Source organism: Arachis stenosperma, chromosome 7 (assembly GCF_014773155.1).
Source record: "Arachis stenosperma cultivar V10309 chromosome 7, arast.V10309.gnm1.PFL2, whole genome shotgun sequence".
In the NCBI taxonomy this organism is placed as follows: domain Eukaryota; kingdom Viridiplantae; phylum Streptophyta; class Magnoliopsida; order Fabales; family Fabaceae; genus Arachis; species Arachis stenosperma.
Window position 1 is genome coordinate 3,298,958 of NC_080383.1, and position 72,089 is coordinate 3,371,046.

The window sequence follows — 72,089 nt, forward strand, 5'->3', positions numbered from 1 at the left end:
AAAAGTGAGTAGTTGAAGACTGAGAAAAGAAATTTGTTAATTTAAAAAAAATATATTTTAATTATAATAAAAAATATTGGATAATACATTTTAATTTGTCAAATTACTAAAGTTACGGTGGGTAACCGGAGATTGATGGGTTGGATGGAGTTGGTTGGTCCAAATGTGTGAAGGAGGAGGATTCCGAAGGGATCTGCAACTCGGGAGGCTCCGTCCGACTTGTTTATGCGAGGAGATGGGGGTGGTACCTGCAAAGACACTCCGATGCCTAAGTCAGCAAGGGTGCAAGCAGGTTTAGAGAGTATTGGACTTAGAGATGCCTGAGGGATGTCAGTGTATTTATAGTGGTGAACCAATAACCACCGTTGGAGTAGTGCCATATTTTTAGGGTGTTAACCATCCCATTATCTTAGGGTGGTTAAGATATGGCTCGTGGAAGTGGTTAGAGAGATTCTAGGGATAGTTACTCATTTAAATGAGTGTTTATCCGCCAGCTAATCTCGTGCCCGACTTCTTTAGAACAGGTCGTGGTGAATACCGACTTCATAGGATGAAGATTGGTACTGGTGAGACCCAACCCTTTGGATTAGGTCCTTTGCTTGATCCTGGGCCTTTATTATTGGGTCAGGGTATGAACAGTGCCCCTACTCGAGCCCAATTTTTTCAAGATTTGGGTTCAAGTATTCTGCTCGGGGTCGTAGCCGACTTGTTGGAGGACCGACGTGATTTTTCGAAACCGACGTGACTTTCCGTGTCCTTTTGGTTCTGACAGTTACGTCTAATCAAGCGTCATGTCCGTTAGGAATGTGCGTAGGTCTTGGTAACGGTGCATTCTCATTAATGACTGCCCCGCTTTTACCATTATGCCCCTTAGCATGTTTATAAATACTTTCCCTCTCTTTCATTTTTTCGTTTCTGCAATTTTTCAAATTTCTTCTTTCTTCGTTCGTGCTGCGTTCTTGCGTTTGGAGACTTCTGCTTCTTCCAACCTTCACTTTTGGATAAAGGTTAGCTTTCCTTCTTTCATGACATGCTTTGTGTTTGCATGCTTTTATTTTGTAGGTAGATAGGTTGGTTTGTAGATTTTGGCTCTGTATCTCCTCCCTTTAGAGACCGTGTTTTTTATTTTCCTTTTCTTTTTCTTTTGTAGGTTTTTGTCACCCTTTATAAGAAAAAAGAAATGGCTTCCGTAGATGTTCTTTCTCAATGGGTTGATGTCACGATCCTAGGGGAGGAACCCTTGGTCGATGCTGAGTTTATTACTCATCTTCGTACTCACCACAGGATTTGTACTTCTGAGGAGGACGAGCCAAAGTATGAGTTGGTGGTCCCAGGTCCAGAAGACCGGGTTTGTTTTGGGAGGGCCAATGAGGCGGCCCCTCATTTTTTCTTTATGTATGAATGTATGATCACCCGTTTGGGTGTTTTTCTTCCTTTTTCGCATTTTGAGATGTCTGTTTTGTACCACTGTCGAGTTGCCCCTACCCAACTTCACCCCAATTCTTGGGGTTTTCTGAAAATTTACCAATTTATTAGTCACGCTTTGGACTTTCCGACCTCTTTGAGGATTTTCTTCTATCTTTTTCACATGACTAAGCCCTTTAGTGGGCTAAATAACAAGCAGCAATGTGTGTCTTTCCGAGCCATACAAGGTCGGAGAATTTTCACCCTTTTTGACAAATCCTTCCACGACTTCAAAAATTATTTTTTCAAAGTGCAAGCTGTAGAGGGTCACCACCCCTTTTTCTTGGATGAGAATTCTTCCCCTCGCTTTTCCCTCTATTGGTTGGAGGCCTCCCCTTGTGAGAAGTACGGTCTAGACGACCTGGATGAGGTGGAGGCGGCCATTGTGGGGTTTTTCCGAGAAGTGTGGGGGAGGGCCCCATACTTGGATACTAGGAAATTCCTCCAGGGATCGCCGACCTTTGTTCGGTCGCAACTAGGTAGTTTATATATATATATATATATATATATATATATATATATATATATATATATATATACATTTCTTATTTTCAACTTGTATTTGCCGACTTGAGGTTTACCGACTTGTAATTTTTGCTAATTGTTTCTTTTGCAGACATGGCAAGGAAGAATGCTCAGGAATCTTACCAGAGAGTTCAGGAGGCTAAAGCAAAGTCCCGGGCCAGGGCTGGTGGTGCCAGGGCAATCATCTCTCCTCCTCCTCCTCCTCCTCCTCCTCCTCAGAACGTGGGGACCCCCTCTCAGCCCATTGTGATTTCTTCTTCAGCCTTATCTCGGCCGCTCCCCTCCGCCCGACTTCTTTCTGAGCCAGAGAAGAAGAAGCGCAAGACTTTAGAGTCTGGCTCTTCTTTTGATGGTGGGGTTAAGGCGGATGCTCTTGCATTCGTCCGAAAGAACATCTATCCTCATATAAGTATGGATGATGTTTCTGTTCGAAACCACCTCACCACTCTGGCTGAGGAGAGTTTTAGGGCGGCGGGTGTTTGTGGTAAGCTTTTGGATATTTTTGAGAAGACTCCTCTCAGCTCTTTGGGGTTAACCTCGAAGGGGGAGGAGCTGGAGGGGAGGCTTCTTTCTTATCAGGAGCATGAGAGGGAGTTGAAGGAGGAGGTCGCCAAGCTGAGGGCGGAGAGAGATAGCCTTCGGGAGAAGGAGAGTAAGTTGCGGGCCCAATGCAACATGGAGGCGAGTTTGAGGAAGACAGCACAGGAGAGTTATCAGAGTTTATTTCAAGATATTGTGTCTGTGAAGAAGGATTTGCTGAACTCTCGAAATGCGTATGCCGAGTTGGAGGATTCTATCGCTGATGGTGCCGAGGAGGCTTGGAGGATTTTCAAGGAGCAGGTCGGAGTTATTGCTCCTGACTTGGATCTTTCTCCTTTAGATCCGGACAAGGTCGTCATTGATGGTGCTATTGTGGATCCTCCTGCCCCCGTAATCGTTTCCGAGTCAGAATTGAAGACTCGGGGGCAGAGGATTATTGAGTCCCCTCCTCGTTCCAAGGACGCTTCGAGTTCTTCTGTTGTTCCTCCGACTCCCTCTTCATCTCCCGTGGTTGCCTCTCTTTCCGATCCTGGTGGCGCTCTTCCTGACTCTGATGGTGGTGATCCGTCTACACCTCTGCAGAAATAACTTTTTTTGTGGCTATATGGGGGCTCGGCCTGTGAGTCTCCCCTTTTTTAAACTCTTTATTTGTTGGTGGTGTTTGGACAATTTCTTTTGGCCTTTTTAAGGCCGTGAACAAAATATTTTATAAGTACCCTTTCTAATAAGGGTTTTAACTTAACAAAATAAATACCCTTTTTTGGATAAGGGTTTAAGTTACCTTATGCGTGTATGCTTTTCTTAATTTTTCGAAGTCCCCTTAATCTGTTTCTGAAAACCTTTCTCTTTGGCTTGTCTATTTTTCTGAGCCCTTTTGTTTAAGGACCTTTTGACAGCCTTTAATCCCTTTTTTGTTATCCCTTATACTCAGCTTTGTTTTATTGAGTTCTTATGACTTAGGTTATTTTTGCGATTCGTTTTCTTTTGTACTCGGTTTTTTTCTTTCGACTTATGAGTTGGGATGTTTCCGAGTTTTTATTTTACGATCAACTTCTATAACCTCATTACACCGACTTGTACCTCGTCGTTTTATCCTGACGACCATCTAGGTCGGTTCATGGGATTTTCACGTTTTGTCGAGCTTAAGTCGGCGTGTTTCGTAGAAAGACTTAGAAAAATAGAAAGGAATTTATAAGAGATATGAAAAAAGATCTTTATTGATTGGGGGAGTTACCTTCTTGCTACTAAGGATTTTTAATAGCTTTTTTCTTTTTTTCCCTTAGCCTCTACTATGATGCCTCGTTAAAAACCCTTCTCCAGAAAAAACCCTTTGATTTTGGGAAAAAATCATGAAGTTGGGAAAAGAGTACACCAGGGAGTAGAGTTCGCTTTTAACTGTAGTACCTTTTCATATTACAAGCATTCCACGACCTTGGGAACTCAGTGCCATTTAGGTTGGTTACTTTATAATAACCTTTTCCTAAAACTTCATTGACTTTGTATGGTCTCTTCCAATTAGCAGCAAGTTTTCCTTCCCTTGATTTGTTGACTCCAATGTCGTTTCTCATTAAGACCAAGTCATTCGGGGCAAATGTCCTTCGAATGACTTTTTTGTTGTACCTTGTAGTCATCCTTTGCTTCAATGCTGCTTCTCTTATCTGGGCATCTTCTCGGAATTCGGGGAGCAAGTCGAGCTCCTCTTTGTGCCCCTGTATGTTTCCGATCTCGTCATGGAGAATTACCCTTGGGCTTTGTTCATTGATTTCTATTGGTATCATTGCTTCTACGCCATAGACTAGTCGAAAGGGCGTTTCTCCCGTGGCGGATTGGGGCGTTGTCCTGTAAGCCCATAGCACTTGGGGGAGTTCTTCAGTCCAAGCTCCTTTTGCTTCTTGTAATCTTTTCTTTAGCCCTACCAGTATGACTTTATTGGCTGCCTCGGCTTGTCCATTGGCTTGCGGGTGCTCTACCGAGGTGAACTGGTGTTTGATTCTCATACTGGCTACTAAGCTTCTGAAGGTAGAGTCGGTGAATTGGGTTCCATTATCTGTAGTAATGGAGTAAGGTATCCCGTATCTTGTGATGATATTTTTGTAGAGGAACCTCCGACTTCTTTGAGTGGTGATAGTGGCCAATGGTTCTGCTTCTATCCACTTTGTGAAGTAATCTATTCCCACGACCAGGTATTTGACTTGTCCTGGCGCTTGGGGAAAAGGACCTAACAAATCCATTCCCCATTTTGCAAAGGGCCATGGAGAAGTGATACTGATGAGCTCCTCTGGGGGAGCCACGCGGAATTTTTCATGCATCTGACATGGTTGGCACTTTTTCACAAATTCTGTGGCATCTTTCTGCAAGGTCGGCCAGTAGAATCCAGCTCGGATTACTTTCCTGGCTAGTGACCTTGCTCCGAGATGATTTCCGCAGATTCCATTGTGGATTTTCTCTAACACCTCGGTGGTTCTTGAGGTCGGTACGCACTTTAACAATGGTGTTGATATCCCCCTTTTGTAGAGAGTATTTCTCACCAAAGTGTAATGTTGTGCTTCCCTCCGGATTTTCTTGGCCTCTTTTTCCTCTTTTGGAAGGATGTCAAATTTTATGTATTCGACCAAGGGGTTCATCCATCCGAGGTTTAAACCGACTACCTCAAGGACTTCTTGTTTGTCTTCTATTTTTACCACTGAGGGTTCCTGGAGGGTTTCTTGGATCAGGCTTCTGTTGTTCCCTCCTGGTTTGGTACTTGCTAACTTGGATAGGGCGTCTGCTCTGCTGTTTAAATCCCGAGTTATGTGTTTAACCTCGGTTTCTGCAAAATGCCCAAGGTGCTCCAGAGTCTTCTCCAAGTACCTCTTCATATTTGGGTCCTTTGCCTGATACTCTCTGCTTATCTGGGAGGTCACCACTTGTGAGTCGCTATATATCATCACCTTTGTGGCACCGACTTCTTCTGCCAGCTTTAATCCAGCAATCAAGGCTTCATATTCTGCCTGGTTATTTGAAGCTGAAAATTTAAATTTTAGGGAAACCTCTATCTGGATTCCTCTTTCATCTACCAATATTATGCCTGCGCCGCTTCCTGTTTTGTTGGAGGACCCGTCTACATAGAGTTTCCATGTAGTTGGTTTTTCCTCCTGATCCCCTGCGTATTCTGCAACGAAGTCGGCGAGGCATTGGGCTTTGATCGCCGTTCGAGTTTCATATCTTAAGTCGAACTCGGAGAGCTCTATTGCCCATTGAGCCATTCTCCCTGCAACATCCGTCTTTTGGAGGATTTGCTTCATGGGTTGGTTTGTACGGACTCTTATTGTGTGAGCCTGAAAGTAAGGTCGTAGCCTTCGTGAGGCTATTACTAAGGAGTAGGCAAACTTCTCTAGTTTGTGGTATCTTAGCTCAGGGCCTTGTAGAACTTTACTGATGAAATAAACTGGATGTTGTCCGACCTCATCTTCTCTTATCAGGGCTGATGAGACAGCCTTGTCTGCTACGGATAAGTACAGGACGAGGTCTTTCCTAGATACTGGTCGGGTCAGAATAGGAGGTTGGCTTAAAAACTTTTTGAACTCCTGGAACACCTCCTCGCATTCAGGAGTCCATTCGAACTGGCATCCCTTTCTTAATAAGGAGAACAGTGGAAGGGATTTTAGTGCCGATCCTGCCAAAAATCTGGAGAGGGTTGCAAGTCGGCCATTCAGCTGCCGGACTTCTCTCAAACAAGTCGGGCTTTTCATTTCTAGGATGGCTCTGCACTTATCGGGATTGGCTTCAATCCCTCTTTGTGTTAGCATAAATCCTAGAAATTTCCCTGCCTCCACCGCGAAGGTGCACTTTGCGGGATTTAGTCTCATCCCGTGCAGCCTTATGGTGTCAAAGACTTGTGAAAGGTCTGACAAGAGGTCGACTTCTTTCTTGGTCTTTACCAGCATGTCGTCGACGTATACTTCCATTAGACTCCCCAAGTGAGGGGAAAACACTTTATTCATCAACCTCTGATATGTGGCTCCTGCATTCTTTAATCCGAATGGCATGACCACGTAGCAGAAATTAGCTCTGGGTGTGATGAATGATGTTTTCTCCTGGTCTGGCTCATACATTGGGATTTGATTATATCCCGAGTATGCGTCCATAAATGATAAGTATTGATACCCCGAGCTGGAGTCCACTAGGGTATCAATACTTGGCAGTGGATAAGGGTCCTTGGGACATGCCTTATTTAAGTCGGTATAGTCGACACACATTCTCCATTTGTCATTCTACTTTTTGACTAGCACTACATTGGCTAGCCATGTTGGGTACTTGACTTCTCTGATGAAGCCAGCTTCCAGGAGCGCCTGCACTTGTTCTTCTACTATTAGGGCTCGTTCTGGGCCGAGCTTGCGTCTTCTTTGTTGTACAGGTCGGGATCCTGGATAAACCGAGAGCTTGTGGGACATGAGCTCGGGGTCTATCCCAGGCATGTCAGAGGCCTTCCAGGCGAAGAGGTCGGAGTTATCTCTTAGGAGCTTAGTCAATTCTTGTTTTAGGGTTTCCCCTAGGTTGGCTCCTATATGAGTATTTTTCCCTTCCTCTTTGCCGACCTGTATCTCCTCGATTTTTCCTCCCGGTTGTGGTTGCAGCTCTTCTCTGGCCCTTGCACCGCCGAGCTCTATTATGTGAACTTCTCTGCCCTTTCCTCTCAGATTTAGCCTTTCATTGTAGCATTTCCTTGCCAACTTTTAATCCCCTCTTACTGTTGCTATCCCTACTGAGGTCGGGAATTTCATGCAAAGGTGGGGAGTGGATACCACGGCTCTGAGTCGATTAAGGGTAGCTCTGCCGATTAAAGCATTATATGCTGACCCCACGTCAATGATTATGAAGTCTATACTCAGAGTCTTTGATTTTTCCCCTTTTCCAAAAGTGGTGTGGAGGGGCAAAAATCCCAGTGGTTTTAATGGCGTGTCCCCTAATCCGTATAGGGTGTCGGGGTAGGCTCTTAATTCTTTCTCATCCAACCCTAGCTTGTCAAAAGCGGGCTTAAAAAGGATGTCCGCCGAGCTTCCTTGGTCTACTAGGGTTCTGTGGAGATGGGCATTCGCCAGGATCATAGTTATTACTACTGGATCATCGTGTCCAGGGATTATTCCTTGCCCATCTTCTTTTGTGAATGAAATGGTAGGGAGGTCGGATGACTCTTCTCCGACCTGGTAGACTCTTTTGAGATGTCTCTTGCGAGAGGATTTGGTGAGTCCCCCTCCCACGAACCCTCCTGAGATCATATGGATATGTCTCTCTGGAGTCTGCGGCGGTGGGTTTCTTCTATCCATATTGTCTCGCTTTCTCTTTCCATGACCGTCCGACCTTTCTATGAGATATCTATCAAGCCGACCTTCTCTAGCCAGCTTTTCTATCACATTTTTAAGGTCGTAACAGTCGTTTGTGGAGTGGCCATATATTTTATGGTACTCACAGTAATCGCTGCGGCTCCCCCCTTTTTTATTTTTAATGGGTCTAGGGGGTGGCAGTCTTTCAGTGTTACAAATCTCTCTGTATACATCCACTATAAAAACTTTCAGGGGAGTATAAGAGTGATATTTTCTTGGTCTCTCGAGACCGAGTTCTTCCTTTTTCTTGGTTTCCCTTTCCCTCTCTTTTGTTGAGGGAGGGGGCCCAGGTCGCCAACTCAGGTCTCTCAACTTAGCGTTTTCCTCCATATTGATGTACTTTTCTGCTCTTTCCTGTACATCACTTAGAGAAACGGGGTGTCTTTTAGATATGGATTGTGAGAAGGGACCTTCTCTGAGTCCATTGACTAACCCCATTATGACTGCCTCTGTGGGCAGATCTTGAATCTCTAAACATGCTTTATTGAACCTTTCCATATAGGCTCGTAAAGTTTCTCCGACCTCCTGTTTTATTCCCAGGAGGCTCGGTGCATGTTTCACTTTGTCTTTCTGGATAGAGAACCTCATCAAAAACTTCCTTGAGAGGTCTTCAAAGCTAGTAACTAACCTCGGGGAGAGGCTGTCGAACCACTTCATCGCTGCTTTCGATAGAGTGGTCGGGAAGGCTTTGCATCGCGTAGCGTCGGAAGCATCAGCTAGGTACATCCGACTTTTGAAGTTGCTCAGGTGATGCTTTGGATCCGTGATTCCGTCATAGAGGTCCATATCAGGGCTTTTGAAGTTCCTCGGAACTTTTGCCCTCATTATGTCCTCGCTGAAAGGATCCTCCCCACCTAAGGGCGGCTCTTCTTGTTCGTCACGGGAGTTGCGACCTTTGAGGGAGGACTCTAACTTTAAGAGTTTTCTTTCTAACTCTTTTTGTCGTTCCATCTCCTCTTTTAGGTTCTTTTCAGTTTCCTTTTGTCGCTCCCGTTCTTGTTCTAACTGTTCCAGGCGACTGTGGACTAATCCCATGAGTTCAGTTACATGGGATGGTCCCTCTTTCTCTGATTCGGGCCCTTCTGAAGAGTTTACCTTCGGGTTTTTTACTCCGGAGGTATCTTCCCTGTGTTGATTATCAATTTCCTGGTGGAGGGTGAAGTCCGCATCGTTATTGCCTGTGTCCAGATTCTCTTGCTCAGAATCTGTCTCCATATGACCTTCTTCGTGGGATCTGTCTGCCATCAGTGGTTGATCTCTCGGGTCCCCGGCAACGGCGCCAATGTTACGGTGGGTAACCGGAGATTGATGGGCTGGATGGAGTTGTTTGGCCCAAATGTGTGAAGGAGGAGGATTCTGAAGGGATCTGCAACTCGGGAGGCTCCGTCCGACTTGTTTATGCGAGGAGATGGGGGTGGTACCTGCAAAGACACTCCGATGCCTAAGTCAGCAAGGGTGCAAGCAGGTTTAGAGAGTATTAGACTTAGAGATACCTGAGGGGTGTCAGTGTGTTTATAGTGGTGAACCAATAACCACCGTTGGAGTAGTGCCATATTTTTAGGGTGTTAACCGTCCCATTATCTTAGGGCGGTTAAGATATGGCTCGTGGAAGTGGTTAGAGAGATTCTAGGGATAGTTACTCATTTAAATGAGTGTTTATCCGCCAGCTAATCTCGTGCCCGACTTCTTTAGAACAGGTCGTGGTGAATACCGACTTCATAGGATGAAGATTGGTGCTGGTGAGACCCAACCCTTTGGATTAGGTCCTTTGCTTGATCATGGGCCTTTATTATTGGGCCAGGGTATGAACAACTAATATAAAATATAAATTATAAATTATATATAGAGTGAAAAAGATAGATAGAAATAGAAAAAGGAAGAAAGATCGACAAATGAGCAGGGACGGAGCTAGATGAAATATTAAAGAGGGGCTAAAAATATTTACAGAATAAAATAAGACTAAAATAAAATTTTAAAGGGGACTAAACTGAAATTTACATATAATTTACATGTAAAAAATTAAAATTAGGGGGCCATTGCCCCCTTTCTATGTATGTAGCTCCGCCCTTGCAGATGAGAGAATTTAAGAAGGGAATTTATTAATTTTAGAAGGAAATATTTTCTCTTGATTTTAATAAAAGAATGTCATATGACACATTTGTTTATTAAATTAGATAATAATATATAAATTAATAAATATATAATAAATTATATATAGAGTGACAAGAGTAGAGAGAAATAAAAAAAGGAGAGAAGTAGATTAGAAAATTTAGGAAATTTATTAATTTTAGAGGAAAATATTTTCTCTCAAGTTTAATAAGAGTGTCATATAACACATTTTGTTATTAAAATAGATAATATACTATAATATAAAGAATGTCATATTGTACTTTTTTATTGTCAAATTTATAATTTGTCATTGATAATGATATATATAAAAAAGATAGAGTGGTTGAAAGAATGAGAGAGATAGATAAAGGGAGAGGGAGAAAGGAAAAATTCTTTAATTATGGAGAGAAAGATTTGATTTTAATTGAAATGTGTTAGTAATATGTGGTATATTTTTGTTGTAAAATTAGTAAGAAAGAGGATAAAACTCTTTAATTTTGGAGGGAAATATTTGATTTGAATTGCAATAAAAAAATGAAAGTGAGGTATCAATACATTATTAAACTAATTATCAATCATCAATATTTTTAATTATTCTAATTGTATTAATTAATATAGTTCTAAAGGTTAACTATCAAAAACGCTCCCAAATTATTAAGACGCTGACAAAAATGCACCTGAATTTTATTATCGACAAAAATACCTTTAAATAATTTAAAAACACAACAACAATACCCAACAGTAAATATATATTTTCAAAAAATATCTTAGATATTGAATTTTGAAGTGAATTTTTACAAACATAATTAAAAAAATGAGATATTATTATTCTTAAAATTTGGTAATTTTTTTCTTAGTATATATTTTTTTGTGATTTTTTAAAAGTATTATTAGTTGTTAAAAAAATTACCCAAAAAAATATATACTCAATAAAAAATCACCAAATTTTAAGGATAATAATATCTTATTTTTTTAATTATTCTTGCAAAAAATTACATCAAAATTCAATCTCTAATATATTGTTTGAAAAATACATATTTAATGTTAAATAATCTTTCAAAAAAACTAACATTAAATATGTATTTCTCAAAAAATACATTAGAGATTAAATTTTGATGTAATTTTTTTCAAAAATAATTATAAAAATGAGATATCATTATGCTTAAAATTTGGTAATTTTTTGTTATGTATATATTATTTTGTGATTTTTTAAAAGTATTATTGGTTGTTAACAAAAAAAATTATAAAAAAATATATACTTACCGAAAAATTACAAATTTTTATGTATAATAATATCTTATTTTTATAATCATACTTGCAAAAAATTACATCAAAATTCAATCTCTAAAATATTTTTTAAAAATATATATTTACTGTTGGGTATTGTCGTTGTGTTTTTAAATTATTTGAAGGCATTATTGTCGATAGTAAAATTCAAGTGCATTTTTGTCAGCGTATAAATAATTTGGGAATATTTTTGGTAGTTAACCCTAGTTCTAATTCTCATTCATGTGCAATAATTTTATTAGTAGATAATTGGTATATACATTAATGATGACTCATTTAATTTGATATTAATTAATAGATAATAATAATAATAATAATAATAATAATAATAATAATAATAATAATAGAAAAGATATATATGGTACATGCATTGTATTTTAAAAAAGTAAAACATATTTTAAAAAGGACTGAATTATCAATAATAAATTGTAATTGATATCAATATTAATAATTAATTTTTATAATTATTTTTATCTACTAAAAATTACATATAGTATTTCTTTTGTGGTATAAAAAAGTTGTGATTCATAACATTTTTGTAAAATTATATTACATGAACACAAGATCAATTATTTAACAAATTAAATTTTAATTAATATATTTTATTTTTTACTCCTATTTTTATTCATTAATTATTTTACTTTTTCTATTTATAGTAAATATTGAATGTAAAAAAAATAATATTGATTGTTATATATTTTATTTATTTAGAGTCATAATTGAATTTGATATAATTGTAGTAAGTATCTACAACTAATAATAATATGATACTATAATTTTAAGTTGTATAATATAATAAAAAAGAACGTAGCAATTTATATCTGCTTCCTATATAGCAATAATATTATATATATTTATATATCTCCTCTTTTGGCTCCTTCCTAAAAAAATTGGTATATAATTAATGTAGATAACATATATCTTGAGTAAGTATTTTCATTGAATTAATTATAAAGGTTAATAAAATATAATGGCATAATTTTTATTTAATTGTAATAAGTATCTCTATTAAAAATATTGGCTAATTATTACTGTGTATAATTAATGTGTGTATATATATAGTAATAGTGAAATTTTACAATTATTTATTATTTAGAGAATTCATAATTCAGACATTGTTCTTTTTCTATTTTTTATTTTTCATACTTAATGGCTGCTAGTTACGATTCTATCAATATTATTACCTATGGTAAATTATGTGATAAAAAAGTTTGGAAATAAAGGCAAGAATTATAAGGTTATGGAAAGTCTCATCCAAATTTGACAAGAGCAAGACGGCTTACATAGAAATGGTTCTAATGGATGTTAAAGTTAATTGATTATTTTTCAGAGTAAATAGCCAAAATCGTCCCTGAAAGTGAAAGATATCCTGATCTCTATTTTGGTCCTCGAAAGATAAAGTTAATCAAAATCGTCTCTGAAAGATACACAATTGGTCACGTTAGTCCTTCCATCAGTTGGATGATGACGTGGAGGACTAATGCCACGTGTCACAAGATGATTGGTTGACGTGTCAAATCAGTGACACGTGGTACTTGACATGTAAAAAAATTATTTATAATCAAAATAGTCCTTGAAAGTTCAGACGTAAGTCATTTTCATCCCTAAAATTTTAAAAATTAACTAAATTAGTCCTTATATAATTTTTTTCTTGATAATATTAAATTTAAAATATTTTTTGATACTACTAATTTTAATTGAAATGTAATTGACAATCAAAAAATTAGTAATCGTATCTTTTTCTTAAAAATTTTTTCAATAAAAATATCTCTCTCCTTTAATTCTTGTCAAAATCTCTCTTATTCTTTTCTATTCTAAAACATTTTTTCTTACATTATTACATTTTGCTGGTATATATATATATATACAAGTATAATTACCCGTGCCATGCACGTGATAAGATTGAAAAGAAAATTTTAAGTTGTTGTGTTAAAATTAATTTTAATTATAATAACTTAATTAATAAAAAAATTTGTATGCGTTGTTTTTCTTTTCTTAATATAGTGTTAATTGTATTAACTATAAAATAGTTATTTAATCTACTTTGTTCAATAAATCAGACATATATACTCAATATATAAATAATCTAGTAATACTTAAATCCACCAACAAAGTTTTATATGTTGGTTTACTATGAAGTAAGAACATATCAAAATCAGCTCAAAATGAAGAACAAATTAATAAAAAATCCTAACGCAGAAAGTTCTGTAATAAACAATAAATAATATAAACATATTGATTAATAATTCAATGCTATCCTTTGATACCTGTAAAATATATACATAAAACAACATTGTATCAATGTTAGTATATAAAATTATATTGTTAACGTAATTATAAAATTGTTTATCAGGAGAATAAGATAATACGAATTTTATGATAATTTTAATATTCTCAAACTATTAATGTACAATAAGAATCCATCCATTATTTCCTAGAATTTATAAATTTTTTTTATTGATAGTAATTAATTTTAATAAATTAATAGATTTAGCAAGTCATTTTGTTATTACCTTTTCATTATAGGCTCTCAAAAAATTCTCTATATACCACATTTATCGTGCAGTTATCTTCCAAGTGTCCATGATCTTGCAACAGCACTCACAGACCATCTTTACTCGTTACCCTTGATAACACAACATACAATTGACCATGGGTGAAAACTGGCCTTGGAAGGTAAACAAAGTTATATACTCAAAATTGAAATATAGGTATTTGTTAACCTAAACAAAGTTATATGCTCAAAACCAAAATTTATGTATGTTAACCTAAATGAAAGTAATACGGTAATGGAAAAAAAAAGATGTATAAATTTTTATTAACTTTGTTTAGGTTAACATACATAAAAAAAAAGATAGAGTGGTTAAAAGAATGAGAGGGATAGATAAAGGGAGAGGGAGAAGGAGAAGGGAAAAATTCTTTAATTATGGAGAGAAAGATTTGATTTTAATTACAATGTGTTAGTAATATGTGGCATATTTTGGTTATAAAATTAGTAGAAAAGAGGATAGAACTCTTTAATTTTGGAGGAAAATATTTGATTTGAATGATAATAAAAAAAAATGACATGTGACACATTTTGATTGTAAAGTTAAGGCTTAATTATTCTGTTAATCCCTATAATTTCATGAAATTTTCAATTAGATCTTTATACTTTTTTTCTTTTTAATTGGATATTTGGGTCTCTACTGCACCATTTTTTTTTTCAATTAGGTCCCTCTTGACAATAATTGGTTTAATTGTATAGGGATATAATTTAAAAAAATGGTGCAGGACCCAATTAAAAGAAAAAATATATATATAAGGACCCATTTAAAAAAAATTGTGCAAGGACTCAATTAAAAAAAGAAAAAATATTGAGATTTAATTAAAAATTTTACAAAACTATAGAGACAAATAAAATAATTAAACCTAAAATTAATAATATATAATAGATATTTTTAGTCGAATATAAACAATAATACTTTTTACTTTACAATTAATGATGAGCTTAATTAATTTTATACATATTTTAACCATAAAAAATTAACATCTAATTGTCATTTTACTTAGAATAAAGTTATTTTTTTTGTATTGTCTAGAATATTTTTTAGTTTGATTGACTAAAGACTATTAATAGAAAAATGAATCATTTTAATTTTTTTAATTAAAAATATAAAATATAATTTTTAATTTTTTAATATTTTTTTAGTTTTATTTATAAAATATATGGTAAAATATTACATTTTACTCTGTTAAATGAAACAAAAAAAACATAAGAGGATCTAACCCTCTATTTACAGCACATTATTATCATTATCATTATTTGTTCATGTTAACCGTATGTGAAAAAAAAAATTAAAACCGATAAATATGTATTGGGTCGAATTGACTTAGATTTGTTAGACTCATAGTAACTCAAACTCTCTTTATATTCATTTCAAATTACTATCGATTGTATTTTTTCCAAATTTTTGTGGTAAATTATTTTTTGGGTTAGTTTATTATTAACCGAATACTATCAGGTTTAATTTGGACGTAGTCATGGGTCATGGCGTAATAATTTCAAAAGAATTTTTGAATTATAATAAAAAATATTGCTTTTTTTTTGTATCTTTGAATTAAATCCTAAATTTTTAGAAAAAAAAATACAACTTTATAAAAAATTGAGTCAAATACTCAAATGTAAAAATACAAACAGTAGACAAATAATGTAAACAAAAGGAATATTATTTATAAGGATTAAAAATATATATAATTTTTTTCTTTCTATATTTTGGTAGATATATTATCCTTATAAAATCTTTATTAAAAAAATTTAATCTACATTCCAAATATATATATATATATATATATATATATATAAATGTTATCCTAAAATACACATAACTAAGTTAAATTTTCTTTAAATATATAACTTGATATATATTTTAAATAAAAAATATATTATTATATCTTAGATATAAATTTTTTGATGATATTACTATTATTTTAATTGTCTGCTTTCATTATTAGCATTCAATATGATTTATTTAATTTATTTGCTAATTTAACATTTCATATCTTTTTAATATTTATTTTTATTACTATTGTTCTTTCTCCCTTAATCAATCATATATCATTATCGTAATTAATGATTCTTGTGTGATATCTCTTAGTTTTAATATTACAAATTTTGCATAAAATTACATTTATTTATATCTCATTTTCATTATTTTTATATATGTATATTATATTTTTTAAAAATATCTTTAAATAAAGAAACTGAATCAAATATTTAAAAGTTAAATATAATATTTGTTTTAAAGCATATAAAATTTTTCTATATATACCTATTATACTATAATAGTTGTTCAATACATTCTTATTATTTGCTTTACTATTTTATTCTACATATTTTTCTTACTTGAATATTGAAGTTCATCATGTCTGATCAAGAGAAGAAATACGAGTGTGATCAGTGTGATAAAAAGTTTTCTACTTCAAAATATTTACGCGGCCATAAGAGCAAGTCTCACAATCCAATTATTTATAATCCAAGTAATTGTAGTATATGCAACAAATACTTCGATATTCCATCGTTGCTACAAGTTCATATGAAAGAAGAACATAATTATTATACATTCTTATGAATGCTAAGGTATTTGAAATAAGTCCATAAGTTATGTTAAAGTTTAGAATGGAAATCAATATTTATTGTATTTTATTTATTGCTTTATTAAGAATTTTTTTTTAAAATTTAATTTGAGAATTGTAATCCTATTAATTAGGGTTTAAAAGTTATAGCTAGTTTATCTTATATGGGTCCTTATTATGTACGCAGGTATCTTTTTTTTATTTGTTAAATTTGCACAATTATATTTGATTAATAAAAAAATTAGAGTTTAAATTCTAATCTTTGTAAGTATTTTTTTATTTTATTAATATATGGTCAATATGAATTTTTACGGGTAATATCTTTGATTTTTTGAAGTGAAATTTTATTTATTGTGATATAGCAATTCTTTTTAATTATTTTTATGTAAAATATTAATTAAAAATTTAAACATTTACCAAGTGCAAGGCTTGTATATTGATTCACACTATTAAATAATTAACCTTGTATGTAATATACATTTATAAAAATGTTAAGTATATATATGTAAAAATTAATCAGTAACTAACTAACTATGATAATATTAGCTTTATTTTATTTTACATAGTTAATATGTATTTTATACAAATGGTTAATTTTGTATAAAATATATATTACCATATTCATGGAAGTCATTAATTATTGTCTCTCCCACAACCCTTTTATTCACTTAGCTTGTTGAATCTTTTGTGATAATAATAATAATAATAATAATAATAATAATAATAATAATAATAGTTAGACATAGGAGCATATTATTTTTTTAATTAACTTTAAAATATTTTTAATTTCAATAGTTGTAATAAGTCATGACATAGTTTTAGAAAACTAATCGCCGGAATATCAAGTACAACATATAAAAATTATTTGATATGATATATACATTATTATTATTATTATTATTATTATTATTGTTATTATTATTATTATTATTATTATTATTATTATGTCACACAATTTTCCTTTTTGAAACACCTAGCAATAGCATATAAAAAATCAGCTTTGTGTTGTATTTTTTGTTTCATTTCAACGGTCACCACAAACTAGTTGACCTAGTATAAAAATTAACACTATGTAATTTCTGTTGAAATTAAAAATTAACTAATTAGATAGACTAAAGAACATAAATAATTATATATCTATCATTTGAAAAGGTTTACCATTATTATAATTAACAGAAGTTGAAATGAGTTAACTAAACGTGGTATGTTTTAATTGTTTTGACTAAGTTATTTTAAACACTTATTTATATTTATATTGACCTATCAAGTATCAAACAATTTTAAAACTGTCATAATATTTTTTAGAGTTTAATTTTAATACATAAATAATATAAAATATTTTATACAGTTGTCATTTAATTAAATCTATTTTTTTAAATAATGATTCACGCAGTTAATATAAGAAATAATTATTCTTTGCTAGCATAATAATACATAATTAAATATATATAAAATAATTTTATACGTACAATACATTAAAATTAAATTTTATTATGTTCTCTCACATATTTGAGTTTGATTCTTCTGAGTGAGATGATAATAAAAATTATTGTAGAAACAAATAGTAGTAGCTACGAGGGAGGAAGTGTTAGGACGATGCATCGCAAAATGATAAGGCATCAAAGATCTTCCATGCTTTTCCTGCCAAAGCTTCAAGAATGATACATGGTGGTAAAATATATAGATCATGGAAACACATCTAAGGAGACAATAAATTAGTATGATATGTATAAAATGAAGCATACCGTATGTTCATGTTCTCATATGTTGTAAAGCATTTTGCCCTTGAAGCCAGGTGGTAGTTCATCAACTTACAGGGATTCACTTTTTTCACGGATCCTTGAGGTTTAGAAGAGCTCTGCAGAAGAAGCTGATCCTTTAATCGCTGGCAAAGCTGCTGGTAAATGGATCAAGAACATACTTGTCTCCGGGTTTTCCTCCTACCAACAATTTGCTCATCAGAATTAATAAATTCAATTTTATAAGTTTCAGTTCACTAACCAAAAGGCCAAGTTCCTTTGCTGGATTTGTTGAATCTTCATTGAAGGTTCTGGATTCTGCAGCCTCCCCAAATTCCTCTTCATCAAGGAGTTCTATCAAAACAATATGCATAGGTAAAGCCTCTTGATAGGCATAATTAAAAATTAAAATGCAAAATAGTGTAGAAATAACACAGATTAAGAAAAACAGAAGAGTGTAGAGGAAATCAAAATAGTGACTGATAGGCATAATTAATCCAAATATTTATTACTGAATAACTGCTTATTTACACAGATTAAGAAAACTCGAAGGTAATAAAAAAAAATAAAAATGGTTAATCTAGCACGACTAATTTCTGATATTTGGGGCCGGAAATTGCAGCTTCCATTGAACTTTCAGGGGTGAGTTCACCGTCATTGTCCATGAACAAAGTCATCAGATTCTTGGAGAATCCACTCACGAGGGCCACTCCTTGCTGGGTGGCAGCCACCGGAGTGGCCCTCGAGTCCCTCAGATTCCAGAACACTATCTGAGGAACAGCAGAGCCATAACCTTTCTCACTATACTTCCTTGTAATTGCTTGGTAATCGGTCTCCCAAGGCGTCGCGGATGCTTGATCGAACTCCATGTCACTGAACACAAACACCCGCTTAATCATCTGATCTTCTTTCAATTTTCCATCCACAGCCACCTCCAAAATTCGATCAAACACTCTTTGGAAGTTCGTGTTCATCCCCCACTTCATCTCCCTAATAAAGTTGGTCTTGGAATAGAGACTATTGCCTTCAATCAAATGAAGCTGAGGATTTGCACTGAATGTGATAACCTTTCCCTTCCATGGTTCCTCATTCAATTCAGACACCAACAACCCCAATGCAACACAAACATCCATGGGAGTCCCATGCATGCTTCCAGAAACATCACACACAGCCAAACAGTTCTTCAGTTTACCCTTCTTAAGCATGTCACTCACCATTCTGCTCCACTGAAGCTCTGCCACCTCATCACCATCTTCCTCTGCATCTTCATCTCCATATCGATATCGATATCGACATCGATATCCCAAAGACTGTATGATCTCATGAGGAAGCAATGCGCCGGCGGCTATTGTAGTCTTCCCTGACTTCACGTCCACAAGGTACTTCATGAACCTCTCTTTATCATGCTTCATGAATTTCTCCTTATAGAGCTTCATAGCTACAGAGGCCACTCTGTTGTATGGGATCGAATCCCAGCGTTTCTCACTCATGTAAACCTCTGGAAGTTCTAGAATCTTCCGAAGAGGGACAAGAACCTCCTTTCGTAACCGATCACGGATCCTGTAAGCATAATGCGCCTCCTCGATTCCTTCATACTCGGTGCGAGGGAACATCCTCCTCGCAATGGATTCACATAGAAGCGTGGATCGGTCAAAGGAAGAGTCAAGAGAGGGACACCACTTCGCAGCAAGACTGATAGCCGTTGATTTGTCGGAATTTAACAACTCCAGATCGTTCTTCAAACAGTTGGCAAAATGATCGGAGATGCTGTCGTGGAGGAGCTGAAAATTTGCATCGTCGTTGTAACGGTTAAGGAGCTTCTTGGCCATGGAAACCTTCTTTTGTTCCCTGAGAGAACGTGCAGTTTCCTTCTCCTTCTTCATCATCTCGTTCGTCGAATTCTCAAAGGGCTTCAATCCTACTAAGAAATCACCAAACGTCTTCTTCTTCATGCTCTCCTCCTTGTTTCTGGCATTCCTCAGTTTCCTTCCGGTTCCCCTTCCCCTCCCCAGGTAGAACGCGTTTGTTTCCCTCATCTTCTTGAACCTGTTCCTCTTTCTGGAGCCTTTGACGCTGAGCCACTGCGCCTTCTGATTCTTTCGCACATCTGAACCTTCTAGAATCCTGTAGAGAACTTCCGGAAGGTCCTTGAAGCAACCGAATTCGGCGAAGGAAGGGACGTTGGCTGCGAGTGTCTTGGGGTGGTTAGAGAAGAGCCACATGGCAGCAGTGTAGAAGCCTTCGCGATCGGACTTGCCGGTTCCGCGGATGCCTCGGAGGTTACAGACGAGTTTGAGTGTGGTGAGGGGGTTGTGGGCCCATGCCACGTCGAGCCTCTCTCGGAGGGAGTCGGAGGGAGTGTCGGGAACGACGTGGAAGAAGAAGTCAAGGCATGGGTTGCCGGTTGACAAGAATGTAGCGGACTGGTTCTCTGTCAAGCCCATTGGGGGTTTGGGGCTGTAAAATCTCGAGACCATTAGGTCAATAAAGGGTTCTGAGGCTGCGGTGGTGGTGGCGGCGGCCGCGGCCGCGGCGACGGCGGTTGGTTGTGGTTTTGAGAGTTCAGGTGGGCCCAGGAGAGTGGCCATGCAGCCCATGCTGATAAGCAAGAAGTGCGAAAATGGATTTGATAGAAGAGAGAAGAAAAAGATGGATATTGGTGTGGGAAATGGGAATGAATTGAAAGGAAGTATATATAGTTGTGCTTCAGCTTGGGGAGCAAGAAATTTTAAGAACAAATGTGACGATACTACCCCTACCAACTTAATTTTGCAGTTATTACGGAGAATCATATTCAACGGTTGCCTTGGGTTACTTGTTTAGTGTGTACTCATTCCTATAATCTTATGTTTTTTTTTTCTAATTTGTTGTTTTAATTAAATTAATTTAATTAGTTCTGCTTTTGCTTGGGGAGCAAGTAATTTAACAGTTATACTGTAAGGTGCAATACTGCAAGTACAACATGCGATTTTCAATCATAGACGTGCATTACTGTTTATTCATTCTTAATTTTTTTTATTTGTATATTTAATTAAAATTTATCTTGCAGTTACCTTTTTTATACTAAACAAAACAAGATAAAAAGAAAAATTTGTATGCCTAAGGATAAAAGTTATTTGTTGTAAAAAATGAATTCAATTTATATCAGTGGTAAAGTTTTTGCTTTAATAAATATATAATAAATGTATTAAAAAATTATATTTTCTATTTTTTTAAATTTTTTTAATTTATAATATTAACATGAGTTTTTAATCCTAATCCTGTAAAATTATCCGGTAACACTCTCACACGGCATAATCCAAAATGCAATGTTGGGCAAAACAACAAAAGTGACATGAATACAAATTTATATTTCTTTGATAAAATGTTATTATTTGTTGTAAAAAATGAATTTAATTTATATCTGTGGTAAAAGTATTCTGTCCAAGAATAATAGACAAATTACATAAAATAATAAAATAGTAAGTTTAATCTAACATTTGGTCCAAAGAACATCTGTTGATGATTGCTAGTTGAATAAAACGACAATATGTTAAACCATTTAATTAAATACTGCATTTTTTTTATAATTTGTTTCTTCAAAGAAAACAAGTATTTAGATTGAAATGTTCAAACGTTTTATGGTTCATTAAGAATCGAACTCTTGACGATCTGAGGTTTTAATACCATGTCATGATACCACTCATCCCAAAAGCTTCAGCTGATGGGAAAATGTAACACTAATAATTATATCTCTAATACTCCATAAATCTCCATTGTACACGTTGTATAAATATTTCATTGGCTCCTCATACTTTCCCTTTTCAATTTTATATGATCCCTTGTACATAGCGATTAATATTATGTTTGTACTATCAATCATAGATCCATAGGTTCAATACTACTTTATATTGTTATTTTGATTAATGATATTACCGGAAATTATTTTTCATATGGAGAGGTGGTTGGTGTTTTGGGAGATTATTGGGAAGTGGGGTGATTTACCGGGGATGGAGGTAGCAGCCACCACGCAGGGGGCGTACTGTCCAAGCAGCCAAGCCGCGTGTCATCGCCGAAGCACCACGCGGGAGGCGTGGTGAGGCCGCGTGTCATCGGGAAAGCACCACGTCGGGGGCGTGGTGATGTGACAGCCATGCAGAATTCTGACACCACGGGGGGTGTGGTGGAGGTGGCAGCGCAGATTCCCAAGACGGTCTTCACCACGGGGGGTGTGTTGACTGTGCTTCCATGCAGGAGACAATCCTCCCACTCCGAGAAGCAGCAAGCAGAGAGTAGGAGCTCTATATAAAGAGCCATTCGGTAATGTTATGCACAATGGTAGTAGTGTGTAATGTTTTGGAGAGTAGGAGAAAGGTAAGATTGCTGAAGTGGAGATTAGTGATCAACAAAGAGGAGAAGGAAGGTTGCAGTGGAAAAAAAGAGGAAGATTGAAAAATAGGAGGAAAAAAATATTTTTGTATTTATTTTAAAAGATGGTTCGTAATTATTGCGTTTCGGAGGAATATATTATAAATTATTTGGATCATTCAATTTATGTAAGTTGGTATATTATATTTTTATTGTGTTTTAATTTTCTGTTATTTTTTGTTATTTAACATAGTATAGTATATTTATTTTTTTGTTATTTTGAGATTAATTTTATGTTATAAAAAAACTATAATATAATAAAATGTATATTATACGATGTAATACAAAGTTTATAATAAAATATATTCGTTTTACAATAAAATATAAAAATGCTATAGTAAAATAAATATATATTATGTTAATAAAGAAAAAATGTATGTTGCAAAAAAGTAGAAAAATATTAGTTTTTCATGCATGAGTAAAAAAAAATCGCTCATTTATATCAATTTAAAAATATAATAATAATAATAATAATAATAATAATATACAAGTAATAACAATATAATATAATATATACATATATATTTACGGTTTGTATACTAATAAATATATGCATAAATTTTTTAAATAGTAAATATTTTGAATTTTTTAACATAAATATGCATATGTTAATAAATAAATAATATTATAATAAATTAAATAAGTAAGGCTTATAAAATATATTTAAAAAGTAAATATTATAATAAATAAGGAATTTAAATTTGTAATAAATAAATAAATAGATAAGCTATGTTGAATATTTTAATAAATAAGATATTAAAATAAATATGTGAATGTTTATTAATATATTTATAAGGATTATTATTGAAATAATGTAACATATATTTTTATTGATGCAGCCTAACCGGAATTTGTTGGTGCGTAAACTGGATCCGCCACAGACGTGGAATCCGATAGTGGAGAATTACTTACGCGCCACGGGATTCTACCATGTCTCTAGAATTGGAGTCATAAGAGGATATCATCCCATGTTAGCTGCTCTGGTTGAAAGGTGGAGGCCTGAAACTCACACCTTTGTATTGCCGATCGGTGAGGTTACAGTGACATTAGAGGATGTCGCTCATATATTCGGACTACCCATTGATGGAGAGGCTGCCAGTGGATGGACAGATAGTAGTGCCGAGTTCGTTCAAAGTCAGGGCATAGCGATATTCGGTCGTGAGCCATCAGTTAGTGGTAATGCGAAGTCTTATATAAAGCTTGGATGGGTTCGACATATTAGAGACGCAGAGCTGTTGGACACTGACGAGTCTATCAGGAGATACGTCAGATGTTATATCTTCTGTTTGTTAGGGTCGACCTTATTCACAGACAAGTCGACTGCATATGCCCATGCGAAATATCTACCGTTACTTCGCGATTTCGAGCGGATCCATACTTATAGTTGGGGGTCAGCTTGTCTCGCACATCTTTATAGAGCACTATGCCGTGCATCACGATATGATACAAAGGAGATGGATGGCCCTCTAAATCTCTTGTTTGTTTGGGCATGGGAGCGAATGCCGTGTCTTGCTCCCGTACCGAGACAAACGCTTCCACCGGCCCAGATACCAGTTGCCATGAGGTAATAAGACTTATTTTAGTTATGTGTTATATTTATGATGCACATATGACATATGATGAGTTATTTAAATTTTTTCAATTAACAATGTTTCAGGTGGAGTCATTCGGAACGGACCACAGCGTGGTCATCGAAGACCGTGGAGACATTCAGGCATGATATAGATTACATGTAGGAGGTAAGTAGTTATAGCTCTTCTAATCCATTTTTTGAACCATTATTGTTAAGATTCTAATATACCAATAATACTGTGGCAGTTTGAGTGGCGGCCGTATGACGGGTTGATCGTCCCCGGCGACTTGCATCCCCATCTTGAGGTGTGTGACATCGTTGCTCTGTTGTTGTCGTTCGAGTGTGTAGAGTGGCACCCTGCGGACAGAGTGATGCGTCAGTCTGGATATGTACAACCTCCTCCGGGGATACCAAGGGATATTCCAGTTGACCATCATTGCATCGTTCTACGCGGAGTACAGCTTCATGACTGGACAGTTTTGCGTGGGCCATGGATAGTGGAGTGGGCCAACAGGCGACACAGCCGACTACGAGACCTGCACCCCCTACCAACCTGGGATTTTTTACCGACGGTTGAGTACCGGGATTGGTACATGCGCTCCTACGGACATCTGTTGAGATTGACAGGGTACGTTCCTCATCATCCACAGCCACCTGCCCCACAGCCACCTCCCCCTCAGCCACCTCAGCATGCAGTGTTTGAGCCGTTTCCTTATTATATACCACAGCCACCGGCCGACAGTCATGGTAGCCATCACACTCAGCAGTCCCAGCACAGCCACCACTCTTAGCAGTCCCAGCACAGCCACCACTCTTAGCAGTCCCAGCACAGCCACCACTCTCAGCATCATGATCCCATACTTACCATTCCTTCCGGTCATGATTGGTTTGACTTCTCCAGCGACGGACCCAGAGATCAGCTACAACAGCATTGGATTGACGCTGGTTTAGGTGGCTGGTCAGATTTTAGTAGTATCCTTTCACCGTCAGTGCTGGCTGGTGCACGAAATTGTGATCAATACTTTTCACAACTCAAATAATCCCTAGTAATGGCTCCAAAGCCTTGGTGCTCAATACCATGGCATAAACACAACTTCGCACAACTAACCAGCAAATGCACTGGGTCGTCCAAGTAATACCTTACGTGAGTAAGGGTCGATCCCACGGAGATTGTTGCTATGAAGCAAGCTATGGTCACCTTGTAAATCTCAGTCAGGCAGACTCAAATGGGTATAGTGGTAAACGAATAAAGCATAAAGATAAAGATAGAGATACTTATGTATATCATTGGTGAGAGCTTCAGATAAGCGTATGAAGATGCCTTCCCTTCCGTCTCTCTGCTTTCCTACTGTCTTCATCCAATCCTTCTTACTCCTTTCCATGGCAAGCTCATGTAGGGTTTCACCGTTGTCAGTGGCTACCTCCCATCCTCTCAGTGAAAATGTTCTTATGCTCTGTCACAGCATATGGCTAATCAGCTGTCGGTTCTCGGTCAGGCCGGAATAAAATCCATCGATTCTTTTGCGTCTGTCACTAACGCCCCGCCTGCTAGGAGTTTGAAGCACGTCACAGTCATTCAATCATTGAATCCTACTCAGAATACCACAGACAAGGTTAGACCTTCCGGATTCTCTTGAATGCCGCCATCAGTTCTCGCCTATACCACGAAGACTCTGATCTCACGGAATGGCTGGCTCGTTTGTCAGACGAGCACTCGGTTGTCAGGCGATCAACCATGCATCGTGTATCAGGAATCCAAGAGATAAACACTAGAGCCTTGTTGCTTGTAGAACAAGAGTGGTTGTCAGTCACTTTGTTCATGAGTGAGAATGATGATGAGTGTCACGGATCATCACATTCATCAAGTTGAATAACAAGTGATATCTTGGACAAAGAACAAGCGGAATTGAATAGAAGAACAATAGTAATTGCATTAATACTCGAGGTACAGCAGAGCTCCACACCTTAATCTATGGTGTGTAGAAACTCCACCGTTGAAAATACATAAGAACAAGGTATAGGCATGGCCGAATGGCCAGCCTCCCAAATGATCTAAGATAGCATGAAACTCAAAGATAGCTACCCAGATGTCTAATACAATAGTAAAAGGTCCTACTTATAGAAAAACTAGTAGCCTAGGGTGTACAAAGATGAGTAAATGACATAAAAATCCACTTCCGGGCCCACTTGGTGTGTGCTTGGGCTGAGCAATGAAGAATTTTCGTGTAGAGACTCTTCTTGGAGTTAAACGCCAGCTTTTATGCCAGTTTGGGCGTTTAACTCCCATTTAGGTGCCAGTTCCGGCGTTTAACGCTGGAATTTCTGAGGGTGACTTTGAACGCCGGTTTGGGCCATCAAATCTTGGGCAAAGTATGGACTATCATATATTGCTGGAAAGCCCAGGATGTCTACTTTCCAACGCCGTTGAGAGCGCGCCAATTGGGCTTCTGTAGCTCCAGAAAATCCATTTCGAGTGCAGGGAGGTCAGAATCCAACAGCATCTGCAGTCCTTTTCAGTCTCTGAATCAGATTTTTGCTCAGGTCCCTCAATTTTAGCCAGAAAATACCTGAAATCACAGAAAAACACACAAACTCATAGTAAAGTTCAGAAAAGTGAATTTTAGCTAAAAACTAATAAAAATATACTAAGAACTCAACTAAAACTACCAAAAACATACTAAAAATAATGCCAAAAAGCGTACAAATTATCCGCTCATCACTGGCTGATCCACGTAGGGCATCCGTAGATATGGGATATGGTTTGCAGGGTCGTACTTCCGACCACATGTCAGAGAGTGCGTCATGTGATAGTGGTTTTACTCAGCGTCAGCGGGGATATGCAGTTGTTGACACGTTCATCCCCGGTCCATCTGCTCCAGCTGAGGCAGGCGGGTCGGCCGCTCCGACAGAGGCAGGCGGGTCGGCCGCTTCGACAGATGCAGGAGGGTCAGTCGCTCCTACAGAGGCAGGCGGTTCGGGAGCTCTGGGGGTGGATGACTCAGTTCGAGGTCACCCATATGACCTACGGACGGAGCGAAATCCACCTGATAGGTATACTCCATCGCGGTTAGGGACGGGCATTATGCGTAAGGGACTGCACTGGTTCGTTGGAAAGAAGTGAGCTTTGGTCGTTAAGTTAATGTAAATCGTGTTTAATGTTTGTTTAATTAACTTATGTAATCAGTTAATGTTTGTTTTGTTAACATATGTAAGTCGTGTTTAATGTTTGTTTTGTTAACTTATGTAATCAGTTAATGACACTGTTAAGTGACGATTTTTATATCAATGGATAGACTTGAATTGAAAAATACAAACACGTCTAATTTCAAAATCATCGACTAACAAAATACAAATAAAAAATACAACCATGACAATATTAAACTACGAAGCAGCACCACTCGGTCCAGCACGCTGAGGACACCTACTCCGACTATGACCCTGAGCACCACAAAGACGGCATATCCGAGGACCACGCATGTCGTGTGAGTCCATTTCATTCAAGTATCGGGTCAGTTTGGGCCTGCCTTTAGACGTTCGCCTCTGCGCGGGATTAGCGACCAATGTAGGTCCCTCATAAGGGGGCCATGTATCGGGATCACCTAATGGTGTGAACTCAAACTTATATACTCTACGAACCTCTGTCATCTTGTACACATCATGCACATACAACTGCCAATCGAGACGCTGGTTAGCACAGCAAGCAATAACATGGCGACATGGTATTCGTTCAACCTGAAAGTGCCCACAATCACACGTCCGTCGCGCAAGATCAACAACTAGCACCTTTCCAGTAGTCATTTCGCGCACCTCAAACACCTCATTTCGTCTATCAAAACGGTGCACAACTATATTTCCAGCCTGTTGCATACTTGCTTCTATCCGCTGTTGCGCAAATGCGGAGTACGTATATCCAGCACGCTTGCGTTCGTGAGTCTCGGCACTCTTCCGCGTAAAAAGTTTATTTAACCTATAATATGTTGCTCGGACCAGCGCCAACACAGGTAGATTACGGGCACCCTTCAAGACTAAGTTAATGCACTCGACAAGGTTCGTTGTCATATGGCCCCATCGATGTCCCTCGTCGAATGCCAATACCCAATGTCTGAGTCCAATGGCATCGCACCACCTGGCATATGCCTCGCCTCGCTCTTCCAACCTCTTGTAGTTGATATTGTACTCCTCCACCGTTCTTGAATACCCTATGTTGACAACAAGCTTTTGTAAGTGAGGAACTTTGAATGACCTTAAGAAGTTACTGCCAATGTATCTTATACAAAACATCCACCATGCTCTTGGAGGTTGCCAGTCGCCACCGGAACGATTTACTGCTGCCCGTATTGACTCATGTCGGTCTGAGATCATACCCACACCATCTTTTCTAACAACATACATTCGCAGATTCCTGAGAAAGAAGTGCCACGCATCAGCTGTCTCCCCTTCCACCAAGGCAAAGGCGATAGGCACAATGTTCTGGTTCCCATCTTGTGCAACAACGACTAGAAGTGTACCTTTGTATTTTCCGTATAGGTGTGTGCCGTCAACCTGAACCAGGGGCTTGTAATGCCTGAATGCCCTAATGCATGGATTGAAACTCCAAAATACACGATGAAGTATTTTTACACCTTGCGCCTCCTCATTCCCATTGTACAGTGGTCGTGTTTCTATTTGGACAACTGAACCAGGCATCTTCTGCACCATGACCGATAGCCACCATGGCAAGGCTTGGTAAGAATCCTCCCAACCGCCGAAAACGTTGGCTATGGACTTCTGCTTTGCCAACCAAGCCTTTCGGTAACTAATGGTATAGTTGAACCTTGACTAGACTTCTGCAATTATAGATTTCACCTTGATGGACGGGTCCGTCTCGACCAATGGCCTTATAGCATCAGCAACTGTATCTGAGTCCAACTTGGAATGATCTTGTGAAATTGTTCCGATCGTGCACGTGTGGCTACCGTTGTATCTTTGTATCTCCCAACAACCTTTTTTCCGTATCAAGCTAGCTCAGATAAGCCAGTCACATCCGCGCCCGTACATCTTGCATTTTGCATAGAACGTCTGTGGCTCAGACTCATACACCTCATAGTCAACTCCTTTAGCAATAGTGAAACTTCTAATTGCTGCGACGACCGACTTTCTAGAACTGTATTCCATTCCAATCCGGAACTCCCCGTCCTCACCATCGGCAACGCCTATGTCAACAAAATTAAAAAATAGTAAAAAAAATTCAACTTAAAATTTTCAGTGGTTCGGTTAGATCGGTTTACCGAGATTGACCAGTTTTCATCGGTTCATTTCCGATTTCACCAGTTTTCCGATCGAACCGGCCGGTTCAGTCCGGTCCGGTCCGGTTAAGACAACACTGTTTATTATTCAATCGAACGTATAAACTAACAAAAACTTATTATTTAGTCACCACGTACCTATGTTTGTATATTCCGGAAACTCGGGGGCATGCATGGCCTCGAGATCCAACTCACGCATAAAAGGTGGAACGTCCATCGGTTGACTGCTCGACGGACCCACCACTACATTCTCTGCTGCTACCTCAACTCCCACATTACCATCCTCATCTTCGTCGCCGGCCTCATAAGTGGCTTCGAAGTCATCTTCGCTGTCACTATTCATTCCTTGGTACACTGCAGCTCTATCATCATGTATATCTATATCATTCTGAACCGCCACTGCCTCTACAGTTTCAAAATCAACATATACCTCAATTTGTGGGTGTCGCATCTGAGTCTGCTGGTGAATTTGAAACATCTTCTGCATACTCGCTTCATCAGTGATCGGCATGACATCAAACTGTATTAGACCACCAAAAACAACAACCGGATTTCTGTACAGAATTCTGCTCACTCTCATTAACGTACCATTCTCCATGCTTTGACAGAGGCCGTTCTGCAGCTCCATTAATGTCATCGTACATGGAACCACAAACGAAAACGGATTCTGGGACACAAACCTCACTCCCTCATGAGTATTACGTATTATCTCACCGTTGCGATACACCACCATATTTGCAGTTCCCTCCATTATTACACCAACAACAGCCTCAAAGAATCCTCACAACACACTCAAATCTCACTCACTATGGAAAACACTCTCGAGCTCTTCCTTATATAGAGCAGTGCACTTAACACGCCCCCCACGTGCTGCCTGTCTCAACCAATCACGCTTTGACACGTGTCAGAACGCCCCTGCGTGCTGACTCATCACGCCCCCCACGTGCTGCACCAGCTAGCCAATCACTCGTCGCCACGTCACCACGCCCCCCACGTGCTGACTCACCACGCCCCTGCCATGTCAGCACGCCCCCTGCGTGCTGACTCAGCACGCCCTTGCGTGCTGCCACGTGCTGCACCTCCTGGCCAACGACAATTTGCCACGTCAGCACGCCCCCTGCGTGCTGACTCAGCACGCCCCCTGCGTGCTGCTTACGTGGCTCAACCACAGCCTGCCACCTAGCCTCCACGCCCCCTACGTGTTGAAGGCACCACGCCCCCTGCGTGTTACCCCTTCATCTGACATATCCATCTATTTGTAATACACACAGTAAGTCCATTTTCACCCAATACACCAAAATATTTCCCATATTTAAATTAATGAGCCATAATATTACTCTGTTAATATTTATTTTTATTGTTATTGTTTATTCTTCCTTAATCAATTATATATCATATCATTATAATTAATGATTCTTGTGTGATATCTCTTAATTTTGATATTACAAAATTTGCATAAGATTATATTTATTTATATCACATCCTCATTGTTTTTTTATGTATGTATATTATATTTTTTTAAAAATATCTTTAAATAAAGAAACAGAATCAAATACTTAAAAACTAAATATAACATTTGTTTTAAAGCATATAAAGTTTTTCTATATATACCTATTATACTATAATAGTTATTCAATATATTTTTATTATTTGTTTTATTATTTTATTTTACTTATTTTTTTATTTAAGAGTAAAGTATTATTTTGTCCCCAACGTTTGGGGTAAATTCTATTTGTGTCCCTAACGTTTAAATCGTCTTATTTGTATCCCTAACGTTTATAAAAGTGATTTAATGTTATTCTGTCGTCAATTTATTACACATCATGAACGCTTTAGTTTGAGTTTTAAAAATCTCTTCATGAAGTTAGAATACAAATGTTTGGGATAGAATCGATGATCCACTCTGAAAAATAGCTCATCAAAAGTTGAAACTAATTCCTACAACATTTACATAATTCACTTTTCTAGGAACATAATTGAATCTAAACACAAATAGTGGGCATAATATTAAAATCGAACACATTCAAGTTAGACCTAATTGAGAATGAATACATCTAAGTGAGAATAATTGAAAAATATAATCTGATTTGTTAGTATAATTGATAGTAGGATAACATTGAATCACTTTTATAAACGTTAGGGATACAAATAGGACGATTTAAACGTTAGGGACATACAAATAGAACTTACTCCAAACGTGAGGGACAAAAATGATACTTTACTCTTTATTTAAATATTGAATAGTGTTCATCATGTCTGATCAAGAAAAGAAATACGAATGTGATTAATGTGATAAAAAGTTTTCAACTTCAAAAAATTTGCGCGGCCATAAAAGCAAGTCTCACAATCCAGTTACTTATAATCCAAGTAATTATATTATATGCAACAAATACTTCGACATTCTATCGTTGCTACAAGTTCATATGAAGGAAGAACACGGTTATTATACATTCTTGTGAATGTTAAGGTATTTGAAATAAGTCCATGAGTTATGTTAGTTAAAGTTTAGAATGAGAATCAATAATTATTGTATTTTATTTATTACTTTATTAAGAATTTTCTTAAAAAATTTAATTTAGAAATTGTTATCCTATTAATTAGGATTTTAGGGTTATAGTTTATTTTATATGGGTCCTTATTACGTATGTACATATCTTTTTTTTATTTGTTAAATTTGTACAATTATATTTTATTAATAAAAAAATTAGAGATTAAATTCTAGTCTTTGTAAGTGTTTTTTTATTTTTATTAATATATGGTCAATATGAATTTTTACGGGTAATATCTTTGATTTTTTGAAGTGAAATTTTATTTATTGTGATATAGCAATTCTTGTTAATTATTTTTATTAAAAATCCAAAATATTAATTAAAACTTTAAACATTTACCAAGTGTAAGGCTTGTGTATTGATGCATACTATTAAATAATTAACCTTGTATGTAATATATATTTATAAAAATGTTAAGTATATATAAAAAAATTAACCAGTAACTATGATATATTGGCATATATATATATATATTTATTTTGTTTTACATAGTTAATATATATTTTATACAAATGGTTAATTTTGTATAAAATATATATTACCATATTCATGGAAGTCGTTAATTATTGTCTCTCCCACAACCCTTTTATTCACTTAGCTTGTTGAATCTTTTCCTGCCAAAGCTTCAAGAATGATACATGGTGGTAAAATATATATATAGATTATGGAAACACAGCTAAGGAGACAATAAATTAGTATGATATGTATAAAATGAAGCATACCGTATGTTCATATTCTCATATGTTGTAAAGAATAGCTTATTATATATTTCCATATTCCTTGTTGATATATATTGTATGACCTTCGCAAAACTTACCAATAACAAGTCATGCAAATAATTAATTATATTTCGATAATTAATGAAAAATAGGGAGCAGGTATATGTATCCCCCATCCAAAAGATTATATAAAGGATATAGCCACACTTTGTATTCTATATCATGCTTTCCATGTGATTATTATATTGATAGAAAATTTAATGAGATAGATACCAATTTGATACTTCAAAGATTTTGGTGTTGATAAAATGATATTTGATTTTTGTTATTGATAAAATAATTTTTGAATGATTTTAAAATTTGAAAAGTGTGTCCTCAAACTCGTCAGAACACACCTCTCATGAAAAAGACGCTGAGATGGCCATCGAATTTTTCTAATATAACATATCTCTTTAGATAATTACTAAATTGTCTTTTATAATTAATTTAAAAATTAAAAATTCCCAATTTTTTGCCCTAAATTTTACTAAGCTGGAAAATATGCATTGACCTCTTTTTTTATTACCGTCCGCCACCTCCCTCCCCTCTTACGGTCACCCGCCACCTTCCTCTCTCTCATTGCCAAGCTCATCCGTCTTACTGTTTTTCTTTCTCGCTTTTAAAGTTGGCGTAATAACTGTTTATGTATAAAATAAAATTCGAATTTTCGATACCTACTTAAACAAACGAATGAGTTAATCACTAAACCAACTTAATTACTTAAATTTTAGTTTAATAGATCATTATTTTTAAAAAATTTACCACAACAATAACAACCATCCCCACGTTAAATTAAATAATGAAAGAGTAAAATCAAATTTTTTAAATGTATTCGTTTAATAAATTTTTAAATATTTAGTTTAAAAATGAATCATTTTAAAATATAATAATACAGATTAAATATTTATATAAAATTATTTTACATAGTAAAAGTTAGATACAATATATATATATATATATATATATATATATATATATATAAGCATTATATTATTTTCATCATGTTTACATAAATAACTAACTAATAGTGTATTACTGTATCAATAAAAATAATTAGTGTTCATTCATTATTTAAAGATCATCTAAAAAATTTGATTGGATAATCATTTATAATTTTTTATTACATCAAAATTAAAATTTTTATGGTCACATTTTGTCCAATAAAAAAAGGAAAAAAAGATAGATAAATACTGACTTTTTAAAATTTTTACAATTACATTTTTGATAAAATTTAAATACAAAAAAGTCTCTGACTTTAACAAACGGAAGACACTTTAATCCTTCCGTCTATTTGTCTCTCATACACTAAACGAAATTGGCTGACGTGGATGAAACGGTGTCCAGGTGTCCGTTACGGTGCCACACTGGAAAAGGAATAAAGTTCGAAGGACAAATAAGTCATTGACTTTATTTTGCAAATAAAGTTCGAAGGACAAATAGATCATTGAGAATTTAGTTCATTATGCTTTTATATGTATCATATATTACTATCTAATTCAATAATCAAATGTGTCACATGACACTCTTATTAAAATTGAGAGAAAATATTTTTTTTTTAAAAATTAATAAACTCCCTTCCTAAATTCTCTCATCTACCTTTTTCCATTTTTCTATTTCTCTCTACTATTTTTACTCTATATATAATTTATATTTTATATTAGTAATTTGACAAATCAAAATACGTCATCCGATATTTTTTTACAATTCACATATTTTAAATATGAAAGTATACACGTTACATCATTTTAAATTTTAGATAGCGAATGTTAAAATTAATTATTAATAAAAAATTAGACTTTTTCATATAAAAAATAATAACTAAAAATCTTATTATTTAAATTTTTATCTACATATATCTTGGTCTTCTTAGCAAGAGACTTTTGTCAACTTACGACTTTTTTGTAAAAGAAGTTTGATTTTATAAATCTTTTGTGCCATGCATAATTTATACTGTCACAAAGTGAACTATAATTTTTAAAAAAAAAATTCCCGTAATGTTATTACGGATAAAATACTAGTTCTAATAAATACACAAATGTACTAATGTTAACTTCATACATGAATGATGCACAAGTGAACTAATGCTAACTTGATGCATAAATGAACTAATGCTAACTAATGCCACTGGTATGATGAAAAATGAATTAATGTAATTTAACAAAATCTAATATAATACACAAATGCACTATTTAATACAGATAATCTAAATTGCAGAATACAACAAATTAACTAGATTTCAAAATACAAGCATAATTTTATAAACTAAATTCTCATAATAGAAGTATAATAGAAGCATAATGAACTAAATTCTCAAGAACCTATTTGTCCTTCGAACTTTATTCCCCTTCCAGCGTGGCACCATAACGGACATCTAGACACCGTTTCACCTACGTCAGCCAGTTTCGTTTGGTGTATGAGCGGCAAATAGACAGAATCATTAAATTGTCCTCTGTCAGAGACCTCTTTTTGTATTTAAATTTTGTCAGAAATATATTTGTCAAAAATTTAAAAAGTCTTGGACCTATCTATCTTTTTCGCCAACATATTCGGTTATTCACTTTGATTATAAAAAAAAAAAAGAAAAGGCCAAATATTTCATAAATATGAATATTTTTTATTTCGTGAATATAAATATTTGGCGCGTGAGAGAGGGGTTTTAGTTCACGCAGCGCAAGCTTCAAGCAGGGATTTTGGCTCTCTCTCTCTTCTCTGCAAATTCACCATGGCCGACGAAGACTACGATGACATCGATATGGGGTTAATCTCTCTATATCTCTCCTTGTTATATGCATAAATCAGAGTTTGTGGAGATTAAAATTTAAAATCTCGTCTGTGTTTCTTCGATGGATTCGTTTTATTCATTATTAGGGTTTTTTTAATTTTTTATTTTGAGGTTCGGATTTGGTCACTGTTACAAAATTACCTATTAGCTACTGCGTTTCCTGCTTTTACAATTTCAATGCTTAGTTAGAGCTCTCTATTCTGCTTCTTCAATTTGTTTATTGCTAACTTGTTATCGAGAGATTTCTCATATACAAAGAATGTTGATGATGCAGATATGAAGATGAACCCCCAGAGCCTGAGATTGAGGTATAGAAATTTTTGGCCTTTTGCTATGTTTTTATCCCCCTTTTTATTTATTTATTTTGTACAAGTATATATGGTTATGGAACATGGGATTGAACGATTCAATGAAATTTATTGGTGGATTCTTTGATTTTGATGGGCAGGAGGGGGCAGAGGAGGATGTTGATAACAACAAAAATGAGGACATAACTGGAGAGCCTCTTGAGGTCGATGACAAGGAAGATGAACAACCGGTGGAGCGGCCTCGAAAGACTTCGAAGTACATGACCAAGTACGAGCGTGCCCGGATTCTGGGTACCCGTGCTCTCCAAATCAGGTTGCATTCTAACTCCCTGATGTTTAGGGTCTGTGTAGCTTTAGAAAGAATTTGTTGTGTTCAATATTTACCACAAGAATGCCATCTCATGGTTGATTGTTTCGTTTATCTTGCAATCAGTAAGCAGATTTGGGGATAAAAAAATGAGATGGTAGTTTTGCAGTTAGAATTGAAAATAGAAGATGAAAAAGAATTAACCTTAGGGTTAAGGTTTTGCTTATTATTTTTTTCTTTGTGATGACATAAAATGCTCCTTCTTAAATGGCAGTATGAATGCTCCTGTTATGGTGGAACTGGAGGGGGAAACTGATCCACTTGAGGTAATGCACTTCCTTCTATGTTTTTTTTTACTTGATATTTGCTTCTTTCTTGTAATGTTACAATATTTGAGTACATTGTGACTTGTGAGTGTTTTCATTGCTAAATTTGTTATGCCAGATGACAAATATTAAATCTCCAAATATGTGTTAGTGTGGTCATATCCCCTAACATTTCATTAAGAATCTTCACGTCATTGACCACCTTAATGCTTTTTTGTCAATTCCGATATCCTTGAAATGCATATTATAGTATTTAGGTTCTTGCCCTGTAGTTTGCTATACAGTTGTACAAATAAGCTGCTAATACACAGATGCATAGATTGTTTATATAGTAGCTCAAATTTCACCATACATTAGTTTATCTTGATCTATCACGTCCCATGTGTTTCTCTTGTTTTTATGTTTGGCATGTAAACAAGTTTTACTGTCATTGCATGCCTTCTCCTAGCCTTTCCCTTGAAATATAAGTTCTCAGCTTTAGATATTACACCATAAACTGTAGTTTTTAATTCAGTTTGATGATGACATGGTTATTTTAATATAGAAATGTAGAACTATGGATTTTATTTTGATCTGCAATGTGTAGAATTTTATAAGTTATTTGGAGCAGGTTTGTTTGCATTGAATATGCCATGCTGCACATTCTCTTTGTTCCTATGTTATCCTTATTTGTTAACGTGCTGCCAACAGCTTTGATATTTCCTGTAGTTCTGAGCATTCTTTCATAGGTCTAGTTCCAACTATTTTCGTTATATTAATTATTCAAGATACATATTTTGTTTGAGCTCCTCTGTGGTTTCTTCCTTTTACTTACTCAGTTGTTTGATTGCACTAGCTTTGCAATTTTTTGAAATTTTACCTAGATCATATTTCTAATATCTTGTTTGTTCTCTTAATGTATTAGATTGCTATGAAAGAGCTTCGAGAGCGGAAGATACCCTTTACCATCCGTCGCTACTTACCCGATGGAAGGTAACTACATAATGCATTTCACAAGTTTTGGGACCTGATTTTTCTTGTTTACGTCTTCTTTCTTTATGTCATGCTCACTGTTACCATTTTTTGACTAAAATTTTCCAGCTTTGAGGATTGGGGGGTTGATGAACTGATTGTGGAAGACTCGTGGAAGAGGCAAGTTGGCGGTGGTAATTGATGCTTTAAACTGACAGATGAGATATAATTAGTGAGGGAGGTTCATATCAGGCCTGGATTTTGCATAAACTTTGGGTTATAATGCTGTATGAATTGTTTGTGCATGAGACTTATAGTTACGCTTGTCTATATTTCTTTAGTTTCTTCAATAGTATGTTTTAAGAATTGTCAAATCCCCTTCTTGGAAACAATATGGGATAAATGGAACATTGGATCCAAAGTCCAAACCTAATTCTGTTTTCTACTTTTCTCTAATCTTGTGTCTTGTGATGATATCTTTGGAGAGTTTTCAGGAAAATATAGATATCATCATATTTAATTGATATTATTGTTATTTATGCCTTTCTGTTATAAAAAAATATACGTTCAGTTGCTCATCAAAAGATAGGTGTATTACATATGTAATTGAATTTTTAAAAAATAACAAAAGTAAAAATAGAACAATAGTCGATTATCTAATCCATGTATAATCAAACTACACGGGCTATATTAAACAAGATAATAAACTGATGAAAAATAAACAATTCCACAAACTGAAGCATAATATAATATAAATAAAAAACAATATTTCATAATTATCTAAATTTGTTTTATTTAAATATTTAATTTGATATTTCTACATTAGCAAATAATTTGATTTAACAATCTATCTATTATTTGTAAAATCTTAAGAACTTAAAAAAAACATCTATGGATACCGTACATAGCAATTAAACTCTATTAATAAACCATTTAATATGCTACATTACAACTGGCAATGCCATTGTTTCATATCATGGGAGAAGCAGAAGATTGATCTCTCTACCTTTGTTTTGCTACGAAAAGCTAAATTTTAAGTTGGTACTTGTTAACAATAGTATTGACTCTTGACTTTCTATATCAGCCAAGAAACTTTTTCAAATTATATGAACCATTGTACATATATACACACGAAGGAAAGATGCTGTAAATTGGATTCACATGCATGTCCATATGAGTCACTTCCTGACAAATATTTCCTTTATATTTTTTATTCTTCTCTTATTTTCACATGTCTCGAGTTAAATATTAAAATAAATATTTTGATGATATTAAAACAATGATTCATCATCAACTCTAATGAGATTACATTGCAATCAAACTCAAATAACAATGAAACATTGTTTACATTGATGAAGGAATATTTATATCTCTCTACCTTTGTTCTATTCTGAAGAGCTAAAACTTAAGTTGCTTCAGAAATTGAAGTAAAATTTGGGCACTGATCTACCATGATCTTCACTGCTTTCATTGGCTGTAATAGTTCAAATCCTATGCAAATGTCCACCAGACATGGTAGTTTGTTCAGTTTCATTTCTCTGAGATTTGGAAACACAATCTTGTCACTACTATCCCTGAAAACTTGTACAAGTTCAGCAGCATCTGAAATGTGCAGATAACTTAGTTGAGGAGGCATTCCAAGCACAGAAACAGAGAAAATGCTTTTTAATTTGTTGCAATTCTTGACAGTCAAGTTTCTCAACTTTGGGAAACACACTACTTTAGTATTGGATAAATCATGATGAAGTTCTTCATTCTCTGAAACAATCTCTTCCAGTTCATTGCAGCCTTGTATAACAAGCGATGTCAACTCGGGTAGGCTTCTCAGAATCACAGCTGAGAAGATCGATTTCAATTTCGCGCAGCCGTCCACCTTTAAATATTGAAGATGTTGAAGACTCAAAATCTGTCTGTTAGTAGGATCAGACCATATGAAACTCAATTCAGAGAAGCCTCGAAATTCGACTTGCTCTAATTCTGAGGCCAAATGTTTTCCCTGATCCTCCTCAAGGGAAACTCCCTGCATTATTGGTGTTATATAAGACATCTTAATTTAGTATTTGTAACTAATTGTTTCTTTCTTTTCAAAAAGGTCTTACCAAATTTGTGATCAAGTATGTATACTGTACCAAAAGTTTTCAGGAAAGAATAGCGAATTTATCATCAAGGGCTGGAATGTACCTTATGCAGATGCTGCTGTCTCATTGTTGACCTAACCATAACATTGACACAAGATGTGCTCAATTTTGGACAGTTAACACATCTTAGCTCCCTCAAACATGGCCACCAAGGCTGACTGTTTCCCCTGCATATCTGAATGAGATTCGCGAGGTTCTGGAGTTTGAGTGATTTCAAATTGGGTAGCTTGGTTTGGATCTCATTTTGATATTCATTGCCAAAGATATATTTCAGCTCTGAAGCCTTAAAAATATCTATCTCTTGCAATTTCTCAAGGCCAACACAAAAGCTTGGGAGCACAAATTCTAACTTTGGACAATAATGAATGCAGAGTTTCTTCAAATTTGGGAGCATTGATTGTGAGTTGTTAAGAGCTTGAGATATGTCCTCATTACCATTATCTTCTTCATTTGAAATTATGCACCTTAGATCCTTGCAATCTGCTATAGATAGCTCTTCTAATTGTTCTAGACTTTTGGCAGCAGACATAGAGAATAGTGCAACCGCTGCGCAGCTGATGGCAACAGTAGGATGATAAAGTCCTCTGCCATCAATTTTAAGGATTTTAAGACTGTGCAATTCGCAGTTTGCAGGGAAAACGTTGTGCAACTGCTCACACTTCCTTATGTAGAGTTCTTCTAATTTCTCAAAGAAGCCAAGAGCATGGATAGGTGAACCATGGCAAAGTTCTTTCAAGTTTTCCATTTCCTCCAGCTCTAACTTGACTAAACCTGGCATCAAGGCATCTAACTGAAAATAACTGCCAGAAGAAGATGTATCTATGATGCATTCTATCTCCGAACAAGAGCGAAGCCTGAGCTTAGTCAAATCATTCATGCTTCCCGCTGCTTTAACCAACTCTGGAGCAACATTTTTACATCCTCCACGAAGGCGGTTCAAGTAAATATCCTCTGCTCTTTGCAGAAGATTCATCTTAGATGCACCAAATTTGGATATATCAAACTCTTTCAAGCTTAGAGATCTCACACTAGAATTCTCATTGATGCCATGGCCATAAGTTTGTAATGGTCCAAGCTCTAATATATACCTCTGTAGATTCGAAGATATAACATCATCAAGAAAAGTTTGACAAGGAAACATGCATTTATCATCCTTGTGGAAGGAAGGTCCAGAAACATATAACTCTTCAAGCTGTTCACAATTTCCTATTGCTTCAGAATTATAGTTTTCTAGAACTGCACAACCTTGCAAATCCAGCAACTTCAATTGATTCAATCTCTCAATTTCCTTCGGAATTTGTTTGAAGCGACAAGCTCTCAAATCAAGAACCTCAAGCTTTGTAAGGTTAAATATGAAAGATATATCATCTAAATCCCATCCTCTCAAGCATAAAGTTTGCAGGTTAGTCAAGGATTGAGTTGAATGTGGCAATGATAATAAAGTCCTAAAACCTTCACTGATAATTGCCATAACCTTGATCTCTTTAAGGCCTTCAAAAGATGCACTTGCTATATCCAAGGACATTCTAGAACTCAGCAATAGAAACTCAAGCTTTGGAGCAGTGACTTGAGCAGCAATCCGGTTCGTTTTCTTGTTCCATGATGATACTGCAAAATAATCATTGATGTCTCCATTTTCAACCAAGGTGTTTAGATCTTTAACAAGATTTACCAGAATCTTTTTGTTCTCTGATCTAGATGCTATCCACAAAGCAGTGTCGCGAACCATATCATGCATCTTCACATGATCTGCTCTATTCACATTAGAAAAGTGTTCTTTGTTTTTGTCAGAGTGCATCAGCAGACAAGAGTTTATAAGTTTGTTAATACTAGCTCTCAACTGATTCCTTGCTGTGTCAATTGATTCAACTTCGCCACATATGCCTAATCCCACTCCATATCTGATCAAATCTTCAACAAAGATCTCATGATCTTCTGGAAACATACTACACATCAAGAACATTAGCTTATCTCTTTTGGTTCTCAAATGATTGTAACTTAATTCAATGCAGGAGAAGGCATCTCTCACTCCATCTTCAACATCCATTGGCTTTGACTGTTTCAGACAGTATAATGCTGCCTTCCAGACCTCAATAGGCTTCTTTTTCAAGGAAGATCCCACTGCTTCGATTGCGATTGGTAACCCTTTACATTCCACAGCAACATTTGAGGCCACCTTTAATAGCTCAGATGGCGAATTGTCACCTATTCCTGAATACTCTTTGAAAAACATCCAAGCTTCCTCTTCTGACAAGAGATGTAAAGGAATCTCTCTTTGACAGTTCATCAAGGTGCAAACTCCACGCAGACGCGTAGTCAAAAGCACCTTGCAGCTGCTTTGGTTACCCTCTTCACAAGGAATTCCAATATCTTCAAGCTTAAGCTTAGCCCAAACATCATCCAAGATCACAAGAATTCTCTCTTTACTTTGCAGCCCCAAAGATATTCTTATTGCTCTTGATGCTTTATTTTCTTCAGAAAATTTCAGCCCCATCAATTCAGCAATTTCCTTCTGAATCTCTTTGATATCCAGAGTTTCTGACACAGTGGCAAGCACAACTCGGTCGAAAAGATTCATAGTCTTGGCCTTGTTACCAACTGCTTTCACCAGTATTGTCTTACCAGAACCCCCCATTCCATAGAGTCCAATCAAATTGACACTATCATCTTGCAACGCCTCCAAAATTTGATCCGAAGCTTTTTGTGTGGACTTGAAGTAAACAATGTTTCCAGGATATAAATACTCACTGCCTGGAATTGGAGCAGGGAAGGAAATAGTATCAAATTGACCATTTTTGTTCAGATTTATTAGAGACTCTATTTTCTGTTGCATTTTCTTGCACAGATTATATCTCTTCCCAATAGAACATTGTCCCTTGAAACAACTTCCATTAGTCTCTACTTCTGTTTCCAGATTCTCCACCTCTTCTACAAGCTTTTCGGCTTCATTGATCCACTTCAGAACAGAATCTTTGACTTGTTCTGTTTTATCAGTTGCTTCAACTCTTTTCTGCACACTACCTAGAGTTGAAATCAGCTTCTGCTTTTCTTTTTCAAGATTCTTAATGAATCTTCCAGCACGAAACAGATACTGTCCTTGACGTATCGCTAAATCCACCGCATATTCTGAGATCTTGGCAGCTATGGAGATGAAAATTTCAGCCATTTAAACAAAGGTAACCTGCCAAGAAAACCACATGTCAATAGCATCAAAGCAAAGAAGATTCTGTTATGAAAACCAGAAGGCAAAAAGTGGAAAAAATCTCACAAGAAAATATTTATTGTTTATATGGTATTATGAAAGCTATTTCCACCAACGATTTCCTCATCTTTAAAATTTATCAAATTCCATCTTAATCAAACTCTTAAATACCAACTTCATCACCATAGATCTTACTTTTCCATTACTATTGAGATGGTAACTATGTGGAATTAAAAAAAAAACAAAATAAAATGCTAAGACAGTAGAGTTCACAGCATAATCATTGCTTCAACAAAAAACATAAACAAATATTAGACATGAAGAATATAGAGCTTAGTAAGAAAGAGACATGTGGAATTTAAACTCACGGTAATTAAGATTCTGCAGGACTCAAAGTGTGATGATTCCTCAACAATTCTGGCCACCAGAAAGTGAAAGATAGTGTGGATGGATTTGCTTAGTGATTAAACCAAAACCATGCATACTGGGTGGAGATTAGGCACTGGAAACTGGAAAGTAAACTAATCAATCAGTAGGCGCTTTTGGTTCATAAAAGTAAAATGAAAAGCAAAAGACTCTTTCAATTATTGAAGAGGAAGCATCCTTTGTAATAAAATAATAATTAATAGAATGACTTGACTTCATGAGTTGACCGAAGTCAACAAAGTTTACAAAATTTAGTTAGTAATGACTATAATATAGCAATAACTTCGCTCATGCAACAATACTAAAATAGATTTTATTTTATTTTCTCATCACCATTTCATTTATAAAACTTATCTTCTGCAATTGATATTTTCTCTTTGGAACACACACATGGATTATTTTTGGAACAAACCTGTGTCATTTAAATTAATATGTGGAATGCTGAAGTCACTGCAGGTTCAAATTCTTTAAATTTCATGCCATTTGTCTTTTTTTTTTATAGATATTTTAAAAGAGAAGTATAATATTGTACTTATAGCAACTTGAATGAAAGCCAAAAAGGCCAAAGTAAAGCTTGAAAAGTTAACATTTTATTTCACTGTTTGTTTAGAACTTAGGATCTAAGGCTTACTAGTAATGATAGTACAGAACAGAGTGTTTGAATGGCAGTGAAAATAAGTATTATGATTGCAGCAATGGAAGCTGCTGTGTTCCATTGAAGAGGAAGCAAAAGACTCTTTCAATCATTGAAGAGGAAGCATCCTTTGTAATAATCAATCGATTGACTTGACTTCATGAGTTGACCCAAGTTACCAAACTTTACAAAATTTAGTAATGAACATAGCAAACGCTTATCTCATCCAACAATACTAAAATATATTTTATTTTATTTTCTCATCACCATTTCATTTGTAAAACTTATCTTCTCCAATTGATTTTTTCTTTTTGAAACACACATATGTGGAATGTTGAAGTTACTTCTTCAGGCTCAAATTCTTTAAAATTTTGAAGAGTTTAATTTAAAATTTCATGTTTTTTTTTTCTTTTTTTTTTTTGATAGATATTTTAAAAGAGAAGTATATTGTTGTACTTGTAGCAACTTGAATGAAAGCCATACAAGCCAAAGTAAACATTTTATTTTACTATCTATTTAGAATTTAGGATACAAGGTTTACTACTAATAATAGTACAGAACTAATCACCATGATATTTCTCTTATTAATTAAACTTGGAGAATAGAACATACTGTCTGAATAAGAAGAATAAGAAGGAGCAATGCAATTCCAGCAATGAAAGTCACTGTCTTCCCTGGAGTGGTGAAATAATCGCGTCTCAGAGTTGCCATTTTAGTGTGCCAAGGATGCTTGTAGTAAGCATTCAAACCATGACAAATTTGGAGATAATTAGCATTATAATTTTCCATTAGAATATTTTTCCCAACATCACTGAATATCTTATTCACCGAAGTGTCATTACCAATTATGGTACTCTCAATTATTCCAGCATTAATGAGGACATCCACATCCTTGTTTGAGTTGACAAGTTGAGCAAGGAAGTTAACGTAGTCAGTGAGGTAGTGATGTCGAGGATAGTGACACTGTTCCAAAGCTACAATGTTCCTCAACCTAACTTCAGTCATATCATGCACTAAAATGTGTGGAATTTTAAGAACACCATGTTCAAATTCCAAGTCAAGTATGCAGCCATTATTTGATTTATTTACTTGGAACTTCACTCCTGCTTTGAATAACTCAGATGCACCGTGACCAAGGACTAACTGTCCACGCTTCCTTGGAGTTGTTGTATGAAATGGTGTCAAGTACAAGTATCTAAGCAGATCAGTGAAATGTGCTATACTGCTAGCCTCCAGTGTTAACACTCCTTGTTTTTCGACCTTTGAAAACATTCCAACAGCAAGCCTCAAAAATGGAGGGAATTTAGCACCATTATTTAAGCGAGAAGCAAAAGCTAGATTGTATAGCATCTCAAAAACAAAGAAAGGAACCTGATTCTCAAGTAATAACAGATCAGATTTTACCCGAACCCACATCCACGGTTTTGAGAAGATAGCATCATTTCTGATCCACTCATCTCCGAGGATAAGTTCAATTACGAAACAACAGTCTATAAATATCACCTTCACCAATTTATCCACTGTGAGATTGATCTTCTCAGAGTAACATGCACGGATGTGTGGTTCCAACTGTTGCACGCAACTCACCAAGTCGCTTAAACTTGCCTCCGATCTTTGAATGAAGTGTTGGCAGTAAACCTGTTTGTGGGATTCCATGGTTACCAGCCTGGAATTCCCGTGATGAAGAGGACCGATTGAAACAAGCCCTGGGGTGTATGCATCTTCGTTTGACCGGCGGATTTGATGGGGCACCTTGTAGATGCAGCAGCTTTTGGTTGAAAACAAAGGTTGTGCCTTCTTCAGCATTGCTTCCAGCTCTTTAGCTACATGATTCTCCATATATCTATTCATCTGCATGAGAATCATCAGAAAGAAAGTAAGGTTAGAAATGGTAATACTTGATGAAAGCTATGCATGAACCTTTTATCTTTCACTTATTCAAGTTCAATTTCTATGTTCAAAAAGAAAAACTAAAAAAGAAGGTATAATCTGTATTTTCAGAGAACGTAACACATACACACGAGGTTTTTTCTAATTTCTTGAACTGTAAACATTCCACTGTCACTCGAATTATTAACTCCGTATTAATATAATCAAATTCTTAAATACCAACCTCATCATAGTAGATCTTACTTTTCACTAATATGAAAGATTAAAAAAAAATATTGCTAAGAGAGTAGATTTCATAGCACAATCATTGTTGCAATAATAAATAAATATTAGACATGAAGAATATAGGGCTAAGTAAGAATGAGATATGTGGAATTTAACTCACAGTAAGATGTTGCAGCCTCAAAATGTGATGATCCCTCGATAATAATTTCTAGCTACTACCAGGAAGTGAAAGATAGTGTGGTTGAAATTGCTTAGTGCTTAAACCAAAACCTTGCATATTAAAAAAGGAAAGTAAAAGTAAGATCAAAAGCAACAGGCCCTTCCAATTATTGAAGAGGAAGCATCCTATGTAATATTCAATATGACTATGCTAGGTGTATACTAAAATCAGCCATCAAAATTAGTCACTAGTATAAAATTTATGTTTAAATACAAATATATATTAAAAATAAATCAAACCACATATATATTTATATACAAATATATTAGTGACTGATGTTAGTGACTAATTTTAATATACAAATAACATTTTTGTATTCAATAAGAATAACTTGACTTCATGAGTTGACCCGAGTCAATAAAGGTTACAAATTTTCTTTAGAATGAATACAATATAGCAAAAACTTGTCTCTTGCAACAACACTAAAATACATCTTGTTATAGTTTGAGATAATGATTATCTTGGACTTATAACAGTTATTAGAATTTCTATTTTAGAAATGTGAGGCTTGATTCTTTTATCTTATATTCAAATTAATACTTATAATTTTTTTTACTAAAAAATTGTAAGTATTAATTAAATTTTTATCTTAGAGGGAGAAAGGGTTTTTCTTTTTTCTTTCTTTTTTTGGGGGTTGCAATATGTGTTCTATGTATTCTATGTATCATTGTAATCTGAATGTGAGAACCCACCTCTCCTATTATCTTTTTGGCTAAAGAATAAAATTTAATTATAATGATCAGTACATTTTGTAATTTGTAGTCATAAATTAGTTATTATTAGTATTTTTAATGGTGTGAAATTATATTTAATAGTGTGGGATTACACATTTTTATCTTAATAATTAAATGTTGGCTAAATTTTAATGAAAGTGATTAAACTTTTTCTATAACGATTATAAAAAGTAGGAAAAAGCTCTGCATACAAGCGCTTGTATGCTTTACAAGTTCATTAAACAATAAAATCAAAATACGCGCTGCTCCACGTACGTTGATTACACGCGCTATATAACATCCCGCGTATATCTAACTACCAAATTTAAAATATTTGTTTCCTTCTTCGTTTTCGTTATTTTGAGATTTGGTTGTTCTTCTTCTCGCGCGTCTTCCCTCCTTCTTCTCCATCGTTCTTTTCATCTTCTTTTCTCACTGGTATGTTCTTCGTTTACGTTACCTTTTTCTCTCTCTGTAACTCGAGTTTCGTTTTCTATTTTGATTTGTTGTTTTCTGAAATCAAAGTTTGAACTCGTTTTGAAGATAATGGATCATTCAACCTCAGATTTTCAGCTGAATCCAGGCGAAGTGGATTATGAATTTGAATCTAACGAAGTTCCTGAGGTTTGATTTACATAGGATTAGTATGAATTTTCTTTCAGTAATTTGTATAGCATTGTGTAGTTGAAAAATTGCTTAACATTGACTGTGAAACTAAGACGTTAACATGAATCTGTCGATTCAATGTATTAGTTGTGATTAATTACCTGGAATTTATAGCAGACGCTCGGGTGTAGATCAATTCTTCATTGGGTGTATTTTAGCTATAAGTGTGGGTGTATCTACACTTTACTGGTTTTTTGTTATTTTAATTGAGTTATTTTTGTTCAGGTGTATTATATCAGACATGATTGGGTGTGTTTTTAGTTTTTGACATGGTGTATTCTATAGCCTGTGTATTTACAGTTTATGGCTTTAAAGGTCATTCTGTAGTTGAGTTGTTGCGGTTCGGGTGTATCATATTAGACATTCTTGGGTGTATTTGAATCATATTTATGGGTGTATTCACAGTTCTGACACGGTGTATTGTGCAGCCTCTCTCAGTTGTTGATGACGAGCTTGTTCCGAAGGTCGGAATGACCTTTAGCACCCTTGAAGATGCTGAAAAATTTTACAGAAACTATGCCAAGGCTGCAGGTTTCTCTACAAGAGTTCGGTGCACAAATAGGAAGGGAAACGAGATTAAGAATCAACTGATTACATGTAGCAGAGAGGAAAAATGGAAATCTAAAATATCTCCGACCGAGAAGACCAATCCGACAGCTGGTCTAAACTGTCCTGCAAGAATTTATATACACACATTGAAGGATGTCGGTGCTTGGATCATATCAAAGGTTGTGCTCGATCATTCACACCCCTGCTGTCCAAGCAAAGCAGAGATGCTCAAACAGCACAGGGAACTAAGCATGTCCATTCGTCGTACGATAGAGAATAACGAGGAGGCCGGTATCAGACCAAGCAAAACCTACCAATCATTTGTTGCGGCTGCCGGGGGTCACCGCGAGTTAAATTTTATCGAAAATGACGTGAGGAATTACATTACCAGGGAAGTGCGGAATGTTTCCGAACAAGAAGATGCAAAGGAATTCGGAAAATATTTCTTAAGAATGAAAGAGAAGAATCCGAATTTCTTTTTTGAGCTCGAACTCGAGGAGGATCAATCGATTAAGCTGGCTTTTTGGGCCGATGCAAGAAGCAGAGCCGCGTTTGAGTATTTCGGAGACGTCATTTCATTCGACACCACCTACAATACAAACAGGTAACAAACTGTCGCTGTTTATGATGCTAAATTAATTTATTTTTACGAATCCGCAGCAGAGGTGAATATTGGCTGTTTCATTGGGTGTAAGCGAAGCATTTGTTAGGGTGGACCTAATGATTTTGCATTCTGGACCATGGTAATTTGTTTCAGGTATAATTTGGTATGTGGTTCTTTTGTCGGGGTGAATCACCACGGTCAGTCAACACTTCTCGGATGCTGTTTGATGAAGAACGAAGAAATTGAATCATTCAAATGGTTATTTCAATGCTGGCTTCGTTGCATGGGAGGAAACGCTCCGAAAGGGTTTCTCACCGATCAGTGCGCATCAATGAAAAGGGCTTTAGAGGCCTGTATGCCAACAACAGTTCACCGCTGGTGTATTTGGCACATCATGAAGAAGATTCCAAGCAAATTAAATGGGTACAAGGGACATGCCGATATCGAACAAGAAATGAGCCATGTTGTTTGGAACTCTCATAGCAAAGACTCATTCGATAGGAATTGGAACGATTTTCTGCTGAATTTTGGTCTTGCGGACAACAAGTGGCTTTCAGGTAATGTCTTTTTTAAAATCTGCAGCAGAGGTGTAAATTGTATGTTTCCTCGGGTGTATTTACAGTCTGTGTTTGGGTGTATTATGCAGATCTGTACGAAGACCGTCACATATGGGTTCCTATCTATCTCGATCACCACTTCTGGGCAGGGATGAGAAGCACACAAAGGAGCGAGAGCATGCATTCATTTTTTAACAAGTACATCACCCGGAACAGCTCGCTTATTCAGTTCGTCAAACAATACGATAATTGCCTCGGAAGCAGGGAGCAAGCAGAGAGAGAATCAGACGCTGCAGATTTTCATACGGTCATACCGTGTGCAACCAAATCCTCCATTGAAGCTCAGTTTCAAGATGCGTACACTCATGCAAAGTTTAGGGAAGTCCAAGCGCAATTCAGAGGAAAGACGAATTGCATCACCAGATTAAAGAATTCCGCTCTAGGCTATTCAGTATACGAAGTCAGAGAACAAGTTTCCAGCTCAATATTCAACAAGTTCGCGGTTACCTACGACTCAGTCGCAGCCGAGGTAAAATGCCAATGCTTATTATTCGAGTCGAGAGGGATACTGTGCCGTCACGCACTAAGCGTTTTAAGCTTCGAACAAGTAAGCCAAGTGTCCCCTAGATACATACTGGAACGATGGAGCAAGAAGGTAAAGAGGCGACACACACACATCAAGAGCAGCCACGACGAGCCACTAATGGAGCCAAGAAGCAAGAGGTTCAACCAATTGGTTTTTTGTTCGCAAAATATTTGCAAATTTGCCTCCGAATCGGAGGAGCTGACTGCAATTCTGCACCGTGCGTACGATAACGTCATGGCCGAGATAGAATCATTAAAAGCCAAAAGGAAGGGGACATCTTCTTTATCCCACGAAGACGCCAACTTGGAATCCGTTAACGAGCTTCAAAGCCCGCCAAGGATTCGAACAAGAGGACGTCCAAAAAACAGGCTAGGTTCAAAGCTGGGGAAACAGATTGCAAATGCCACAAAGAAGAAGAAGACGAAAGTTTTAAGTGAGGTAAAAGTAATGTTCTTTAAATTTGTGGCGATTGAATTTATTTTTCTCGTTAATAGTTTAGCTAATGTGTGAGTGTTATATTCAGATAAACCTGTTTGATGCTGCATCAGCGGTGCATTCAAATTCCAGCCAATATCAAGGACACGTTATGAATTATCAGTTCAGGGTACCAGCAGCAGGGGATAACTCTTTGGGTGTATAAATTTAGAGAATATGGGTGTAAAACCACTGTTCTTTTCGGGTGTTTTTCTTCATATTTTAGTACATGTAATTCATACATTTTGAATACATCACAGACAGTTTGGGTGTATCTTTTATGCAATCTTGGGTGTATTATCAGACTTGCGTTGGGTGTAACAGTTTATAATTTGCATTTATAAATGCCTTGATTTTTTGCTTCATATTTTACCACCTGTAATACAGCTTTTGAATACAGCACAGACAGTTTACCAGCACAGATAGTTTAACTATGGGAAAAAATATACATGGAATAGAAGTTTTTGATAAATGAAAAATATTTACATCATTTGTTCAATTTACAAACTACCCAGCAGTTGGATTACGCAGTTTCTATATCAGCAGAATTTATCTGACAAAACGGACTCAATAATAAAGAGGATGGCTTCGACAGCCTTATAGCACTACTCTCTCTAATTGCCCGATCTCTCTGTGTATTCATCTCACTGAATAGTATCCGGGAAGCATACTCCACTCTATAGTGGTCCACCTCCTCCTACAATTAAAAAGTATATTCTGTTTAAACAGCAATATTAATTTAGTAAAGTAATACAGAGTTATATAGTTCTAAAGACAGTTACCTGTGGCCAATTATCCCATTCATACTTCCCCTTTTTGATGTTTTCCGGCTCAATTAACTCCATCCACTTCATAACGTAAATAGCGCAGTCATAGCTGAAAACGAAGAAAATAAATTAGAAATCTCATTTAGGAAAGTTTAATGTTCGGAGTCACAAGTTTTATACCTTGTTTTTTGGCCTGATATTTTAACATATGATGCTTTAATTTTCTTCTCGTTCTCCCCTTTCTGCAGAGGTTCTCCGCCGGCATATGTTATCAATCTTGAAAATACATATCCCTTAAATACCAAAACAAATCAGTAATACACCTGAATGAATGCACAAGATACACCCAACTGAATGGACAATATACACCCAACACGACTAACGAAATAGACCTATCTATTAAAGTAAAGAAGACAGAGGCAACTTACAGTGAATTTATTAATGTCCTTTCTCTCATCGCTTGGAGCTTTTTTGTGTAGCGGGTCAAGTATTTGACATTTCCGCTTTGTTGTATTTATCAGCCATAACCACCAATGCCCCGAGTGGCAAACAGGAGCAAAAATCTGAAGGATTGCCACATTTCAACAGTGTGTTACTTTATTTGGCATATAAGTAAATAAGCGTACTAACAAATTTAGCAAACGAAAACTTACAAATGGATGCGAAGTTATTTTTTTTCTATCTATGAAGTGAATGAAACTCGGGTAGGCTTCCACCTTGAATTCCTTTTTCGTTTTCGGTGATATGAATTCCCCCTTTGGGTGATCCGAAAGTGCCATGCTCTGCAAGAATTGCGAAACAAGTAATGAAATACTGAAAATACACAACTTACACCCAATCGAACGTAACTAATACACCCAAATCAATACAGAAAATACACCCAAAGTTAGTAGAAGTAATGCTTACCACAATATCGGGGGGAGACAGTATATTTGTTCTTGAAACCTCTTTTCATTTTTCTGGTTGAGGATGAGGCAGATGGCGGATACAATCTAGAAATATATGCCGAAATCAATTTTACATTGATAAACATTACAGTTGACTTTGGTGTAAAAACATTAATGTTATTCTAATATTACCTGAGATTCTATATCACTTTTTGCCTGGAGGGATGCAAGGTGTGTTCTCATCAAAATGTATTCTCCTTGGCCAATCAGAGTGCACATCTCCTCATACTCGTTAGTATTTCCCTTTGCGTCTTCCTTCAGTCTCGTCCCCCAGATGTAGCACTTTTGTTTCATATCGTCTGGAATTTGATTTATTCCCGCAGGAGTTTCAAACTTTGCAGAACTTTCTCCCCCAGTCTCCTTCTGAATTTGTGGACTTTTATTTTCTCCCTTTGCCGCGTTGGTTGCTATTTTTTGGACCAACTTCTCCAGTTGTTCTATCAAATTTGCAGTTTCTGGAGATTTTTCCCTTTCTATCTCCTGTGTTGACGCCTCCTCCTGGCTTGAATCAGTCAATCCAAGGCTGAATGATGGCATCCCTGGATCTGTTTTAGGAACATAGGTTGCTGTCCGTGCCATCATCAACAGGGCAGCAGCGTCTTCTTCGGCATGATGACTGCGTCATCATGTATAAGAATAAGAGTAAGAATGAGAATATACGGATGATAAGCAAAGATTGATTTTAGTCCGATGAACTTACATTTTAGTTGGAGCTGGGGGAAGCGTGGGTGTGGTTTGTTGAAGTTGTTTGGGGGGTTCAGGAGTGCTGCACAGTTACACAAAATTAATCATGGCGTAAAAAAAAATTGATCAGGAACAATATACACCCAAACTATTAGCAAATATACACCCAAACTCTAAACAACTATACACCCAATACTATTTCTTACGTTTCTCTAGTCCCTTCAATCCGTAGCATAGGGGTTGGTTCAAAATCTGTCTCAGTGGTTGTTTGGGATGCCGGCACAAAAACCTGGATCGGGACTCTAAACAAGAAGAAAAACGAAAGGTTAACAACGCCTTTGAAAATAATAAGGTTATAAGGTTGAAATATTCTTGGAAAACTCACATTGCAAGCGCTTCCAACGGTGTCTGTTCCCTCACAACCATCATATTCGAATCAGCCGGACTCAACCTAAAATACACCCAAAGAAATTCAAGAAATACACCCGAACAATTCAAAAAGAAGACAGGCTTTGTTTTTTGAGAACTTACATACTTGCAGTTTTTGCTTTTTTTTTCCTGCCTTTTTTTCTTGAATAAAATAATAAAGAGCTTTTTTTCTAAAAAAATATATACAGAATTAGAAGTAGAAGGGTAATAGAAGAACAAAAGTAACAGTTATTTGAAACAGAAATTACATGCTCTGTGACGGCTGATTTACACTACTCTGTTCTGTCCGTCCTTGAGAGGAAGGATCATCACTTCCCAAGTTCACAGCCGGTAGTCTAAACAGATTTCATGTTATTCAGACAAAATAAGATACAGTTATAAAATACACCCAAATGAATGCACAAGATACAACCAACCGAATGGACAATATACACCCAACAAAACAAACGAAATATCCCAACTTAGTAAACAACATACACCCAACTTGACCCAGATAATACACCCAAATGGTTCCACAAAATACACCCAAATCATGATAACAAGATTTTATTAAATAATAAAGCTTCTTACGTTTCAGAGGACACATAGCGACCTTCTGTCGATCGCAGGTCAGCTTGGTTCTCCCTGCGAAACAAGATACAATTACTATAAAAAAAATCACACCAAAATCTCAAATACACAGCCCAGCAAGACATACCCCTCTGCAGCAGATTTATCAACTTTTTCATTTAGCCACTCATCGAGTTCGTCACATGATATTTCATATCTCTCACTACATTCATAAAATAAGATGTTAACAAAAATAATTACGATGATAGACCGTAATATAGCTTACGAGGTACTGTACCCGTCAAAGTATTGATCTTGTTCAGGAGGTGAATCCTCCACAACAACTTTTTTCTTTTTTTGTTGTGTTCTGGGTGGAAAAAAAAAGAGTACCAATCAGAAATAAAAAATTAATTTTATCACAGAATATTATCCAAAGAAGTGCTTACTTTTTTGGTGTTGTTTTTGTTTTTTTCTTTTTCTTCTCCTTCTCCACAGGTGATGATTCTTCACTCCTATAAGTTAATAATAGACACTTCAGTTAATACACAAAATCTTTATAATGAAGCCAAAAGAAAGGGGTAATAATTTCAGGACATTACTCATCACTTGGTTCAGATTCAGATTCTGAATCAGAATCTGACTCCTCTTGCCTCTGCTTTCTTTTTCTGGAGTCCATTCTGGAAGGCAAACAATCATCATTTAGAACATTCTAAAAATACACCCAAATGAATGCACAAGATACACCCAACTGAATATACAATATACACCCAAGTATGGTACTTACTTTTTCCCCTTTTTGCTGGGGTGTTTTCTTCCTGAATCCTCTGAGTCTTCTTGAGTCTCAGACTCAGAGGTAGAAGTGTCACTGTCAGTAGTTTCTGTCTCCGAAGACGATGTTGGACTCGCCTTCCTTTTTTTTGTTTTTTTTATTTCTTGTTTTTTTTTTCTTTTTTTTCTTTTTTTTCATTTTTTCTCTTGTCTCCGCCAACTTCACAATCCCCTGAAACATGAGATATTTTAGTTAGCAGCATTCATGTAAATAAAATACATCCAACATATTATGTTTACTTACTAAAATTTTCTCTCTTTCTGCAGTCATTCTTTCCACCAACTCCTCCTTACTCCAGTTGGCAATCCAGGGCTTTGGTGGTCTTTCAACCCTCTTCTTGCCTTTGTTTTTTGAAAGATGAAAGTAAATTATCATCAGGGCGAAGAGGCAGCCATCAATTGCCTTCTTCTTTTTCTCCTTGTAGTCTGTGATGCCCTTGACCATGAAGGTCAAAACATGCCCCCCCCCAGTTTCGCTCCGATATGCCCTCCATCTGAAAAATTGGGGCCAGGTGCACGGGCGATATTTTGTTTATCGTCGTTGGCAAAAGGAACGCCATCTGTATATAGAGGATAAAAATCCTCTTGAACATCAGGCGTTCCTCTTCGTTGCCAACGCCGATTTCCATCATCTCATCAGTAAGACTTTTGAGGGTCTTACCATGGAATCTTCTAAAAATTATTTTGTCATCATCAGAAAGTTTCTTATACTCAACTTTTTCAGGAAATAGATCTCCTACAAAAAGGAAGACAACAAAGTATCCAAGTCAGTTCAAATACACCCAAAAATCAACTTAATATACACCCAAGCAACAACTTAATATACACCTATAATTTTAAGGTAGTTACCTGTTGCATTGATGCCAAGCGCATGACCTATCTTTCTTGGGGTTATTTTGAAAGAACCATATCCTGTTTCCAGTCTGTTCTCCCCAAGTTTGAAGTTGTTTGCCAGCTCCCTTAACAGTTGGTGATGCACCCTTAGTGGTGGGATGTGCATCAACCCACCGAATCCGAGATCCCTCACAATCGCCTTCTTCTCCTCAGTCATGTTTCTGAACTTATCACTTAGGAGATGTGTGGCACACTTAAGGTCTTTTGTTTGGTTTCTTGCTGCCATTTTCTCTGAAACAAAAAATACACCCAAAGATATCAGTAAGATACACCCATATATATGAGTCAGATACATCCAAAAATATCAGTAAGATACACCCATTGATAACAGTGAGATACACCCATAGATATGATTCAGATACATCCATATATATATATATCAGTCAGATATCACTCAACCATGCTTCAATATCAAGCCACATTACAAGGTTAAGTAGTATACACCCCCCAATCTACGGAATAAACCCCCAAAAATCAACAACAATAGCAGGAGAACTTAGAACAATAACGTAGAACGACGTAGAACTTAGAAGAACGACGTAGAACTTAGAACAGTGTAACAAAGAAGAAAGAATAATAGTAAACCCTAGAAGAACGACGTAGAAGAAAAGCAAAATATATAGGAATCTTAATGAACTTACGTTGAGTATTGTTGCTTTGTTTTCTCTTCAGATTCTTCACGGAGAGTTTGATGGTGTTTTGATGGAGTTTTCGAACAACTACTTGTATATTTTGAACTTTGATTTTCGCTCAAAAATGGAAGGGTTTCCTTGTTTTCGAAGCGCTTTGGGAAGTGGAAGAAGTGGAAGAAGTGGAAGAAATGGAAGAGTCTGCCATACGTAACCGTTTGAGTGTTGAGCGCGTGATTTTGACGCTCCAGGTTATCTCTCTTCATGCGCGTGAGTGCTATTTGGGTTGGGCCAACTTGTAAACTTGTAAGCTTGTATGTGTAGCAGGCCCGTAAAAAGTAATACGAGTTACGAGATATATTTAATTACTGTATAAATAAATGTAGAGTATTATAAATATCTATCTTAGCTTCTATGTCTAACAATACCTTGTGGTTCCATGCTAAGAGGTCCAATTGAAAGAAGCATTTTGGTCACGTTCTATCTTCTTCTTGAAAACCGAAAACAAGGGGTGGGACTCAATTTGGATGATGGTTGCAGATCGTTATTATTGAAGGAAATTGATAACTTTATATAACGAAGGAAAGAATTGAATATAGTTTAGTTAGTTACCAATTCTTAATGTAAGTTATTCTTTTTTATTTCAATATATACCTAATTTTTAGAGTGTGTTTGGATTCTATCTTTGAAAAAGAAATACAAAGATAGATTAAATAATTAATTAAATAAAAAGAATAAAGATAGGACATATTTTTAAATTTGTCTCCAATTTTCTTTTGCAGTATTGAAATTGCAGAATAAATTTTCTATCTCTAAAAATAAAATAATTTTGTGTGTATATTGCAGTTTCCATAACCAATTAGAGTATTTAGCAGTCTTGCAATAATTACACCTCTAATTAGCAGTTCTTATCAACTTATAGGCAGAGTGTTGCATGGAACTTTGTATATAGCATTCAACTTCTTTCAAATTTGATTTGGACATATTAATATTCAGCATTAGGATGCATTAGATTGTAAAGCTTCTGTCTTCTCATGCAATAATACTGAAACTGGTTATATGTTGACAAAATGGAACCCAATTAGAAGAATGGAAGAAACAATACCAATTCAAAAGTTCAAAATAGTAGTCACATACAAACAACATACCATTGAAGCAACTATACCACTATACTATTAGCAGCATTTGCAGTAATCTACACCTTGTTAGTGAATTGTGAATGTCTGCATCATTTAAACACATAAACCTCAAATCTACCACCATTAAACTTGGCGAAGAGAACATACGGTTTGAATAACAGTGAGAATTAGCAGCACAATTCCACCAAAGGAAACTGCTGTCTTCCAGCGCCTCAGAGTTGCCATAAGACTGTGCCATGGATGAATACAGTAGTCATCCAAATCATTACAATACTTGAGATAAGAAGCACTAGTCGTTGACACCACAGTATTCTTCCCAACACCACCGAATAGGTTAGCCACTTTACTTTCATAATCACCACCAAATATGCAATCGATTATTCCAGCTTTAATTAGGACACCAGCATCCTTGTTTGTTTTTGTTAGAAATAAGAGACTGAGGAGAGGAATCTGAAAAGTGTATTATTCAGCTTGATAAAATGTACAATATACAAGGGGTATTTATAGGTGCTAGATGAATCAACGTAATAAAGACATAGAATCTTACAATTAATATACAGATATGCTATAAATATAAACGATACTAATACGATACTAATATGATACTAATTAATTCTAATGATTCTCTAACATCCCCCCTCAAACTCAAGTGGGAGCTAAGGATACCAGCTTGAGTTTGGATAACAAAGTCTGGAAACGAGTCGGATGATGAGCTTTCGTGAAGATATCAGCAGTCTGATCCAGTGTTTCAACAGCAATGAGACGAATAGCATTAATGAGAATTCGTTGCCGAACAAAATGACAATCAATCTCAATGTGTTTGGTGCGTTCATGAAACACATCATTATGGGCAATCTGAATGGCACTGCGGTTATCACAAAAAACATCAGTAGGAGTGGACTGAGGAGCACCCAGATCTTCGAGAAGCCAACGAACCGAGAGAACCTCAGCAGTGGTGTCAGCGAGGGCACGGTATTCAGCTTCTGTGCTTGACCGAGCAGTGAAAGTCTGCTTCTTAGCACGCCAAGAAATGAGAGCGTCGCCAAGGAACAAACAGTAACCAGTAGTGGAACGACGATCAGTGGGATCACCAGCCCAATCAGCATCGGAGTATGCCTGTAGTGTCAAAGAGGAATGAGCAGAAAAATAAAGGCCATGAAATAGAGTGCCTTTGACGTAGCGAAGAATGCGCAGAACTGCCGCATAGTGAGTAGTACGAGGAGCTGACAAGAACTGGCTGAGAACATGAACTGGATAGGCAATGTCTGGTCGGGTGACAGTCAAGTAGACGAGACCACCAACTAACTGTCGATAGAGAGTCGGATTATCCAAAGCAGTGCCATCCATAGGAGTAAATCGAACATTAGGCTCAATAGGAGTAGACTCAGTGCGACTATCTGTAATCCCAGCGCGAGCAAGAAGATCTGAAGCATACTTAGCCTGAGAGAGATAGATGCCATCATCTGTGGAGATGACCTCGAGACCAAGAAAATAGCTGAGAGAACCAAGATTTTTCATCTCAAAGGTATGGTGAAGTGAGGTCTTCAGTTCAGAGATACCGTCAACATCATCTCCAGTAATGATCATGTCATCAACATATAAAAGTAGAAGGACAACTCCTCGTTCACTTTTACGAATGAAAAGAGCATTCTCATGAGGACTAGAAGTGAAACCAAGATCACATATGGTAGAGCTGAACTTGTCAAACCATTCACGAGGGGCTTGCTTAAGTCCATAGAGCGCCTTGCGAAGGAGACAAACCTTATGAGAAGGACAAGGATATCCCGGAGGTGGTTTCATATAGACTTTCTGTTTCAAGTCCCCATTAAGAAATGCATTCTTCACATCCATTTGACTGAGAGACCATTTTTTAACAGCAGCAATGGCAAGAAGAGCTCGAACAGACGTAAGGCGAGCGACAGGGGCAAAAGTCTCTTCATAATCAATACCATACTCTTGCGTACAACCTTGAGCAACCAAGCGGGCCTTATAACGGTCAATAGAGCCATCAGAGCGAGTCTTGATCTTGTATACCCATCTACTGCCCACAACTTCCTGATCAGAAGGAGGATCAACCAGATCCCAAGTGTGTGCTTTTTCAAGTGCCTGTAATTCTTCTTGCATTGCTTGTTGCCAATTTGGGTTTGAGGAGGCTTCTCTGAATGTCTTAGGTTCATGTTGATGAAGAATAGTAGAAAAGCAATGGTAATCAAGAAGATGAGGAGGTGGATTTCTTATCCTAGAAGAACGAGCGGGAGGATGAGGCATGACGGTAGGAACAGGATCATCGTCCGGTCTGGATTCATCGGGAGATGGAGAAGGCGGAGGAACAGGAGGCTATGGAGGGTCACTCGAAATAGAACCTGTAGAATCATCACTAGGAAAAAGATCAACATTGGGGTTAGTAAACAAAGGTGACTGAGTAGTAGGAATCGACTCAAACGATGAGAACCGAGAAAACATGTGGTGCTCCCAAAAGACAACATGACGAGATATACGAATACGTTTAGAAAGAGGATCCCAACAACGATAACCCTTGTGTTCAGTGCCATAACCAAGAAAACAACACATACGAGCCCGAGGTTCAAGTTTACTATGTTCATGAGGCTGAAGAAGAACAAAACATACACAACCGAAAACTCGAAGAGAACTGTAATCGGGTGGGGTATGAAAAATACGCTCAAAGGGAGTAACATTACCAAGAACAGAAGAAGAGAGTCTATTGATAACATGAACAGCAGTAAGAACAGCTTCACCCCAAGTACGCTCAGGACACAAAGAAGAAAGGAGCATTGCACGGACGGAGTCAAGAATGTGACGGTGTTTGCGTTCAGCTCTACCATTTTGTTGAGATGTACTAGGACAAGAAAACTCAGATAGAGTACCCTGTTCTGCAAGAAAGGCTAAGAGTTTGGAATCACGGTATTCCATAGCATTATCACGTCGGAAAACCTTAATGGCCCTGGAAAACTGAGTTTTAATCATAATAGCAAAGTTGATATAGATTTGAGGTAACTCATGGCGATTAGTCATCAAATAAACCCAAGTAAAACGGGAATAATCATCAATGAAAATGACAAAATATCGAGCTCCGCCCATAGAGGCAGTGGGAGCGGGGCCCCAAACATCAGAGTGAATGAGATCAAAAGGAGAGCAAGCAAGAGATGAATTATTGTGAAAAGATAAAGCAGGTTGTTTGGCAGTTTGGCAAGAAATACAGTCAAAAGATTCATTCGAAACCTGACCTAAAACACCCTGAGATACAAGAGGACGCAGTTTTCCTAAGGAGGTATGGCCAAGACGTTGATGCCATAAGTGAAGGGTAGAGGGAGAAGAAGCAGCACAAAGATTTGGTACAGGAGGAATATGAAGACTTTCGAGTTCAAACAACCTTCCGACCTTACGTCCAGTCCCGATGATCTGTCCCGTCCGAGGATCCTGTACACGACAACCAGAAATAGAAAAGGTGACGTCAAAACCCAGATCCACAAGTTGACCAACAGAAATAAGATTGAAGTTTAATTTGGGAATGTAGTAAGTATCAGGAAGATTAAGAGATGACTGAGATATAGAACCCTTGTGTGTTGCATGCAAGAGGGAGCCATTTGCAGTATTAACAGAAGGTCCATTTGTAGTTGCAGACATGGACGAGAAAATATTACGCAACGGAGACATGTGATTAAAGCAACCCGAGTCAAAGTACCATTTAGAAGTACCTGGAGGGGTCGATAAAGCAGCAGGGGTATTACCAGAAACAGAGAAAAGACGCTGTAGAAGAGATGCAATATCAGATAGAGAGACAGTGGTAGGTTCAGTAGTAGCAGCAACAGCAGAAGCAGGCGCAGGACGTGGAAGACGAGTAGGACATGTAGTAATCAAATGTCCCGAGAGCTTGCAATAACGGCAGAACAACTGTGAACAATGGTAGCTAATATGACCTTTCTGGTGGCATGTGCGACATTCAACAGAGGGACAAACGGAGAAGAGGTGCCCAAAGCAGTTGCAGTTTCGACAGAATTTATCCTTTCTGTCTGTGGCAACAAAATTATCTTACTTTTCCATAAAAGAGAGCAAAGAGAGGAGAGTAAACTGCGATTTCGAAGCAGAAAACGAGAAAACGGAGCGCGGAATCGGAAAGAGCTCACCCAAAAACCTTAGGGAGGGTCCCACTTGCCCGCCACGTCAGCGCCACGTCAGCAAATGAGGACACGTGTCAGCACCTGATAGGAGGGAGGGCCACGCTGTCAGTGAGGTGGAGGCACGGGTCAGGCGCGGTTCGGGTCGGGCGGCACGGTTCGGGTCGGGCGATGCGGGTCTGCAGGGAAGGCGTGATGGCGACACATGGCACAACCAGGAACGTTGGATTGGCGTGCGAGATCAACGGCTGCTGAGACTCTGGAAGACCAAATTACACAGGTGGCCAGCTTACTTTCGGCGGCGCGTGACGGCGCGTCCAGTGGAGTATGGTGGCGATGTTGTCGGCGTTGGAAAGCCGGCGAAGAGAAGATTACAATGATGGCGGAGGTGACGAACCAAAGCGTCGGAATCACAGAGAAAAATGAGGGCAAAAGGGCACGGGTGGAAGCTGGAAGGGAGAGCAACCTGGTCGTGGCAGCGTTTTGCGACGGCGCGTGGAGGCGCGTCTGGAGGCGGATGGCGGTGTTTTTGGTTGCTATGGAAGCACGGCAACAAGACGAACAAGATGGGTATGGGAGTGACGAACCAAAGCGTCAAAAAGGCAACCAAAAAGGAGGCCAAAAATGACTGCCGGAAAGGGAAAATCAATAAGTCTATGAACGAAAATTCATTGAAAAAAAAATGCCTAAGCTCTGGATACCATGTTAGAAATAAGAGACTGAGGAGAGGAATCTAAAAAGTGTATTATTCAACTTGATAAAATGTACAATATACAAGGAGTATTTATAGGTGCTAGATGAATCAACGTAATAAAGACATAGAATCTTACAATTAATATACAGATATGCTATAAATATAAACGATACTAATACGATACTAATATGATACTAAAGAGGATAGGTTGTTTTCCTTGCGGTGAAATCATCGTAGTTTTTGTATTTTTTTCTATGCCATTTTTCTTTTCCTTTTGTCACTCCTGTTATGCTTTTTCACCTCATCGACTAGCTTATTTCCTCTGTCTTGTGATTTTTCGAGTCGAATGATCAAACACCATTGTCATCCGCTACTTACCTATTCTCATGAATAAATCATATAGTTTTCGCTCTCTTTTCGATAGTTCTGTTTGCGTTCTACGTGGCAGTTCCGTCTGCGTTCTCTCATGGCAGTTTCATCTGCGTTCTTTCGTGGCAGTTCCGTTTGTGTTCTCTCGTGGCAGTTCCGTCTGCGTTTTCTCGTAGCAGTTTCGTCTGCGTTTCGTCTATGTTTCCTTGTGGCAGTTCCGTCTGCGTTTCTTTTTGGCATCTACACTTCCTTCGACAAGCGGCAGTTCCATCTGCACTTCCTTCGACAAGCAGAAGTTCCCTCTGCGCTTCCTTCAGACAAGCGGCAGTTCCATCTGCGCTTCCTTCCAACAATTTCGTCTGCACCCGTTTTATCAATTTATGCTATTTTTTTTCTTTTTATTTCGTTGTTTTAAATATGGGGAATGTTAGAATATAATTAGAATCAATTATGATCAATTATAATTATTTAGTATATCTAAATATTTATTATAGAATATTACGTCTTTATTATAATGATTCTCTAACAGTTTTCATGAGGTGACCAAGGAATATAACATAATCAAGGATGTAGTGTTCTTTAGGATAGTGACACTGCTCCAAAGCCACAATGTTCCTCAAGAAAATTTCAGTCGCATCATCCGCTTCAATATGTGGAATTTTAAGAGTACCATGTTCAAATTCCAAGTCTAGCATGCAGCCATGAGTTGATTTATTTGTTACTTGGAACTTGACTCCTGCTTCAACTAATTCAGATGCACTGTGACCAAGAACTAAAGGTAATCTTAAACGACGTGTTGTATGAGATGGTGGCAAGTAGAAGTATCTGAGCAGATCAGTGAAGTGTGCTACACTGCTAGCATCCGGTGATGGCACTTGTTGTTTGTTGAAATATGCAAAATATCCATCAGCAGCAAACCACATAAATGAAGGGAGTCTACCACCATGTAATTGTAAGCGAGAAGCAAAAGCTCGATTGTATATATTCTCGAAAACAAACAAAGGAACCTGATTCTCAAGTAATAACAAATCATGACTTATCCGAGCATCCATCCAATCTTTTGATAAGATAACATCATCCTCTGTCGTCCCCTCCTGATATCTGAGGAAAAGCTCAATTACGAAACAACAGTCTATGAATATCACCTCCACCAACTCATCCGCTGTGAGATCGATCTTCTCAGAGTAACAGGCACGGATTTGTGGTTCCAACTGTTGCACGCAACTCACCAAATCGCTCAAACTTGCCTCCGATCTTGTAATGAAATATTGACAATAAATCTGTTTGTAGCCTTCCATAAATACCAGCCTGGAATTCCCGTGATGAAGAGGGCCAATAGAAACAACCATTGGGGTGTATGCATCTTCGTTTAATTGCCGGATTATATGGGGCACCCTGTAGCAGCAGCTTTTGGTTGCAAACAAACCTCCTTGTACCTTCTCCAGCATTTCTCCAACCTCTATAGCTACATCATTGTCCATATATCTATTCACGTGCATGAGAACCATCAGAAAGAAAGAAGAAAAGAAATGTTAGAAATGATAATAATTCATGAAAGCCATGCATGAATCATTATTTGTCTACAAGTTATGGACAAAGTTGGCTAGCCTTCTTACCATATTTACATAGATGTATGCAGGTACATGATTAATGCTTATAATATACTATATAATAAATAAATAAATATACTCTAAATTGTTCCTGTCTCTGCTTCTTCTGCTGTTGTTGCTTCCTCTTCTTCTCTCTCTGCGCTGAAAACTATTTGTTATTTGTGGTGGTGCTGGGCGAGGCCATCTGGTCATTGCTTCTTCTTTCTCTGCGCTGAAAACTATTTGTTATTTGTGTTAGTACTTAGCCACACCCTTTGACCAACACAACATGCTAGTAAGTATGTTTCTGTGCTTTCATTTATTTTGTTTGGTTTGTTTTGTATTGAGAATTGATGTAGGATTATTCTTTGTTTTAAGTAAATTTATTCTTAGTATATGAAAGTAGATGGATAAATTTATCTACGTTACTTTTAAGATATTTTTTTTACCTACTAATGTTATGTTAGCAATATTATTTATTTGACAAAATTTTAGAATTAACCACTTAATTTTTGCCAAATCAACTATTATTTTTAAATCCGCAAAAAAAAAATAAACTATACAAAAATTTAAAACCAAATTTGTAACCTACAAAGATACTGAATCCATATCCTTATATTTATCATATCTTACCGTTATAAACAATACAATAAATTTATAACCCCAATAATTAATTATTAATTTCTATAAATAACTCATTAAATGTAATAAAATCCATATTGTAGTAATCATAACAAATTTTTCGTTACAAATATTCAAATTTCATACTATTTGAACTGATCACTTCAAGTCTTTTATCACTATTCCTTCAAATAACATTAAATTTAGCACAAAAAATTTATTTTCGAACTACACAACATCTCAAACTTACTCAATGGAGTATCATTCTTTGGATAATATCACCGAACAAACAGACAATTGATTTATCAAAATTTGCGTGATTCGTCTATGAAAAACATTAATACCCACAAATGAAGAGGAGCCTATTTGCTTAGAAATGATTATATTAGATGAAAAGATACAAAACAAACATATTTATTATATTTTTAAATTAAATTTACGAAAATATACTTTAATTATTTTTTCTTTTTATATTTTTTATATTATTTTATAATACTTTATATATAATTGTATTTAATATTGTTAAAATTATATTTTTTTCAATATGTTATTCATTGTTACTTTTTTAATAAATTTAAAAAAAAGTGTAATTAATTTTTTTAACTAATTATTAACTATATAGAAAAAAATAAGTGTAATTAATTTTTTTAATTAATTATTAACTATAATTTACTAACATCGTAGAAAACACCACTTCATGTAATTATGAAAAAAAATATGATGAACAAATTTAAATATTTGTTAGAAAAAGAAAAAGTCTATACTATAAAAAATTTGAAAAATATAGAAGATACAAATGATTTATATAGACCAATTAAAAGTATAATGAAAGCAAATTTTTTACTCACAACGGTTGTGAAAGAAATTAAAGATTCAATTTTAAACATTTTTCAACACTATTTTGAATTTGCATCATTTGAGATATTGTCTGACAGAGTGATCAAAGAAAAATATTAACAGGTAATTTTACTTTATACTATTTCAATTATTCTTATTAAAAATAACTCATTCCAAAAAAAATATACACATTTTTATTCTTTTTATTGTAGGTGTCATTGAAAAACTGCATATATTAGGAGAAAATTAGAACAAGTAGATGTTAAAGAAAAATTCATAAAAATACAAAAAAATGGAAGTAATACTTAAAGAGTAAAAAAATATACAAACAATTTATTTTTCATTTACATATATAGTTATTAACAAAATACTAATAATTTTAAAAATATCGTGTTAAAAGTCACGTTGTAGAAAAATCTCTCAAATCAAATAAACAAAAAATTACAACATAAATAAAGGGCAAAAAATGGTTACACTCACATCATTGGTTAGTGAATAAAAAGGTACAATCTTTTTAAAAAAAATTTAAATCTATTATTTTTCTTAGTTCAAAGAATTATATTTTATATAATACATTAAATAAAATAAATACAACATAATTTTATTTTATATAACCTATTATATTATAATATTTTAGGTGATTATTCGGTTAGCATAGCTTTAAGTACAAAAATATGTATCAATTCACAAATTGAAGAATTTGCACAACTGACTTATGGGTATTTCATAATTAATAAGTCTCTCAAAAATTAATTTATTTAATTCATTTATTTAATTATTCATCAATTTAACAAATATAAAAAAATCCTAAACAGGACTCGTCAACATGAAGAAGTAATAGATATATCAAAGCCAAGATAATGACAACACAAATCTTTATAGCAGAATGATTAGAAATCGAATAACTATCTAAGATCTAATGGCCATACAATAGGAATCTGATGATCAGATATGATAAAAAAAACTCATAACATGCATCATACATTCATACTTACTCAAATATTATATATCCAATGATAACATAAATTGAATATTGGAATAGGAAAAGATCTTCACAATTTTAGCAATTATAAACGAAATTGATGACAAATTTGGATGGAAATATATTAAATGTGAAAAGTATTAGAAAAAAAAGCATACAAAAAAGGAGACGGCTACATTTGTGGCACATGTAATCAAACATCACAATATCCAACAATAAGATAACTTTATATACTTTTCATAATTCCATATATCAAATTATTAGTTACTAACCTAATACTTATTTTAGGTTTAGAATTCAATTAAAGGTTTTAGAAGTGTTACAACAATTTTTGTACTATTTGATTACAAAGCAAAAAAATTGTTGGATACAACTGCTTTAAATCTAATAATACTCAAGAAAAATAATGACATTGAAACACCATTCCATTTAAAAAAATTGTGTAACCTCACACTTATATTTGAAGTCAAAGTAAATTATTTTAATCTCAAAAAAAGTTCTCAATAATACACTGTTATCAAAGACATTTGTTCCAACAAAAAAAAACGGAACATTAACATCCATTACAACAAATAAAACAGGTAATACTCCAAAAAAAATCTTATTCAAGACATCATTTTTATTTTTAATTTAAATTATTCATTGGTTATAGGAACCAACTTCGTCAACACTAATATCATCAGACGAATATCACATACCCATCAAGAGATTGAGGAGAAAGAAAACTATACAAATTCAAGACATGTCTTTGGAAGAAGAACATATATACAAAGATGGAGTAAACAACACAATAGAAAGTGCATACAACTCAACAATTTATAAAGAACATGCATTCACACTAACTTACCACAGAAAGAAGAAAGCAACAACTTTAACATCAACCAATAAAGAAAAAGGAAAATGAATGCCAATAAGAAGACTAAATCCATCAACTAAAACAAATGCAAAAATCAAACCACCAAATAAAAATATCATTTTGTATAATTTCAACATTCAAATCTTTTGTACTACAAATTATTTTAAATAAAACACCTTTCAAATTCAACTTTAGTTTACACATATTTAATTTAATTCTACAAAATATAACAATTTTTAATATTTATTATATACTATCATCAATTTACCGCTCTGCGCGATGTGCGGATTCTCATTTTAGAGGAATTCTCCACATACAAGCGTTTTTCCATACAAGTTATACAAGTCATTTATTTCTTCTTCTTTTTCTTTCTCCATGCCTGCTCTTCTTCTTCTTCTTCTTCTTCTTCTTCTTCTTCGTTTTTGAAGTGTTTCATCTTCATCGTCGTGTTTCTCCTCGTTCTTTGGTAGCGCGAAATTGTGAACAATACTTTTCACAACTCTCATAATCCCTGGTCATGAACTCCAAAAACTTGGTGGTTCAATTCCATGGCATTACACAACTTCGCACAACTAACCAGCAAGTGCACTGGGTCGTCCAAGTAATACCTTACGTGAGTAAGGGTCGATCCCACGGAGATTGTTAGCATTGAAGCAAGCTATGGTCATCTTGTAAGTCTTAGTCAGGCAAACTCAAATATATATGATGATGAACGAAAATAATATAAAAGATAAAGATAGTGATACTTATGCATATCATTGGTGTATGAGCTTCAGACAAGTGTATGAAGATGCATTCCCTTCCGTCTCTCTGCTTTCCTACTGCCTTCATCCAATCCTTCTTACTCCTTTCCATGGCAAGCTCGTGTAGGGTTTCACTGTTGTCAGCAGCTACCTCCCATCCGCGCAGTGAAAGCTAATGCACGCACTCTGTCACAGTACTGCCAATCACCGGTTTGGTTCCCTCCCCTACCGGAATAGAATCCCTCTTTTGCGTCTGTCACTAACGCCCAGTAGGTTACAGGTTTGAAGCACGTCACAGTCATTCAATCATTGAATCCTACTCAGAATACCACAGACAAGGTTAGACCTTCCGGATTCTCTTGAATGCCGCCATCAGTTCTTGCCTATACCACGAAGATTCCGATTAAAGAATCCAAGAGATATTCACTAAGCCTCAGATGCTTGTAGAACAAGAATGGTTGTCAGTCACCTTGTTCATGAGTGAGAATGGTGATGGGCGTCAATCATCACCTTCATCATGTTGAAGAACAAGTGATATCTTGGATAAAGAACAAGCGGAATTGAATGGAAGAACAATAGTAATTGCATTAATACTCGAGGTACAGCAGAGCTCCACACCTTAATCTATGGTGTGTAGAAACTCCACCGTTGAAAATACATAAGAACAGGGTCTAGGCATGGCCGAATGGCCAGCCTCCCAAAGGTCTAAGATAGCATAAAACAAAGATAGCTACCCAAAAGTCTCCCTAAATACAATAGTAAAAGGTCCTACTTATAGAAAACTAGTACATAGATGAGTAAATGACATAAAAATCCACTTCCGGGCCCACTTGGTGTGTGCTTGGGCTGAGCAATGAAGCTTTTTCGTGTAGAGACTCTCCTTGGAGTTAAACGCCAGCTTTAGTGCCAGTTTGGGCGTTTAACTCCCAATTAGGTGCCAGTTCCGGCGTTTAACGCTGGAATTTCTTGAGGTGACTTTGAACGCCGGTTTGGGCCATCAAATCTTGGGCAAAGTATGGACTATTATATTGCTGGAAAGCCCAGGATGTCTACTTTCCAACGCCGTTGAGAGCGCGCCAATTGGGCTTCTGTAGCTCCAGAAAATCCACTTCGAGTGCAGGGAGGTCAGAATCCAACAGCATCTGCAGTCCTTTTGAGTCTCTGGATCAGATTTTTGCTCAGGTCCCTCAATTTCAGCCAGAAAATACCTGAAATCACAGAAAAACACACAAACTCATAGTAAAGTCCAGAAAAGTGAATTTTAACTAAAAACTAATAAAAATATACTAAAAACTAACTAGATCATACTAAAATATACTAAAAATAATGCCAAAAAGCATACAAATTATCCGCTCATCACAACACCAAACTTAAATTGTTGCTTGTCCCCAAGCAACTGAAGATCAAATAAGATAAAAAGAAGAGAATATGCAATGATCTCCAAAAAACATCTATGAAGATCAGTATTAATTAGATGAGCGGGGCTTTTATCTTTTTGCCTCTGAATAGTTTTGGCATCTCACTCTATCCCTTGTAATTCAGAATGATTGGCTTCTTTAGGAACTCAGAATCCAGATAGTGTTAATGATTCTCCTAGTAAAGTATGATGATTCTTGAACATAGCTATTTCTTGAGTCTTGGCCGTGACCCAAAGCACTCTGTCTTCCAGTATTACCACCGGATACATACATGCCACAGACACATAATTGGGTGAACCTTTTCAGATTGTGACTCAGCTTTGCTAAAGTCCCCAATTAGAGGTGTCCAGGGTTCTTAAGCACACTCTTATTTGCCTTGGATCACAACTTTATTTCTTTTTTATTCTTTCTTTTTTTTTCGGTTTTTTTTTCTTTTTTTTTTCGTTTGCTTCCTTCTTTTTCTTGCTTCAAGAATCATTTTTAATGATTTTTCAGATCCTCAGTAACATGTCTCCTTTTTCATCATTCTTTCAAGAGCCAACATTCATGAACCACAAATTCAAAAGACATATGCACTGTTCAAGCATACATTCAGAGAACAAAAGTGTTGCCACCACATCAAAATAATTAAACTATTATAAAATTCAGAATTCATGCAATTCTTTCCTTTATCAATTAAGCACGTTTTTATTCAAGAAAGGTGATGGATTCATAGGACATTCATAACTTTAAGGCATAGACACTAAGATACTAATGATCACAAGACACAAACATGGATAAACATAAAGCATAAAAATCGAAAAACAGAAGAATAAAGAACAAGGAAATCAAGGAATGGGTCCACCTTAGTGATGGCGGCTCTTTCTTGCTCTTGAAGATCCTATGGAGTGCTTGAGCTCCTCAATGTCTCTTCCTTGTCTTTGTTGCTCCTCCCTCATGATTCTTTGGTCTTCTCTAATTTCATGGAGGAGAATGGAGTGTTCTTGATGCTCCACCCTTAGTTGTCCCATGTTGGAACTCAACTCTCCTAGGGAGGTGTTTAATTGCTCCCAATAATTTTGTGGAGGAAAGTGCATCCCTTGAGGAATCTCAGGGATCTCATGGTGAGAGGGGTCTCTTGTGTACTCCATCCTTTTCTTGGTGATGGGCTTGTCCTCATCAATGGGAGTATCTCCCTCTATGTCAACTCCAACTGAATAACAGAGGTGACAGATGAGATGAGGAAAGGCTAACCTTGCCAAAGTGGAGGTCTTGTCCGCCACCTTGTAGAGTTCTTGGGCTATAACCTCATGAACTTCTATTTCTTCTCCAATCATGATGCTATGGATCATGATGGCCCGGTCTATGGTAACTTCGGACCGGTTGCTAGTGGGAATGATTGAGCGTTGTATGAACTCTAACCATCCTCTAGCCACGGGCTTGAGGTCATGCCTTCTCAATTGAACCGGCTTTCCTCTTGAATCTTGCTTCCATTGTGCGCCCTCTTCACATATGGTTGTGAGGACTTGGTCCAACCTTTGATCAAAGTTGACCCTTCTAGTGTAAGGGTGCTCATCTCCTTGCATCATAGGCAAGTTGAACGCCACCTCACACTCTCCGGACTAAAATCCAAGTATTTCCCCCGAACCATAGTGAGATAATTCTTTGGATTCGGGTTCACACTTTGGTCATGGTTCTTGGTGATCCATGCATTGGCATAGAACTCTTGAACCATCAAGATTCCGACTTGTTGAATGGGGTTGGTAAGCACTTCCCAACCTCTTCTTCGGATCTCATGGCGGATCTCCGGATATTCACCCTTTTTGAGTAAAAAGGGGACTTCGGGGATCACCTTCTTCAAGGCCACAACTTCATAGAAGTGGACTTGATGCACCCTTGAAAGGAATCTATCCATCTCCCATGACTCGGAGGTGGAAGCCTTTGCCTTCCCTTTCCTCTTTCTAGAGGTTTCTCCGGCCTTGGATGCCATAAATGGTTATGGAAAAACGAAAAAGCAACGCTTTTACCACACCAAACTTAAAATGGTTGCTCGTCCTCGAGCAAAAGAAGAAAGAAGAGAGTAGAAGAAGAAGAAATGAGGAAGGGGGGAAAGGTGGTGTGTTCGGCCAAGAATGGAAAGAAGGGGTGTTTAGGTTGTGTGAAAATGAAGGGTTGAAGAAGGGTATATATAGGAGAGAGGGGGGGTAATGGTTCGGCCATGATGGGTGGGTTTGGGAGGGAAAGTGGTTTGAATTTGAAGGGTGAGGTTGGTGGGGATTGATGAAGGATGGATGTGAGTGGTGAAGAGTTTTTGGGGAAGAGGTTTTGAGGTGATTGGTGAATGGGGGAAGAAGAGAGAGAGTGATGATGGGGTCCTGTGGGGTCCACAGATCCTGTGGTGTCAAGAAAAAGTCATCCCTGCACCAAGTGGCATCAAAATCCACGTTTTGAGCCATTTCTGGCGTTAAACGCCGGGCTGGTGCCCATTCCTGGCGTTTAACGCCAGGTTGTTGCCCTTTACTTTTGTTTAACGCCAGTCTGGTGCCCCTTTCTGGCGTTAAACGCCCAGAATGGTGCCAGACTGGGCGTTAAACGCCCAACAGCTAGCATTACTGGCGTTTGAACGCCAGCTTCTTCTCCTCCAGGGTGTGCTGTTTTTCTTCCTGTTTTTCATTCTGTTTTTGCTTTTTTCATTGTTTTTGTGACTTCTTATGATCATCAACCTAC

At 36.3% G+C, this 72,089-nt stretch overlaps 7 protein-coding genes across 9 annotated transcripts; 1 reads left to right on the top strand and 6 right to left on the bottom strand.

The window, feature by feature from the left end:
* Positions 1 to 18,622: 18,622 nt before the first annotated feature.
* Positions 18,623 to 20,789, bottom strand: LOC130940172 (uncharacterized). The gene has a single exon (XM_057868236.1). The coding sequence runs from the start codon at positions 20,737 to 20,739 to the stop codon at positions 18,718 to 18,720; it is 2,022 nt and encodes a 673-aa protein (XP_057724219.1). The 5' UTR covers positions 20,740 to 20,789; the 3' UTR covers positions 18,623 to 18,717.
* Positions 20,790 to 27,503: 6,714 nt separating this feature from the next.
* On the bottom strand, positions 27,504 to 28,820 carry LOC130941224 (uncharacterized). Its single transcript, XM_057869641.1, has one exon. The coding sequence runs from the start codon at positions 28,818 to 28,820 to the stop codon at positions 27,504 to 27,506; it is 1,317 nt and encodes a 438-aa protein (XP_057725624.1).
* Positions 28,821 to 29,126: 306 nt separating this feature from the next.
* On the bottom strand, positions 29,127 to 30,158 carry LOC130939211 (uncharacterized). The gene is made up of 2 exons (XM_057867333.1): positions 29,546 to 30,158; positions 29,127 to 29,314 (listed from the first exon to the last, which is right to left on the bottom strand). The coding sequence occupies exons 1-2, from the start codon at positions 30,156 to 30,158 to the stop codon at positions 29,127 to 29,129; spliced, it is 801 nt and encodes a 266-aa protein (XP_057723316.1).
* Positions 30,159 to 35,312: 5,154 nt separating this feature from the next.
* On the top strand, positions 35,313 to 37,844 carry LOC130940576 (DNA-directed RNA polymerases II, IV and V subunit 6A-like). The gene is made up of 6 exons (XM_057868761.1): positions 35,313 to 35,471; positions 35,771 to 35,804; positions 35,945 to 36,117; positions 36,386 to 36,437; positions 37,342 to 37,409; positions 37,518 to 37,844. Exons 1-6 carry the CDS (start codon positions 35,437 to 35,439, stop codon positions 37,588 to 37,590), a joined length of 435 nt encoding a protein of 144 aa, XP_057724744.1. The 5' UTR covers positions 35,313 to 35,436; the 3' UTR covers positions 37,591 to 37,844.
* Positions 37,845 to 38,561: 717 nt separating this feature from the next.
* LOC130940190 (probable disease resistance protein At4g27220) lies at positions 38,562 to 43,630 on the bottom strand. 2 transcript variants are annotated; one of them, XM_057868261.1, is made up of 4 exons: positions 43,567 to 43,630; positions 43,097 to 43,237; positions 39,570 to 42,707; positions 38,562 to 39,408 (listed from the first exon to the last, which is right to left on the bottom strand). In XM_057868261.1, the coding sequence occupies exons 3-4, from the start codon at positions 42,690 to 42,692 to the stop codon at positions 38,794 to 38,796; spliced, it is 3,738 nt and encodes a 1,245-aa protein (XP_057724244.1). In that variant the 5' UTR covers positions 42,693 to 42,707; positions 43,097 to 43,237; positions 43,567 to 43,630; the 3' UTR covers positions 38,562 to 38,793. The 2 variants fall into 2 exon arrangements, with proteins under 2 accessions (XP_057724244.1, XP_057724243.1); XM_057868260.1 differs by lacking the exon at positions 43,567 to 43,630 and having other exon boundaries at positions 43,097 to 43,274.
* A 646-nt stretch (positions 43,631 to 44,276) lies between these two features.
* On the bottom strand, positions 44,277 to 46,154 carry LOC130941534 (UPF0481 protein At3g47200-like). 2 transcript variants are annotated; one of them, XM_057870082.1, is made up of 2 exons: positions 46,064 to 46,154; positions 44,277 to 45,639 (listed from the first exon to the last, which is right to left on the bottom strand). In XM_057870082.1, exon 2 carries the CDS (start codon positions 45,637 to 45,639, stop codon positions 44,377 to 44,379), a length of 1,263 nt encoding a protein of 420 aa, XP_057726065.1. In that variant the 5' UTR covers positions 46,064 to 46,154; the 3' UTR covers positions 44,277 to 44,376. The 2 variants fall into 2 exon arrangements, with proteins under 2 accessions (XP_057726065.1, XP_057726066.1); XM_057870083.1 differs by lacking the exon at positions 46,064 to 46,154 and adding an exon at positions 45,902 to 45,987.
* A 16,692-nt stretch (positions 46,155 to 62,846) lies between these two features.
* LOC130939212 (UPF0481 protein At3g47200-like) lies at positions 62,847 to 63,818 on the bottom strand. The gene has a single exon (XM_057867334.1). The coding sequence runs from the start codon at positions 63,816 to 63,818 to the stop codon at positions 62,847 to 62,849; it is 972 nt and encodes a 323-aa protein (XP_057723317.1).
* Between the last annotated feature and the right edge of the window lie 8,271 nt (positions 63,819 to 72,089).

Bases quoted from the DNA above. Each gene is read 5' to 3' on its own strand.
- LOC130939212 (XM_057867334.1), bottom strand. From the start codon at position 63,818: ATGGACAATGATGTAGCTATAGAGGTTGGAGAAATGCTGGAGAAGGTA.
- LOC130940172 (XM_057868236.1), bottom strand. From the start codon at position 20,739: ATGGGCTGCATGGCCACTCTCCTGGGCCCACCTGAACTCTCAAAACCA.
- LOC130941534 (XM_057870082.1), bottom strand. From the start codon at position 45,639: ATGAATAGATATATGGAGAATCATGTAGCTAAAGAGCTGGAAGCAATG.
- LOC130941224 (XM_057869641.1), bottom strand. From the start codon at position 28,820: ATGGTGCAGAAGATGCCTGGTTCAGTTGTCCAAATAGAAACACGACCA.
- LOC130940190 (XM_057868261.1), bottom strand. From the start codon at position 42,692: ATGGCTGAAATTTTCATCTCCATAGCTGCCAAGATCTCAGAATATGCG. The intron at 39,409-39,569 runs GTACATTCCAGC...CCAATAATGCAG, and splicing joins GACAGCAGCATCTGCATAAG to GGAGTTTCCCTTGAGGAGGA.
- LOC130939211 (XM_057867333.1), bottom strand. From the start codon at position 30,158: ATGGAGGGAACTGCAAATATGGTGGTGTATCGCAACGGTGAGATAATA. The intron at 29,315-29,545 runs GTACGTGGTGAC...TTGTTGACATAG, and splicing joins TCCGGAATATACAAACATAG to GCGTTGCCGATGGTGAGGAC.
- LOC130940576 (XM_057868761.1), top strand. From the start codon at position 35,437: ATGGCCGACGAAGACTACGATGACATCGATATGGG. The intron at 36,438-37,341 runs GTAATGCACTTC...TTAATGTATTAG, and splicing joins GGGAAACTGATCCACTTGAG to ATTGCTATGAAAGAGCTTCG. The intron at 37,410-37,517 runs GTAACTACATAA...AAAATTTTCCAG, and splicing joins CGCTACTTACCCGATGGAAG to CTTTGAGGATTGGGGGGTTG.